Source organism: Pagrus major, chromosome 18 (genome assembly GCF_040436345.1).
Source record: "Pagrus major chromosome 18, Pma_NU_1.0".
Classification (NCBI taxonomy): domain Eukaryota; kingdom Metazoa; phylum Chordata; class Actinopteri; order Spariformes; family Sparidae; genus Pagrus; species Pagrus major.
Genome location: NC_133232.1, coordinates 9,351,861 through 9,423,949, shown reverse-complemented (window position 1 = coordinate 9,423,949; position 72,089 = coordinate 9,351,861). Strand labels below are relative to the sequence as shown.

Here is a 72,089-nt window from a genome sequence, read left to right as displayed (position 1 = left end):
ACCAGAATGAAATGTTCAGCATATGGAACAAAAATATCTAGTGGAAACATCATGTGTTCCCCTCCTGGACAGCTCATACAGAAAATTTAGAGGAACATTTAAACTGAACAATTGGATTGTAATTCTGCCAGAGAGAGGAGAGAATTTGACTGTCTGCTTCACCTCAGTGACAGAGGTATTATTATTCAGTACAGAGCATCTGAAAGGCTATATCATTATTTTAAAAAGAGGTAATATTCCCGAAACCAAATGTTTATTGTCTTATTTTTAAAAAGACATCTTTCAATAATAGCTAATTTGTCAACTTCGACAAGCCAACTAGCTCGACAGTGGTTTTCTTTATTTATTATCATCTCAGTAACAAACCATTAGACAGGACACATTTCACATGAGACCACATGGAACCACATTCTAGCAAACCACAAGATGAAATCTATAATTTTAGCTTTGTGTTGATGTGTTCAGATAATTGAATATGGAATATTGTGCTTTCCATCCAAATGGTAGCTGGAGTCGGGTTTCTGAAAACAAAGGCCCTCCCAGACCCGTCGCCAGATCTCAGTCTTAAGGGGGGCATATGAAATGCATGGGAGGGCACAATTATTATTAGCCTACAGTACGTATATTTTTAATAATCCTATACTCTATTCGCGCAGCACGTAATCATCACGTTAAACATAACCAACAGCAATATGACCAGGTATAGCCTACAACATCAGTCCTCATAATTTAAAGCAATACATTACATAGAAGCAATGTTATGAATATCCATAAAACACTTGACTATACAACATATTAGATGTAACACCAGAAGCATCTCTCAAACATTGCATTTTAAAGCAGTCAACAGAAGGATATGCATTGCCATTAGACACACACACACACGCACAGAGACTTTGAACCTACCGGTACTTTGAGTGGACGCTGTCCTCTCTCCAGTCCCTCCTGTCAGTACAGTGGGAGGCGGCGTTTCTCCGAGCTGAACCTCCTCATCAACATACCCTTCCACTCGGACTTAAACTTGTGAGTGAGGTCCTTTTCAAAAGCAAGTTGAATCAGCTGGGCCTTGCGTCTGTGCAGCATACTGTGCCAATGCTCTGAGAAGACGCTTTTGAGCGTGGAAAATGAGTTTTCACACATTGCTGTGGAAGCTCCTAAAGTTAGGGCAAGGGTGTAGGCTGTGACAACAGTCGGCATAGCCTGGAGTGCACAGTTGAATGTGCTGAGGATGTTGACTATTGTCCATTTTCCGTCTTCGGGGAACCGGGGTGTCAGTCATTTTCTTCACCAGGAACTAACAAGCCACAGTATATTCAGATTCAACCACATCAGTTCCAGGTAATACCAGGAGTCGTATCCGATTTGGCAGAGGAGACTGTTGGTGGCTTTTCAACCACTTACGAATATCCATGATGAACTAGAAATGAAATAGTAAGCCAGCGAAAACTCATCCAGCTTCACTTTCAAAAATGTGCGGTAACTGTTGAGCATCTACATTGACGTAGGCTAAATCACGTACGTAGCCTAACTTTCTTTTCAGTAAGGCCGGGATAGGCTGTTGCAGTGTAGATTCCCATCAATCAAACAAAATCACACCATTGTTTCTTTATATTTTTAATGTTTTAATGATAAAGAATGCAACATTAGTATTTCTCAAGACAAAATTAGCTACTATGATAACATAAAATAAAAATTAAAGTAATTTTTTTTAAGAGATCTGTGCCTCAAGTGGGGGGGCACAAGCATTTTTGGGGGCGGGCCAGACCCCCTATGGCCCGCCCATAGCGACGGGTGTGGGCCCTCCAATGGAGAGCTGGACTGCCATGTAACACCATAGGTGTGGGACCCTAATTGAATTTTCATTGCCCACTTGCCTTGTAATGGCAAAGTTTCCTTTTTGGAATCAAAACTTGCCAATGCTGCAAAACATGGAGCTCTGTAGCCATGAAGTTTGGTGCCGCTCCAGGCCTTATGTTTATGTTCTTGGAGGGCTTTGGCCCCCTGTGAGCTGAGCCCATTCTACCTGCAACTGCGAAGCCATATCAATGTGAATCTCCCAATTTGTTTTTCCACTTCTCCGAGCATATTAAGTTGCATTTTCATCCACTATGACTTGCTTCACACCTAAATCCAATACATGAATGTGAATATACAGTCGCAGTCCAAGAAAATCTGAATTTATTTCAGCTTTGTGGTCTAATCTGCTTCAATGCTGAGCCGACCCAAGAATGTTAGTATTTGTGTAATTTTCTTTTTCAGTTCGCTTGCAAACCCCAATTAAATAAGCTTTTCTTAGATTAACATCTTCTCTGGCACTGTCTGAATTGTGTTGATATAGTAACCTTCACACATCTGTTGTTTTAATAAGATTCAGAAAAAGGCTAAGATTATTTTGAAATGTATAATTTGCTCCAGATCTGATATGTGCTGAAAACTAGCAATTGGGGATTTGCAGCGTTTTTCCACTTTCAGCAAGACCAAATTCTTTTATTAGCGAGAGTATCAAATTAAAATGTTTAAATTGGTCATCTGGTGCAGCAAACAGCAAAATCCCCCAAGTGTCAGTAAAATTAGCGCCTGCATGTGACTTTTACAAGGCCATTTCACAGTGGCACTCCCAGCCAGTCCACACAATCACAAGATACTGAAGGTGGCTCGATTCACAGTGATCTCATGTTTTAGCTCCATCCCATGTAACAAGATAATTGGAGCAATGAATGTGGCAGTAGAGGTACTGCACTGGAGACCAGGCCATTTGAATTACTGAATCATCCATGATACGTCCTGGCTGTGGACTCAACTGTAAATAAATGCCAGAGCACACCCTACTGAATCTGGCTGCAAGTGTGATTAGCTCTGGCGGCTAAATAAAGGGCATGTTGGCTCGCAGAAGTGCCGGATAGCTGCTTTTTTCCAAGGACAGCATATCCCCACACCTCACATGTGGATTTGAGACGTCTAATACTCATGAGCTGATTTGTACTACTGTTTCTTTTGCACACAGCGTTTTGGATGAGTGATGATCCGTCTCCTGTCTCCGACTTCACACGTGAAAAGCAAGTGCTGTAGTGTTTGAGAAATGGGAAAATCCTCAGAGGGCTTCATGTGGTGAAAAGTGTACTGATGTGCAACATTATGAAAATGCATGTGGACGCTAACGATTTTGGCCAAAGCATTTATCTGTGTAGGTTTTTACATTGCAGCCAAAAATGGCTTGTTGATAAAAGTTCAGCACTCTTGATATTTAGAAAGCTTAAGTTAAGTATTTTTGCTGTTCAAACAGAAAAGAGATGTCATTTAGGTGGTCCTCTTTCATTTATCAGCCATATACTGTATACTCTGGCTAGATGGCAGTTGAGTCCTGTCCTAATGCTAACAGATAGTAAACAATAGTTTAAACCTCTTATTTATCATTTTAAGCACCTCACATCCACAGTTTAATCCCTTTAATTAGGCTCTCTGGAGGATTGATGACTAAGCAGCAGCTTATCATGGGAGTTTGTGAAACTATAACGTTAGCTAAGGTTAGCATACATATGCTGTAAAAATGCTATTTTAGCAGTAAAGTTATGCATCCTGATATTGTTGCTCCCTTCAAATGAGGTACTGCGTTCACAAGAAGAGTCCATATGAATGACCCCCTTTTGTGGTACTCGCAACCTCGTGAGTGGAACATTTCTGAAAGCTCCTAGTTTGTGAGTTGTGACATGTTCGTAACATTTTCAGAAAGGGCAGTGTAAATGTAAGTTAATTTTTCATGGATGGTAAGTGAGCAAGATATTGATATTCCCAACAGCCTCATCTTTTTTTATGCCTTTGTATTTTTTTGCATTATGTTACCCATTACCCATTATGTATGCACAGACTTCAAATGTCCCTACATAGAAAAGGAGTTTGTTGTTGGTTTGGACATAAGTAATTGGTGGTGCGCTTCGTATCCAGGGAGGATGTGTGTTGCTCTGATTCTGAAAATGTGTGTATCGTCTGATACTGACTACGGACTTTGAGTACATTTTTAGAGATGCCATTTTTTTCCTTCCCGGTTACGATGCCAACTTTGTGTATCGGGCGATACAGACCACGGATCCAAAACCTGTGCATTAAAAAATTTGTGTATGTCTCGTTTATTATTACCAGGTGTATACCACTAGCTCTGTCAGGATGTTATTTTCTACATGTGCTTGAAGTTACACGAGTCACTTGCTGTTTATGGATATTGGCTACTCTTGCTGTACGAGACGCTGCTGGATAAAGTAGCAGGGTCCCGTTTCTAACAAATAAATTATGTGGTATCAGATCGGTGCATAGTTGCGTGCACTCGCCAATACCAACTCCAACATGTTAGACATTATCAGAGGATTTTCAGATACTGGTGTTGGTATCAGAACAACCCAAATACAGTTTAACTCCCCTACTTTTTTACTTTTATCTGAATACATTCTAGCACAAGACAAGCACAGATTTTTCAAAATACAGATAAACTTCTTTGAAGATAATTTCATGTAAAATATTTCAGCTGAAAACTAAATAAGTTATGTCTAATGTAAAATGTAATAGAATTATGTTATTATTTGGAGGGGCTTTGCTGATACAGTTTTTAAAATACTGTTTATTGTCTCCGTGAATAGAAGCAGTGACCCCCCCTAGAAAAGGATCAATGGGTTCCTTTGACCCCCTTCAAGCCAGTCCTGGTTTGAACACCGTCCATCACCTCTGTATTTCAAACATTAATGGCAGGACTTTGCATGCAGCTTAAAGATCAAATAACAGTTACCCTACATTGACAACAACCAAAAGCCAATACTGTTAAATCTTTTCCTATGTAAGAACTCTGGCAGGTAAACTACAATCATTTGGAAACACTATTTTATCCTAAAAACTGATAAAATACTGAATGTGGCCTGTCAATTTTGAGATTTACTAGCGTCTCTGGGCTGTTGAAGAAAAAATCTGTTTCCATTCCTGATCTCAAGGATTCTGGAGTTTGTATTTGATGGCTCGAGTTGTTGCTTTGGGGCTCCTCGTGATTGCGGCCACAGAGGGCTTACAGCAATCTGTGTGCAAGATTCAGTCTGCCTTAGAGATATGCCTCTTCCCAGAAGTTTTTTTATTTATGTTAACGGAAGGTTTACTCTCAGTGTTGATACCATAAAACATATTTTTCTTTGTGTATGTGCGTGTTGGCTGCAAACTAAGGTTCACCTGTAGGCAAAACAAAGATGACTGAAACCAGACGGTGCTTCCTTGTATGTTTTAATTTGTGGCGGCAGCGATTTTTACTTTGCAGACAAATTTACATTCCATCCAAAATCAATATCTAACCATGATGGTTCAGATTGCGTATCACATCTTAACCACCATTAAATTTAAAAAAAAGTAAATCTAATAAGATTTGGTGAATTTTAACCATGAGTCCTTACGTGTTGCCTCCCCATTTTTATGGTGTTCCAAAACTATAGCCCGAAATCATAAAAATATCTTTCACTCCTTTCCTCCACTAACTTGGTGATTAAGCTCCTTCCAGCTCTATTTGTCAGATTTTAGCACTTAAACCCCACATGGTTTTATTGTTCCAGCTAGGACTGTGGCCGTGGATTGAAATATCAAAGGCACAGAGAGAGAACGAGAGCTGAACTAACATACAAAGAGGTAAAATGAGCAGACGGGACATAGTGAAAAACGAAACCTGGAGAGATGCTTAGAGCTGCTGTCCAAATCAAACAGACACTTTGCCAGTGCTCCAACCTCAGTGAGACATCCATCATTGGACGGGGACATTATTATGAACATGTTTTGTTCCATAGGTGCAAAGTAAAGGGGTTTTTTCAGGGTGTAATGACAGAATAATGCTCAGCCTGTGCTGGGGGTTGCATGTTAAAAGGGATTCAGTGAATGCACAAGTACAGGCAGAGTTGAACCATGTTTGTCTTTAGGAAATCGGGGGTTTCACCTTCATTCTTAAAGATTCCCCAGCTATTCCTGGGAAAGGGGATTTCTGCCTAAAGCTAGGTGTTAGCCCTTTCACTAGAAGTAAGACATCATTAAATTTATCTTGAATGGTCCTCTTAAATTGGACCTTTGAGGTTCTGAGGGAATAAGAAATATCACATTGAGTGTTACTCTTTGCTTTCTAGCTGATCCTTTAACAGAAAATATAGTTTTTCCAGTAAAAGCAAATGGACAGACGTAATCCTTGTTTTTCAAAAAAGTTATTCTGTCCATAGTTATTATCCACTAGAGTCCAATCACACCAATATCCATTACAATCAGAGGATTTGCTGAGAAGCTGAATTAAAGTTTAATTTAATTCATTAAATTAATCTGCATAATCAACCAGTACATGGTCTGGATGTTGACCTCTGACACAGAGGCCAAATAGACCATATTCACATGGCGGCATTTTCCTCTACGTTATGCTCAGGGTGGGAAGCTCAATTGTCCTGTTGATGTGTTCCAGGTTAGAAGTCATAAACATAGGGAATCTTAGAAATCGTTATTTCACGGATGTGTAATTGATCAGCAACTGAAAAGACAATGATTCGTGAAATTTCAGTGGGACCTGGGCCATATTTCAAGGCTGAACAACATATTTGCCACCATGCAGGAAAAGGGAGGGCTGCCCGCATTTCCTGGGTTATATGGGGTTGGTGATGTCATCAATGTTATTATTGCGTTCAACCAAGTGTAGAGGTTTCTGTTTGGTAGGAATTTCTAATTTGGTAGTTTATTATATGTCGACACAATGTGTGAAGATTATTATTCTTCTGTAAAGCTAATAAGTAATGTAATGAGCTGGAAAGTAGTTAAAAACATGATAGCTAATTTTCCTGAAATATAGGGTTTGATCATGTCCTCCCTCAGGAACCATGGTAGGTACTGAAGCAGTCTAGGTGTTAATTGAATACTCTATATGAGCAGACTGGTTTTGGGGTCAGGAGACCTAAAGGTGAGGCCATTAACATGTGCCCTTCTTGTTTGAGTTTCTGAAGAGTTATTTTTTGTTTTAGTTACATGTGTATTGGAGAACACTATAAATAAAATTTCACCATTGGGATGTCAAGATATCTGCTGAGCTGTCTGCCGAACACCTTCCTTGCCATTCGAATCACACTATCTTACAGTTTCACCTCTCATCCAAGAGGCTTCTTCAGTCATAACTAACTGGAGGGGAGTTGCAGGCTTTTAAACTCTGTGTGGGAGTGTCCTTACAGAGTCGTTAAGGACACGTGTGAGCTCTGAGTTTCAGAGTTGTTAGGGCCACTTGTGGGTCATTGATCCAACCGGCATGTGGGTTGCTAGGGCTAGGTGAGCCCAGGTGTGAATGATTGTTAAGCTGTCTGGGGAGGGAACTCAGTACTGCATTGTAGGTGGGTGATACGTAGTGTCATAGGCCACCTCCTCTGTTTAAAGATGGTCGTTCCAGTTTGACATAGATGGACTCTTTCACTCCTCTTTCAAACCATCTGTCTTCTCCGGCCAAGATGTTAACATTGTTGTCCTCAAAGGAATGATTTTTCTCCTTCAGATATAAGTGGACAGCAGTGCATTACTGAATAAAAGTCTATAACATTTATCACTGATTTCCTATAATTGGAATAACCACTAGCTAAGGCTAGCCTCTTATTTGTTAGTTTGTGCTAAACAGATACATTAGCATCAAAATAATGATGTCAGTACCCAAGTTGGAAAGTCGTTCTTCTGACTTTTATCACTGAGAGCGTTTGAACAACACGTTGATAAAAAGTTTCTTACCATCAACCCACTGTTTACTTTCATCATGTGAATTTTCCCAGTTGGAAAAATATTTTTCCAGTAATCCAACTGCACATGACCGCACAGTTTGGCAGAGCGGTGCATTGAGCTAAATGCTAACATCAGTATGCTCACATGATAAAATGAGGCATTTCAGTCTGGACCAAAATGGTGGACTGACCGAAGATTAACGTGGTCCAAGGGCTTCTCCTCTGTGGCCTTCACTTGACACGAGAGAGCCCTCATTATTTTACTGCACAACAACTGGAGTAGCAGCTTCCTGCTGGTCAGTGTCCATCCGCATTCACAACAACATCCAAATGTGTCTCCAAAGTGTCAGCAATCTGACAAACAGCATTCTTAGAGTCTGGAAAGTAAATGTTGACCCGGTGGATGATCATCTGCATAGATGAAGTCTCTCTCCTGGTCCCTTGGCATCATCTCAAACCAACTTCACTTGACGAAGTGCCAGATTTCTTTTTTAATATCTGGAGAGCTTGACACACAGCTGCAAACACAGATACAGACACACATGCAGCATGTATTCTGGAGTATTCATTAGTGAGTGTTTGGGTTCAAAGGCAGTGAGTCATATTTGCATTACACGCACACAACCACACACACTCACACACATCCACAGACAGTCACTGGCCTTTCTCAAAATGTTATGGTGACCATGTGTGAATGAGGTAATTACACAGTCATTCACGATGATAATGCTCTACGGCTCATTTGATTCTCATTACAAACCGTTTCCAGTCAACTCAGCTGTTGGAGCAAACCCTTCCTACACCTTTTTCAAACTCAAAGTCGAACATCATCCCACTAAACGAGCAGAAATAGATAGTGTGCAGTAATTGGTAAAATAAGAGAGGATCATCCCAGCTGCAACATATCAGCTCCTTATTTTTTTATTTCCCCTGAGGAGTTTGATGATGTGGATGTCTTTTAGCAGGGCCTCAATCATAGAGCAATACAGGCCGAATGACATCCTGTATTCTTCCTGTAACCTGAAAGGTCAGTATCTTTCCAGAAGTAAAACGTCATCCTCTAAAGTTTACTGTACACACATTTCTCAGCCTTCTTAGTTTACATTTTATAAACTCAAGTTTAGGCGTTTGGCTTGTGTTCCTGTGTCGACGTCAGCAGGGAGAGCTTCATTGTCTCACTAAAAGCCTTGCACTTCAACATGTCAGCTGATGTATTGACTGTTGTTGGGATTGAAACTATAGCTACTGCCTAAACCAGTAACACTACAGAGGCTATTTCCCAATTTCCCACAAAGATTAATAAAAGTACTTCTTCTATCTTAGCGCTCATACTTTTTGGATATTGTTTTTTTTTTTTTTTTTGCATCTTCATATTTTCTTTTTTTCCCTTCACTTTCTGATATTAGAAGCATATTTGGAGCTGCTCTTATTTACTGTTAACTGTGGTGAACATGGCTACAGCAACCACAATAGGATTTGTGTGATAAAATCTGGTGCAAATCTGTGGAAAGCTGTCGTTGACATGTGAAATCATAGCCTGGAACAACCAGACAGCTCATACTAAACAAAGGTCATCGCTGCTGTCAAAGAAAATATTAAACATATTGAGAAATATGCCTCAAATGATTCACTTTCTTTCCAATAGTTAATAGTCAAGCTTGCTATTTCCACGTGCTTCCAGTCTTAATGCTAAGCTAACAAACACTCCACATACACTAATGAAAATATTATTATGAATATCATTCTCCATTTCTACTAATAGATCCAGCTAAATCCTACACACTGGACCTTTTAGCCGTACTATCAATCATTTTGAGGGTGTTAATGTGAACATTTTAACACTGGATTGGTATTTGGTGGTGCTTCCTTATTGTGCTAGATACTTTATAGTGGAGAATAAGATGTGCTGAAGCTACAATGAAATTAACATTACCTCTGCCAAGGAGGTTGTTGTTTTCACCTGAATCTGTTTGTTGGTTTGTCAACAGGATTATGCAAAAAGTACTGCATGGATTTCCTCAAAACTTCGATGGAGGATGGGTCTACGTCGAGAATTAACTTTTGGTGTGGATCTGGATAAAGGGACGGATCCAGGAACTTTTTCTCACATTCTTTAACATTGCAAAACTGGGCGACATTTTTCTTAATTTCAGGAAATAATGCATGGATGTTGATGACAAAATTGAGGCATATTAAGGTGGCTGTTTTGTATGAGAATTATGGTTAAGCAGTTATGGGTGGTTTAAAATGTAGAGTATTATCTGGCTATCAAGTTTGATATTGGATTAGGCTTGACTGAATTAAAGGGGACTATGGCGGAGGTATACGCTCTACTTAGTGCCATTCTAGTTGTGTTATCATTTGCTAACCCAAATCTGTCAGGTAGACAGTGTTAGTGGTGACATGAGTTGTAAATGTGTGTTTAGCAAAGGTAGTCAATATATACACAACACAAAGAGCAGGTCTAAACCTTTCTTGATCAAGAGCTGAGGATCTACACAGACTGTCACTCATCAGGATTGTTGGATGATAAATTAAATGTTCATAAATACAAAACAAAACAATAAAAAATATGTTTAATCAAACCAGATAAACTCAGCTCCGTTCATTTTGTCTCGATCTATCACATTACTGTCCATTCAACTGTAGCATGACTGAGCTGCCACAGTGTCCCTGTCTGGTGAGACACACCCACAGAAACAGCTTCCCTCACTCCACTCATCCCCCAAGCTTCATATCTTCCCCATATGGGACAGATTGAGTTGTGACCACAGCTCCTCTCTCTCATCCTGAATCAAGGCTGCAGAAATCAGCCTCCCTTTCACGCTTTCCTGAGGCCACACAACAAGACGGGAAGGCACTGATTCAGCAGCAGATTCCCTCTCCGCACTACTGAGGTCGGATGTAAATCCCCCTGAGGTCAGAGGTCAAGTGTTTTCATCATCTTCGTGACTATTATTTTACGTGTCATTATCAGCTGCAAAATATCCTCGTTCAGACAGGAAACGGGTGTAGATGCAGGCGAGGAAGTGAAGAGATGTGGGTCTTGTATGGCTTGTTGCCCTGCAGCTGTGGTTTGGGTCTCTTTTCCCCCCTCAGGACCTCACACAAGCCAGTACATGTCCATCCAGTAAGTCTTCACCGTCTCGAACTGTAAAGGAAGCAGCTGCGTTTCATCCTCATAACCACCGTTGGCAAGATTGAGTGACCATCGGCGGGTCCAAAGCGTAACTTCCCTGTCCTCTAACCACAGCTGCTCCAATTTTTGATAAGCTTAAAGTTGAGGGCTATTTATTAAATCCCAGACTTTGCTTCCCACCAAAATCACTCCCATTTTTGTATCATATCCTAAGAGAAGAGCCAGAACACATTAGCCTCATTGTAATCCAATCCAAGTGTAGCACGTTAGTGCTGATAGAGAGCTGTAAAGCAGGGACTCCACCAATCTCGAACAGGGCCTGCTCGTTTATATTTATTATCTGACACTTAAGTATCACTGCGGTTTGGAAATGTTTATTATTACGAATTGAAGGCTCACACATTTCAATAAACTGGACTACTGCTCTCCCACACATATCAAGGATGTTCCTGTACAACACGGAGGAGATGAGCAGATAACAGATAATGACCTGATTAACTTGATAAAATGTGAATGTTATCTTCCTTCCTTGGATATTAAGATGCAAAAAATATTTTTTCTGTTGCATAGCACCTAATGACTTTAAGAAACCTGCCAGAGCTATTAGTACTGGTGACTTGGCGTGGTGCTCAGATTTCTGGACTTAAACTCCCTTTATGGCCTGCAAGCGAAAAATAAAATGATGAGTGGTTTTACGTATGTCTTCTTTCATATGATTATACGTTATCACATTTTAACAGCTGATTGTCTGTCAGCTTAACATGGTGTTTTGGATTGATTGCTTGCATTGTACATTTCCCAGTTTCAATCACTTTGGTGTAGATGCAGACGGACTTTGAAAACCAAGAAAGGTGAGATGATTCAGACATTAAACATTGAACTCAGATTTGTTGTGTCACACTAATCTGGAGTGAGCCGTAAAAATAACCTGCGGCGGAAAAACAAACGTTTGAAACCTCATTTTGGGCCAAGGTGAGTTTTTTTAATCATATTTGACTGGTGATTCTCTACATTTAATTAATGTCTTGTTGAGAATTGAAAGTTAAGTTATGGCTCTCTCCCCCATTCATTTAGATAGAGGCCTGGTCTTGATAACCTAAAATAATTGCCTTGTGACATTGCCAAGATGGATGCCAAGTGGCAAAACTTGCCTATAAAGGTCATATTTTTTTCGCCTGTGCTTTCTCCTGTCATTATTTTATGTTTTGTTAGTTTTATTGGTGTTTTAATATCTAATTTAACATCTGGCCAAGGGACAACAGTTAAAAATGACATAAGTGATCAAATAAAAGTTGAGGCCAGTGAGAGTCACAGAATGTTTTATGAGTATTTTTCCCCTTTATTTGATGGTGATGGATGAAGAGTCAGACAGATAACGGATACAGAACCAGAGGGAAATGGATTGCATCTTGCGCTAGCACTGTAACAACTCTGCTACAAAGACACTTAACAGAATACTTTAAACACCTTTAACTTATAGATTAAAAAGTAAAGTTTGTGATATGACTGTAACAGCCTGATAATCAGACAGCAGTTTTATTCTTTCAGCCTGACAGTGTGTTTGATGGTTGAGGATATTTTGTATTGTTTTCCTCAAACTAATCAAAAGTGACCATTCGCCAGTTTCACTTGATATGTAAACAGTTGAAGAAGGTGCTTAGAGTTGCATTTATCCAACAAATCTTTCAGTTTAAGAGTTCTTTCTGTCTCATCCACACTTGTCGCCATTTTTCTGCCCTATTTTCCCCTGAATATATCGGTAGATGCAAGAAGATGACATCCCCATTCAAACCTGCCAACAAAGCTTGGAAACTTTTTTTAAGGTAAGGGGACCTTCCTTGTCATGATTAACAAACATGTGGTTTACGTTACAGAACAACTGCGGTCATAGTTAAACAAAACCAGTAGTGATTGTCAGCAGGAAACGAACAAAGTCAAATTTTGTGTTTGTGGCTCTGTAATAATATTGTAGACTATAATAACATTAGAGAGCCACAAACTGTTTCTACAACCAGAGCAAAACAGCCGTCAGTGGGCATGACACCAGGCCTTTTTCAATTACCGAACAAATTTGAGACATGGGCAGTGATTCAGATGTCTGAAGCCAGGCTACAAAACTGCAAACGATGACAAAAAAAGGCCCATGGACTATCAGAACTGCTAGGTTAAAGGTATAATTGTGCTGACTGATCATTGGCTTGACATGCCAAAGACGAGTGATATTTTGTTTTAAAATAAATCATCCATTGTTTCAAATAACTGACACCCTTTTCCAATACAGTCATTGTTGGCGCAATTTTAAAACCAATTAGGAGGATTGTAGCCTGTCAAGAGACAGCCTGTAACTCAAGTTCTTGGTTCATAAATGCTATCTTTCCATTCGCAGGATATTTAATAACACACTTGCGGAAATATTTTCCAAAGTGGATGAACTGTATTTTGGAATGAAGCCCTTCATTTGTAAAGTGGAGTATTGAAGTAGCCAATAAAAATTATAAATGACCTTGGGAACGCGAGGCAACGGAGCAAACTGTGCAGGTACGCTGTCTTCACAAGTCATCTACACATTAATGGCTCTTGTGAGGATATTTCCTGCCAGAACTCAACGGAGTCCAAATTATATTTCAGCATATGCAACATACTGAGGCTCTTTAGATTGGCAATGCTGACACTACTTCAAAATCATCATCGTTTACCATAAAGCAAAGTCCTGCTGATTGATGTTGATTGACGGTGACGTTTCCAAGAGTTATGAAACGTATCACAGCTGCCCCTGCGACTCCCATTCATTCGACATTTGTGATGGCTAAATTTCTGCAGCTCAGTTTCAAGAAATCCAGACCATGACCTCTAGTTTGACTCGATTCTTACACCAGGTCTCCGGCCAAAGAGCTATTTGAGTATCCGTTTTATTAAGTGTGTGTAGCCAGGGAAATTACGCTGTTGTTACCACTGAAGGTTTCAAGTGGTGGACTGAAACGACCCTGTGTGACCGTGGGGGCAAAGGGCTCGATAAAAACGACAAAGCATGAAACTATAGATCACTCTCCAAAGCAGGAGTGGTGTTAACCTTGGAAACCTGGGGAGCTGCGAGGTTCAAAGAATACAGGCCTTGAGTTATTTGTTTAGGGCTGAACTGCACTGAAATGGACCTACTAAGTTACTAGAGCCATAGCTCAGCCGCGCTGCACTTCCTGGAGGGGTCAGAGGTCAATGTTGCTGTAGCGACCGCACAACAGTTGAGAGGAAAAGTGGAGGCTGGAAAGCTGCAGAAGCTGAGGAGTTTCTTTTTATGACCATGAAGAGAGCGAGAGAAAAAAATCAGATGAATAGTCTGCGGTACAAAACACCACAAATTTAATCGTATTATGACCTCATTTTTTGGCTGGTTTCTGATAAAATGTCATGGTAGCATTCGAAATAATGATCTACCGCTCCACTGCATGTCTTACAAAACCACAAAGCATGATTTCTTTACAATCCAGAGAAGCCCTTCCCTCGCTCATGTTTGCTGTCTTTTATATAGGTTATCCAAGGTGGCCTGCTGTACCGTAAAGATCCTGAAACCACAGACACTATAAACTATTTACAGAACTGGAAGGCACATCCGAAAAGGGTTTCCGAATCTAAATCCTCAGGCCATCTCTTTTTCTCTCTGAATGATATACCTTCAAAATTACACACTGGGGAAGGATACAGAACGAGTGTGCCTCTATTTTTACCACTGACTCACAAGTGCCATTTAAAGCAATATATTTAAAGGAGGCATTCTTCAGTACTGTTTCCGTTTAGAACAGGGTTTGTCAATCTGTGGGTCAGAACTCCCAAAGGGTCACAAGATAAATATGAGGGTTTGTGAAATGATTCAAAATGTAGGAGAGAAGAAGAAAGAAGAGTTTTGTGAGGCTGTATTTAGGTACAGAGGTGCTGTATGTTTACCATCTTAGATTAGTGTGCTAGCATGCTAATGTTAGCTAATTAGCACTGTACACAAACGACAACGGTGAGCATCTTTCCAACTGCAGATCCAACATCCCCTCACCTTCCCAAACACCCGCACACTGTCTTGGTCAAGTTGAGATACAACATAAATTAATTAATTGGAAAGTAAGCGAAAGTAATGTGAAAAAGAGCTGTAAAATGTATGACAATGGGCATTTGAAACTTTAAAAAAAAGGGGGAGGAAAAAAAACACTGGTGATATATGGCTGCCTGGCCCTAAAAACATATCAGTGGATCAACATGTAACTATGAATGAATATCTGTATCAGATTCTGTGCCAATACATGTAGAGATATTTCAATGGATAAATAAAAACCTTAAACTGCTGGTGGCACTAAATGAAAGGTTGGGGCTCACCAAAGGGACCATAAATATCTGTTTGAAAGTTTAAGGCCGTCCATTCAATAACTGTTGAGGTATTTCTGTCTGGACTCAAGTGGTGGACCAACAGAAAACATTGCCGTCCATAGAGTCAGGGTCAGAGACGTTGCATCAAAATCTGCATACAGTGTTGGAGTTGGAGCTTCATTAATTACTATGAAAGCTGCTCAGTGGCATTTAGAAGCCGAAATGGCTCAACTTCCTGCCTATAAATTAGCCTGATCTTGCGCATTGTGTGGTCCATAGAGCGTGCGCACTGGAGACTTCCACCTACAGAGCCGGCTTACTTCTGTTTTAGCATCAACTTGAATGGAAGTCAAGTCAATAGTCAAACTAGTCATTTTGTGGGGTTTGTGACACTCCACAGAAATTATCAATGGTTTTACAGCCGCTTCTTCCACAATGTAAGTGGAATAAAGTCTTTTTGGTCCACAGTGCATCACGTGACGTTGTAATTACACGGTTTGGCCACTACGAAAGTTGGCTTTAAAGCCAGGTGCTCTTCCTGGGGTCAGGGGCGGATTGGCCATTGGGAGTCCCGGGACTTTTCCCGGTGGGCCAATGGCTGCCCATTTTTTATTTTTTATTTGTTTATTTATTTTTTGCTGCGCCTTGCCATGGTAACTCTCCCGGCCCACAGAGCTCCGCTGCAGCCTACAGACAAAGCAGAGGCCCATTGGCTTGTCTGTCTAAAGAATACCTGGCCCGGTGGCCCTATGATGGCCAGGAGGCCAGGAGTCCCACCCACGCATGTTCTAGACCCCCCCCCCCCCCCCTCGTCCAATCACCTTTAATGACAAGCAGTCATGATGAGAGAGAGAGAGTGAGAGAAACAAAAAACACCAGCACATGAAAAAACGAGAATTACGAAATGGAGAATGTGGGTAAAAAATGGAAAGGCGGAGCTGAAAAACAAAGAGACAAGAAAAAAAAAGCTCTCACGACTGACGCAGCTAAGAGCAAAAAAATGTCCGAAATGTTTGCTGCGGGGGCCAGCGTGGCCGGAGCTAGCAGCAGTGATGCTGCTGCTTCAGCAGTGGGTCAGTTGGACAGTGAGGCAAGTGAGGCTCCCGCTGCCATGGTGGTGGTGCAGGAGGAGCAGGTGGAGGAAGACTTAAGCAGGTGTGTGCCTGCCACTACTCTTGGATATAGTTGCACTTTGTATTGCATTGTTATATAAGTGAGTGATAAATACACACTCTTGAATCTTAAATCCTTTCTCCAGTATCATTCTGAAGAGCACGTGAGCAACATACTGTGTAATCATCATTTATTTTATTCAAGGCTCCAGAATATAAGGGATATTGTTCAGTATACTGCTGTTATTAAGGGCTTGTGTGTTTATATGTACATCAATGGGGCGAGTTCAAGGTTCAAGGTTCATTTATTGTCATTCAAAAACATGCTTTCACATGAACTGAGTTGGCACAGTATCTGTGTGCGGATTGTCGTGGGCCAGTCTGGACCAAAGAGTCCAGGGCCAAATTTTTGTCCCAGTCCAGGCCTGCCTGGGGGCTTTGTCACGGTGCTAGCATTGCTAAAAGTATTTCTGCTGCTCAATAATTATCATTTTTCTGACACGTCTGAGGTCCATTGAACTGCTGCAGGACTAGTGGTGTCACAATTTTGATACTTAAATGAAAATCGATTGAAACAAGCTTTAAATTTTGATGAAAAGCAGGATTGATAATTCTCCCAGAAAATGAATACATCCAAAATCGAATCAAATCATGGATTTGGAGAATTGTGTCTCCCCCACTGAGATCTCTAAAAACCATCATCATTGTAGTGTGCAAGGGAAAACAGTCTTTTGACTGAAAAGGGAACCTGTGGGTTTTAAAAGATTGAGTCCTTTGCATGTCTCCTGTTTGAAAAAGACAAAGTCCTGGTGTTGCTGTCACTTGCCTGTGGGGCCTTCATATGAGGTGTCTTGTTTCATAGTAATAATCAAAAACATACTGATCTAATTATCACAATGTCGGCTTATAGCCACTTCTTAGATAAACTACCAACCAAATGCTTCACCCACTGTGGACCTGTTTTTCTTAGCCAATCAATTTCCGAGGCAGCAGCCCGGGATTACCTCCAAGGCTGATCCAACCTTCCTGCAACAGGCTGCGAATGCCGTCCGTGTCCTGCTTATTTTGCCTTCCTCCTGCATATTTAGGTCTGTTTGTTGATCTTGGTCATGCTTCTCCTTTGGAGGCTGAACCGGTTTTGTCTGCTTTGTCTGGCCAAGCCTTGACACCGGCTGGACTCGGGACTGCACTGCAGCCCAAAATACACAAACGTCACTGGTCAGAGGGCCAGCGAGAGGCGTGAGGAAACACTCCTAGACCACACAGCCGTCAAACCTGTCCCACGGTGTAGTTTCAGAGAATTCTGTGAATGCATTCGGGTCAACGCTGTGGTGACTCCAGCTTCTTTCTGTTTAACTTTTCCTCAGCAAAGTGAAGGGGAAATACAGGAAGACCCTCCGTGCTGTGTATTTTTGCAGGAAGTTCAGATAGAAATGGAGGGATCACAGAACCTTGATTCACAACCACAGGGTTCAGTTTAACTAAATAAATGCAAAAAAAGGCCAATTCTTAAGAGAGAGAAGAACGACTGCTGGTGAATAATTTCCTCAACAGAAAAAATTGCTCAATTACGTTGGTCTGGAGGTCTCCACTCCCAGAGAGGCAGAGTAAAAATAGTCCACTAGATCTTGACATTTTACGATAAATTGGTATATATTGGCAAGCACTACTAAAACCTCAGAACATAAGAATTGCATAGCATTTTTAAAATAATGGTCAGTATTACCAGTTTTATGAATGTTCTGCTTCATTTGAAGTGACTGTTTGGACACTGAAGTGGCTCAAATGCCTCTCTATGTAATGAGAGTAACAGCTCATATTTTCCTTCATTAAGACTTCATTCTCCTTCCGTGATGCATTTGCTGTCTCGTCACAAACTACTGACCATGTTTTTTATGATGAATAGACAAAGGGTATAGAAAGTGAAGTGTGAAAGTTGATGAAACTGTTACCAAATCTGCGAATTTCCTCTGTGGGATCTGCATCAAGAGGAGAACTGTCTGTACAAAGAATTCCCCCCAAAACTGTATCTAATCTGGTTTCTATCAAAAATTACTTTGCACTTATTTCTTAGAAAAACATGGCTCTGTAAAGCACATGACTATTTAAGTATCTGCGTGTCTGTTTTCTTCCACTGTCTCCATACTATTGGCTGCCCTGCCTCGTATTAACCTGCAGTTTATTACATGCCTTACAAGCAACAGAGAACAATATTTAATGTTATTTTACAGTGAGGGAAGAAGCAGCTATTGATCTACAGTTACAGTCTACATTTCTTTTTTCCTTCAGTGACATGCAGGTTGCAAGTCGCTCACTGTACAACATACACAATGGCTCCGTTAACCCTGGCCACATATGGCTGCTCAAACACAGCGGTGAAATTCCCCTTAAAATACATTATACTGTATCCTCCCTTAGTTTCGTAAAAAAAGATAAAGTCTCGTTTCCACGTACTTATGGATGCACGCCTAAGTGTTCAACACATTACTTTACATTTTGGATAGAAATGCCACTGCTGTCATGAAAAAATAAGTTAATTTTCTCTGTTTTTATAAGCATATGGAGGATTATCTTGACAGGAACCAGTTATGTAAAATATATTTTGTTAAACGACAAATGAACCAGTAACATTATGCAGCTAGTATACCAATGTTTGTTAAATATGACAAACTTTCACTTAGGAAAAAAGAACTAGGGCTGTCTTACAGTCGCAAATCAGTTGGCTAATTTATTTAATCTAACTTCCTGTGACACACAGTGAATACTGTCTGTAGTCTGTATTTTTCCAGCTGTTGTTTAACCCCACTAAATGACTAAAACCTAACAATAAATGTATCCTTCTAACAAGACTTACCTGTTTGGCCAAAGCCTTACATATCTTCCTCTATGCCATATACCTCCATCGCTATCCAAAACTATTAACAACCTGTCAATAAGCCACATAGTTGTACAGGTGAAGCGTTTATGAGGCAGTCCCATATACTCTGCCGTGTTGCTGAAAACACACAACAACATAACACACCAAATTTTCAGTAGTTCACAAAAAAGAAAACCCCTGGGGCTAAAATGAGTATCCAGTTCAGATGTTCTTCTTACGGGTACGAGTATCATCTGAGTACAATGTGTGAATATCCGAACACATTAGAATCTCAACGTTGAGTAGCTGACTGAAGTTTATTCGTTCAAGCTTATAACTTGTTTTGTAAATAGTACTTTTACTCTTGTGATCAAAAACATTGATCTGAAGCTCATTCCTGAGGCTGGTCTGTAAATGGTTTTCGAATAAATAAGGAACAGCAATTTCAGCCACACTGTTTATTAACAACTTCGGGCTGGTCACACTCACTTCTGCTCTTCCGTGTACAGATACGGATCATTTAGTTGGTTAAACAGACACAGATATTGTTGTACTGTAGTCCCTGTCTAAGTAACAATTGTGGAAAAACTACAGTGCCCAGCTGTTTTAAGAAATAAGAGAGATATCTAGATACCTTATATATCAATGTTAACCTGCTAATGTTTAGCAGGTTTAACTTTACCATGTTTAACAACTTTTTTTTCTAATCAGCACCAAGTCAAGCTGAGACTGGTTGGTATAATAGTTTGGTACAGTTTAATAATATTCAGTAAATGCATCCCCTTGAACTCATGTTGGTGAGGGTGGGACAGCTCAGGGTAGAACAACAAGCTGCATTATATCTACAATATTATTTACAAATGCCCTCCTCAGATTTATATCAACATTTTCAATTAAAGTTTAACTTAAGCCATGAAATGACCCTCTTTAGGGGTTTTGATATGGAAGTTTCTGACTTATTTGGAGGTAATGTCATTTTAGATTTCAAGATTTTGTAATTTTTTAATGTTTTTTTGTTTTGTCTTTAAACATCTATGTTGGAAATAACATACAGATGTAGATATTATACAATATCTACATCTGTACGTTAACCTCAGCCAAAGGTTTTTGTTCTCACTTCGAAGGGTCACCCCACGTTGCTCTTTATGGGTGTTGCAAAGACACCACATATGTTTCAGCGTGCCAGAAACCCCAAAAACCAAAAGTTGATTTGCAACATCCATCAAGTGTTGTAGTGAAGTACAGTTATTTGCATTCAAGGGGAAAAAGAGATGGGAAATCCATGAACTGTCATCTGGTCCAGCTTCAAAAGTTTCTGTTCCTATTTTTCACATCAAACCTGCTGAAAGATGAGGTATTGTTGGACTTTTTTTGTTACAGAGAGCACCACATGAGATCTTTACGTTTGGAACTTTCCAGACTGCAATTTATTCGATAATAATGGTGAAATTTGTCTGTTCTCCGGCTCAGTTCCAACAGTTATAAAAGATTTGGACAGTTCTCTACTGGTTTCACACATTGTCTCTGATGGAAAAAAGTTTAAGAGCGAAGGAAAAGGCCACCCTGGACGAATTCTCACTCTTGTTCCTTTTTTTTTTCTTCTCCTCTCTCTCTTTTTTCCTTAAATGCACACCTCGGCTCGCTCTATCCGGCACGCGAGTCTACACTCTCTGCCCAGTAATCAGAGAAGGCATGTTCACCATCACAGCAATTATACCCACCACCAGGTTTACAACACAGCTGAATTAGTCTTTGGATAAGATATAGCACTGTTTTTCTCATTAAGGCCTGTTGGCTCTGTTCATTTCATTGTTTCGACTCCTGCCTTTGTCTAGGGAGGCTTCTATATAACTGGTTTTGCAGTTACATCATCAAAGAAGGATTTTTTTGAATTACACACTTATTCAGAAATGTTTGACTTTGTGGAAGTCACCTCTTTTGGGGTGTAATACCATGAAAGAGGCATGGAGTAGAACGAGGAGCTTCGGGGGATTATAGCGATGTTTTAAAATGTATATTTGTCAGCCATTTTGCATCAGTTATGTTTTAAAATAATGTCCCTTCAAAATCTCTAAAATCATGCCCACATTTAAATTTAGTCAAGCCTGGTTATGCTCGAATAGATTTTTGAAAAAAACAACCAAATGTCTGAATGTTCAGCTGACATGAACACATCGTCACTTTTTATTCAACGTATGTGTACAGTGGCCAACAGCAGATTGACCCTGTCCTGTTGATCCCATGAATAGAGGGCCAAAGTTACACCCCTTCCAGTGGACCCCATGGGACCTTATTCCGGAAAAACTTTGTATTGCAGTGAATGGAGAGAGATAAATATTTTTTTATCCTGTTTGAATTGTGCCATGAATCATACATGTGATGTCTGTCAATTTAAAAGATAATTTTTCAAGTCAAGAAAGCCGCAATTTGTCGAAAACCAAGTAGAATATCTAGTTTTGTGTTCAGTGAACTACATCGTCTCGCTCAACACACGTCACCAATACCAAAATGGCCGCCAGCTCGGCACAGAAATAAAAATCACAATAAATCTGGTCGTACTTGAAAGGGTTGTTCGTCAGTCCTGTGAGCTGCTAATATACAGGAGCAGCTCTACAATGTTTAAGTCATGGGTTTTAGTAAGCGTTCCAGAAGATGAGCTCACTAACGCAACTGTTGGCTGTGTAGTTTTTAGAATTACGTATTTACGCAGTCTGATATTTCATTAGTTGTGATTGTGATTACCATTACCATTACCATTACAGTTCAAGCGGGATTAAAAGATATTTGTATCTCTCCATTCACTATCATACAAAGTTTTTCTGGAATAAGGTCCCATGAGGCAAACCGGAAAGGAAGTGGCTTCAGCTCTCTAATCCGGCAGTGCTCCAAATTAACGGACGGTCTAGTTTTTTTCAGACTGGCAACTAAAGTACCCCATATCAGGTACAACCACTTCAGATTTCGTATGACAATGCTAACTATGCTATAAATGCTACAATACAGTAATACAAAATACTGTGCACTTCTGTGGTAATAATACAGCAGCAAACTTGTGTTTATCTCAGGTTTGCTGTTTTTCACATCAACTGCTCTTTGAATTGGCATTCGAATTGGAAAAACCTTTGTCAGGGAGTCGGAACATGGTGTGAGTATTAAAATTCAATCTCAAGATTTATTCATCTTGTGAGCACACAACCTGCCTCAAATTATAGTCTGCAAGTTTCATTCTACTTCTTTTTTCTTTTTCCATCTTGCTCCGACACGTTCCTGCACTCTGCTTCCAAGAGATCACCTGTCAATCAAATGGTAGTGGTTGTTTGTTGATGAAGAGTTTCTGAAGGTGGTGCTGTTCTCTTTCTCTGCTCAGCCACAATGACCTTCACAGATCTGTTCAGTTCAAACAGACTGGATCAGTAAATCTAAGCTGTCTGTCAGCCAATATATTTGTCCTGAGAGAGACCAATCAAACATTGTGTGTTTGGAACAGCATCTGTAAAAGCCTCCATGAACTGGCTGTATTTGTAATCAACATTGTTTTGTAGCAATCAGTGACAGAGAGCAACAAAATGCAGATCTGTTGATTTCAAAATATCCTTTTAGATACGGTTCAGCCACAAATATTCACTTATTTATCCTCTAACATGACCCTCTTAAAGACATTTCCCACGATACAAAAATGTGGTGTGGCAAAACAGAAAATCCGCATGCGATTTTTACGCATGACAACTATATACACTGGGTTCAGTGCGAATTACCTGCAGTGCTGTGTTCCATTATCATTTTCCGTCCCCTCCGTTCGCAGGAATGTTAAGAAGTACACTTCACTTTCCTGAACGAGGCCCGATAAGTTCCCCCTGGACCCCAGGTTTCCGTGACCAACATATAACGTAATCAAGTGAATATCAGCCACATTACAAGCTTCATTGCATCCCGGCTGCAGGGTGATCTCAAGCCATAACTTGGTTGTTGAGGTAGTCGTTGCAGTGTTTGTCATAAAGTTTTGGATGTTATGAAACCAAATTGATGAGGTTTTCTCCCATTTTGACCTGGACACCAGCTGAAACAAAGGATTTCACTGGTCAAACGTATATTTCAGCAGTTGGAAGTCTGCTGACAAAAACCCATAAATTCAGTTTTAATAAATTACCTTTCAGATTTTTGGCCAAAAATCTGTGCTTGGTGGTAAAAAGCTTCAAGAATTTGTAGTTCTTCTCATTAAAAATCGCCTTCTTGTAAAAAAAAAAAAAAAAAAAAAATAGCACAGTTCTTTTCATATGTTCTGGTCCTGCTGTGCCACAATTTTGGAACAGCAAAAAATATCATTCGACCTTAAGTATATTCCATTATCTCAAACCAGACCTCTGAAATGAGCCCACATCTCAGATTTAATCAGTAATTCCAATTGGTCTGGTGTTGTGTCATGAATGGCTGTTTACGCCATTTTGAAGGCATGGGGATGTCTGCTACTGAGCTACACCCATAACATATAGTGACAGGAAATGGCAACAAGCAATGGTGAGATGAAGAAAACTGCTATTTAACAGTTCTTTTATTGGTGAAATTGCAGATGCTATTGAGGCTAAATCCCAAAAAGATACAACCGGGACAAAATTCATACAAAGTAAACTTGAAATTTGAGCTTTACCCACTTTGGATTGAAGCCTCAAGAGACTGTGTGATCATAGTTGAAAAATATAATTTCCCTAATTGATGAAATTATCTCTCAGAAATATACCAGGACAGTCCAACTTCATGCAAAGATGCCTTACACTGTCTTCAAGACTCTATTCTCCCACATTCTGGCTGTGTTGAGCTTTCCTGGATCTGCTTTCCTCCAACGATGTCGCCCGTTGATGGATGAGAGGATGATCTTCATTTCTGTGAAGTTGTCATGGAGGTGCAGCGAGTGCTGCTTCATTGTTGTGACGAGCTGCACACATCTGATGTTTGCAAAATCGTTGGCACCTCGGTGGATGAGCAGAACATCCGGGATTTGGAAAAAGAGAAGGAGGTTCCTCCATCTCAGACTAACCCAGTCAAGACCCGTCCATCCAGCCCGAGGTTGTTCCCAGTGGGTTGTCTAGCTCTTTGGATGAGCTGGATGTAGCTGTTTCCAATAATCCACACTTTTGGACCACGACAGAATTAAACTGAAATAGAAAAAATAAGGTTACCAACTAGTGCTCTTCTTTTAAGAGCAACCAAACACCAGATTTTAAGACACACTCAGTCATTCCTATTCTCAGGTCTTAGTTCCCCTGAGAACTTATAGACACCCGTATGTCTGTCAGTGACCATTGGCTTTAATCAGAACTCCTTTGCACTCCTGAGAGACTTCGATAAGGTCTCCATCTCCATCTGTAAGCTGTTTCCAAATTCATTGTGTCTTCAAGTTCAGCACGGGTCAGCTCAATCTGTCTTTCCACCCAAACCCCACAAAGAGTTTTCATAGTGGCCAAACCATGTAATTACAATGTCACGTGATGCATCAGGGCCCAAAAACACATTTTCTCGTAAGCTTAAATTGTGAAATAAACGTTTGCAAAACAGTGGATAAATATTTTTGAGCCCCTGTAAAATGACTCTTTCCACTATCATAATTTGATCCATTTGGTCCGATAAAATTGGCCGCAAGATTGAATCATTTTATCTCTATTCAAGCTAAACCAGAAGTGAGCCGGCTCGGTCCGCTGAAGTTTCTAGTGCGCATGCTCCATGGGCCACACAACACAGAAGATCCAGATATTTTCATACCCAGGAAGTCGAGCTTATGTGGCTTCAAGCATCACTGAGCAGCTTTCATAGGAATGAATGGGGCTCCACCTCCAACACTGTCCAGGTCTTATTATACGTCCATGTTTCCACCATCAACTGCAGTTTAACTAATTGACTGTTTGAAAGTGCTCATCAATAAACTTGAGTTAGGGCAAAGTAACTGGAGATAATCGAGTTTCCCAGCTGACCTGTACATTTGAACCTGTGACCTTCCAGCTACAAGGACACCTGACAAACCCTCTTGTTAACATCCACTTCATGCTTCAACTGAAGTTGTAGGAGAAAAATTGAAGAAAGACATTTTGATCCAAGATCATTTTTGGCCTTAGTAGCTACAATCATCAGGCTTGTGACCCACACTGATCCCAGAGCAGATTGAAGACAGGCTCTGACTAGACTCTTTATAGAGGTCACATCGTATGTTGGGAATGCAGCCACCCTTCAGTCCTCTCCAATCCATGTTACATCAAAGCGGCATGTCCTCTACCCCTCGCCAGTGTACAGCATGCTACAGTACACACTGGCCTTTATTCAAACCCCCACTAATTACCTCCAAAGGTTAGCGGGGATGGTCTGTTGTTTGAAAACAGTTGTTTCTTTGGTAACTGTGCAAACCATGTATGGTGTGCTAAACTAAACAACGCAGAACTCTCTGATAGATGTGCAACAGCAGATTACAGACTGGAGATCAGATTGTGGAAATTACCCTCCATGCTCAAGGATTCGTAATCAGATTTGATTTTTTTTTTCTCAGCAAAAGTGTTCCTTGGAGAGTTTTGGACAGAGTCCAAGTACAGTACAAGTGGAGTTCATTACTGAGAGGAGAATATTAACAGTATCAGTGAGTGCAGTTCTCACAGGAACTCAGGAAGAAATACAGCTCATAAATGTTGAATTTCCTCGTTGTGTACATTCAGAGAACAAGTGGAACCCGTCATTTTTAATTTGATGTTTTGCTCAGTGAAAAGAAAAGTCTACGTCAGGGCTTCTCAAAGGCTTATTTCCTCATTGATGACACTGTGGTGAGTTAACTGCATAACTGCAAGAGCACAGACAATGTTGTGTTGTGTGTTGTTGTTGCTGAGTTCATGAGTGATATACCAGAGAATTTGCTGCCAACTCCTAAATTGCAGATACATAATGTGCTTTGTTTTCTCTTGTACACAGTTTCTGCCATAATGTAGTTGTAAGAGCATGTCTGGGTCAGAAACAATGTCTGCCATCTCCAAATGTGGGCGCTATTTCCGTTTGGCGAGTAAATCTCATAAGGCTTTTTACTGAAAGTCATTTAATAAAAAACTATGAGTCTCACCACGTTTTGGTGCCGTTTATCTCCATGAATGTATCTATGAATGTAAACCTATTCTCAAATCGCTATGAAGGTTGTTTAAAATGAGAGTTTCTATTCTTTTTCTTATTTTATGTTAAATATTTAGGCCCATCTGTTATAACTGTCTTGTTCTTTCACTACTACTTTAAATAATTAAATGTAATATAATAAATAAAAAATAAAATAATATTACTTTCATTTCTACACAGACAGATTAAAAAAATATATAAAAAAATCTTTAAAAATCAAATTGTTTTTGACAAACTAAACCATGGTTCATTGAGTAATAACCTCTGGTCTACATGCTCATTTATTTTTTTAACCCCTCCAAAAAGTACATGAGAAAGCTTTTTATTTTTTGTTTCTACTCTTTGCAAAAGCTGTGAAAACCAGCATTGTGGATCGTACACGTTTACCCCCAGACTACAAAACCCACGACTCCCAGCTCCACACCCAGACGCCTCTTCCTCTCTTTTACAGCCAGACATTCTCCAACCTGTCTGGGGTTCCAGAGTCAACCAGCACCCCTTGACACCAATCCATATGGGTTAATTGACAATGAAAATACCTGGAGGGAAAACAGCCGTTTATGAACTCAAAATTTAAACCTGGCCATATAGGATTATTAAAAAAAAGTCACGGGCACGCCGCAAAGAAAATACCTACAGATGAATAGGTATTCTTTCTTCTTCTCGAGTGTGTTGTTTTTCTTTGTGGTCTTGAGGTGCTTTGGACCTCAGCTCTGAGGCAGTTTAATGGATGTACAGAAGCCGCACTGTGCAGAAAATAGTATAAAAATATGTTCCTTGTGTTTTGATACCAAATTGAGGCTTGAGGCAAGCGCACAGTGTGCATCAGTGGCGTAAAACCTGCCTTCTACAGTGACACACGAAGCAGATTTTTTTGGCCACGGTATCCGAGCACTTGCCTCTTTCAATCACTGAAAAACATTTTGTAGCCAGGAAACAGCGGAGCTGATTTATGGTCCTGTGGCTCAGTTTTCTTGCCTGATGCTGAAAATGTTGTTCTTTTGCAGCGACCAGGATTTGCATTACCACCCCAAAGATTCAGCTCATGGATCGAATTAACAAACCAAGCAGAAAATTGAAACACACACAGACGTGATATATGTGGATCCTCATCCAAACCACTTATTTTTGGATGGTGGGTAAACAAAATCTAAACATGTACTTTAGATTTCTTTGTGCCTGACATGATATAATGCAGCACTTTGCCTTTTTGTAACCAAAGGGTTAAACGCGGTCTTTGTTTCCATGACAATACTGCAGATACACATCTCCCTCTCTGTAATCAAGGGTTTACTCACAGCTGATTGTTTTGACAGCATCGCGTCAACTGTTTTGACAGAGGCTCAGCTGAACTAAACTTTTCAACCATCCAGCTCTTTTTCCATTTTCTGTCTGCGGGAGGATCAACTGCTTATCAAACTGCACTGGCGCCAATAGCTTTATTGTTTTTTTATTCTACATTGATCAACTTTGCACATGTTGGGCGGCTCCTCTTAATAAAAGTACAAAAAGCATGTTCATACTGAACTCAAGGAAGAGATGAGAGTGAAGGGCTGTCCACACCAAGAACTATAATGATAACAATGTGAGAATCTACACTGAAAAATGATAATGCTCTGTAAACAGTGGCGCCAAGCACTTGCTGCATGCTCCAGATGTGCTGGCAGCTTAGAAAAATGGATTTTAATGACGTGTTACTTCTGTATGTTGCGCAGAGAACAGATTACAAAAGCAGAAGGAAATGTGGTTCTTGAAGTTCTTCAAAGATGAGAGGAGTTAGGAGAACCCAGCACTCGGTTAAGAGGGTTGTCTTTCAACAATGAAGACAAACTTTATTCATTCTTTCATGAGAGTCATCATCAGTTCTCCTGGTGATTGTCAGATATATAATAAACGATATATAAGCGTTTTAAAAAGTTGTGTCCTGTGACGTCCTGTAAATCTTGATGGATTTTGACTTGCTGTCAGTGTTTCTATTGTTCTAATCACTCTGAAAGTGACCCCAATGATATTTTTCCTCACTGTCATTGTCGATATAGTTGTGGTGTGGAGGATGATTTTTAAAATAATATTCTTGGTGTTGACAGCCAGTGAAGATCAGGAATTCAGTCTCTGGACAGAGCGGTTCATCACTTTGAGTTACAAAAAGCAATTCTGTAGAAAGATGGTTGATTGTCGAGTCTAATTCCCAGGTCTTCAAATACCAATGCTTTGGGTTGGTGAGCGGGTCTGGCTCTGTCCCGAACACCAACTCAAAGCTTCTCTTAACCTGTAAAAGTGCCCTGTCAAGTTTTCTTGTTATGTTTACATATAGTGTTTGGCATTGTGGGTATGTTTGAGGTCTTAGAATTTGTGATGAATGCATTTATTTCCTTGACTTCAGAGCCGCTTTTTAAACATATTTTAAATCTTACAAATCTTGTTCATGTTTACATCCATATTTGCCAGAGCAGCGCAAAAACCAGCTGTAGGATTTATGTCACATTTTATAATCAATTAATGCATTATTTTCATTACGTTATTTCAAAACATTGCTCCATTGTGCTACTAATGGTCAAATGTTGTAGATCAACAGTCTGCTAGTTGATTATTAATCTGTGCTGAATGAATGGGAATAAATAGCAGCCAGGAAATGTGAAAAAATGCATTTAAAATTCATGATGACATTGACTGCAAATTTGTTACTTAACCGCAAGTTATAAGTTAGTTATAATGGGGTGAGAACAACCAAAATCAACAGTCTGCTCCTTTAAGTTGCCAAATTTTCACTCCTTGTAGACTGAAAAGTGCCCATACTGTGTGCCAAATATAAAAGCGATGGGATGCTTTTTTCCATCACAGTAAATCAGGGTCATAAAATTTATTATATTTTTGCTGTTATGATATTGAAAGTCACTTGTATTTAATAGCAGGGGAAAAGAATGTTTTTAATCCAGGTCATTACTATCCAGTGAAGCATTACAGTGATATAAAACACATCTGCAGTGACACGGACATGTGTATCTTCAATATTATGGCCTTGAACTCGTCAAACTCATCATGTTTCCCAGCGATTGTGAGCCTGCTGTGTTTCTGACAGTCCTGACATGGAGGCATCATACGAACGCAGGTTAAACCTGCCACCCTGTCTGGTCTGTGTTTTGAGGAGGCCAGTACAGCTGAGTCAGTCAGCGAGAAGGACTTAAGATGAGTAGCCTCTGAAGAAAGTACCATCTTACATCTGCCTCGTCTCACATCGCTCTCATTTTTTCTCCATCCTTCATCCTTTTGTATCACGGTTGCCGTTCGTTTGGAACGCCTCGGGATCGTCTTTTCCATTCCCAGACAGCTGGAGCGAGTTACTGGCTGTTTGGCCATCGGGCCAGCGGGGGGAGGCGCAGATGGTTCAATTCTCATGTCACCCCGTCTGCTTGGCAGAGACGTCGGGGAGCAAGTGGAGGAGGATTTACTCACACACACTGAACATATATATACATACACATACAGATGCACACACAAATAGGATCCAGTGCATACACAGTCACGCATGTATGTGTGGGGAGCTTTCACACACATTTTTTCCATTTACATTGGAGGCTTTTACTCGACACTCTCGTCCACAGACACTTATACAGAGTGAGGCAGTAGAATAAGCTTCAGTTCAACACACTCACATAAGGAATACAAATACATGCACAAAAATAGAAAGGTATGAATGTGAACAGAGTGTACACAAACCCACAAATGTATTCTTTTCAGCAGTGTTGTAAAAAGTACCCAAAAGTCATACTTGAGTAAAAGATATTACTTTAGTAAAGGTGAGAGTCAACCACACAAATGGTACTTGTGTAAAAGTCTTTTTCAAGTATCCCATGTTTAGTATTCAAAGTAATTTTCTGGTAATAAATATACTGAAGTATCAAAAGTAAAAGTAAATTATACATATATTTACATGTATGACTGATTATCAGATCCTATATTCAGTATTTTTTTTATTATTGGAATCAGTGTTATTTTCATCAGATTACCGACAAAATGAATAAATAAATTCAAAAATGTGCTGACTGGTAATTAGTAAATAAAGTTATCAAATAAATGTAGTGGATCTGTCAAAGTACAATGACTTCAAAATTGTACTTTAGTACAATACTTAAGTGTATGTACTTAGTTACATTACATCACTGCTTTTCAGAGTGAAAACGTTACAGAAACACAAGGGACATACACAAATATTGTGTTGGTGATTTAAATTGTGCTGGTGGTCTAAAAAGGTATTTAACAATATAAACACAATATACAGCTTCCTGTGGAGTAACAAAGGCTTCATACTATCTTTTCACTTATGCAGAAGTAATCCGCAAGAAGAGTTACGCTTTAAAGATGTTTTTGTTGATTTATTTATTTTGGCTTTTAGGACAGCTTGGAGTTAATTCGGGTCGGGTCGCCCCCAACTTGAAAAGGGCTGGTAAATTTGCTGGTAGTTGTCATTAAATTTGTGGCTCGTGTGATTTAAGGCAGCTACAAGGAACTTTAATTTTTTGGTGATTCTGACACCCCCTGTGAACAAAAACAGTACGAGTGCCACAGCCTCCTGTGGTATAAAGATCGTTATCTGAACGACAGAAGAAACATTTCATTATACTACTTTTGTTTTTAAAATCATAGCTGTTTGCGTTGTGCCTAGTGTTGAGGTAATGCATCTATTTGTGGTTATGTACAGTTATACATCCTACCTGGATAAGTTATAATCAGACCAGGTGACAGGCATTAAGAATCACTATAATAACCTCACAGAAATAGCCAATGTTCTCGCTGATGGTCTCATTTGCTTATGTAGGTCATAAAGAGGCATCAGTATTAAATTGAGACTGTTTCATAACTAGTTAAAAGCTCCTTGTAGTACATTTAGACTGCTCTTAATCAAATTGCAATTATAATATAAAAATGATTGATTAATTTCTCAACGTTAATTGAAAGGCAGCAGCAAAAAAAAATACTTGAATATGGGTTCACGCTAGGGCTTGATTAATCGATGGACTTGAATCATAACACAAATAAATATATAGAAATAAAAAATATCTATTACATTTTCCCAGACGCTGGAGCAGGCAGTTTGGCATTTTTTGCATGATAAATGATTTAAATGGTTCTGAAAGTAGTTGCCAATTAATGTTCTCTCAATAAACTATTTGCCTTATCACTCTCTCAGTGCCCCTAAAAGCAATAACCTCCTGCTTCCAACACAACTCAGCAGTGAGTCATGCACACATCCCTGAAACCTATTAATATTTACCTAATTAGAAGCATATTTTTCACATTAAATCAACGGTGACCGTGCCTCGCACCACATTTGCACTTTATTCAAAACATACTTCTGGAAGAGATGTGACTGCTTGGGAGGATGCTTTTGGAAAAACACCAAAGTTACTTTGGAGAGAAAAAGAGTTTTAGTTGAACTGATGTTCTTTTGATTTTTTATTTTAGTTTGTTTTCATTAAATGGGCCGTGTTACAGTTGGAGGACAGTTCGGTTCAATAATTGTTTGCTGAATGTTTTAAGGTTTGTTGTCATACCTAATTTTGGTAGAAGGGCCGGCTGCATTCCTGCGGTGGACGACTCGGTCATCGCGCTCATCAAGGCCCCTCGCCTGTTGGGGAGGAGACTACTGTGTGTGTCAGTGTGTGTGTGTGTGTGTTAGCATTGCAGACACAGTAGGTGGGAGGTATCTGTGGCAAGAAGACCCCGCTGACAGCTGCAGACAGGTGGGAACCCTTACAATAATAATACATGGGAGTTAAGGGAAGGGTGTGAGACAGAGAGGGCATATATGTACATGCTCTATATGCATGTGTATTCATCAGACATGTGAGTCAAGTCATTTGGTCCAAATCTCAAGTAAGTCCCAAGTTATTTTTTCTTAGGGATGCCAAGTCCCTTTACCGCCAAAGATTCTGTAGTCCCACCTGCAGTTTTCAACCTTAATCAAGTGAAAAGACAAGGTATCAGTAGTAATAAATAAAGTATGGCAATGAATTGTATTTGTATTATAACTGATAATCAGTGAAATAAATGTAATCAAACAAAGAACAAATCATTTTATTAAAGCTTATTTATTTCTTAATGTCTTCGATAAAATATTATTCCCTCCCCATCACTTTTAAACAGTCAAATACTGAGAGCCATACTTTTTCTTTTTTTTAACATCAAATAAACACAGACAAGTCATTAGAGTATTTGAGTCTCAAGACAAGTCCAGAGACTTTAACATCCAAGTCAAGCCTCAAGTCATTTATTTTCTGTCAAGTCAAGTTACGAGTCATCAAAACAGTGACTTGAGTCAACTCAAGACAAGACTGGCTACTCATTGCGAGACGTAAGTCAAATATGATGTGTTAATATATATGTATATGTATAATATATGTAGAGTCCTTGGCTGTGTTTGGTGAACAGAGCTAACAGCTAACGGCGTTAAACACACATCAGGACTGAGAGTTTCAGATCAGAGGAGCATAAAACATTACATTACAAAGGGAACTGCATGGATTTAACAATTAAAACATGCAAACAGCCTCATTCGTTCTCATACAGGCTGCTCGGTGGCGCATGAAGCCAAAAAAAGCTTGACTTCCCAGGTATAAAATGAACTGGATACCCAGTAGGGATGCAACAATATTCAATATTTTATCAAACCGTTCAATACGCCCTGTTAGGTTCAATACACAAAGGCAAACAATACAATACAATACAGTACAATACAATACTACAATAATGTTTGCTGTTTAACTTGATTGGATACTGCATATGTTTTTTATGGAAGGCAATTAAGATAAGTGTTAAATTTTTATAATAAGGTTTGTGGTTTGACTATATCTGCTTTAATTATTTTTACATGCAATATTGCTAGTGTGAGTAGTTTTATATTAAGATATCGAAACCGTACCGTTACCCAAAAACCGTGATGCATACCGAACTGTGGGAAAACTCTACCGTTGCATCCCTAATACCCAGAGATTTCCACCAACCAAGGCAGCTAACTTCTGGTTTAGTGCCCAGCTAACTTGAAAAGAGATTAAATGATTTATTCTTGTGACTCTTCGAGACTTGGACCGAATGGCCACAATGTTGCTCAAAAAAAATGCAGCCACCTTTTTACAGACGCTTCTTTCACAATGTAAGCTTAAAGGGGAATTGCCGTTTTTTACAACCTGGACCTTATTTATTAAGTCTTTTTGGGCCCCAGTGCTTCATGTGACGTTGTATTTACACAGTTTGGCCACTACAAAAGTTGGATTCAAAGACTGGCACTCTTCCTGGGCCTTTGAGGATTACAGTTAAATGTGACCACACAAGGTTTTTCTTCTTTGAGTTTGAATGGCGGTTGCCAAACCAGCTTGTAGATGCATTACTGCCACCTATTGGAATGGAGTGTAGCAGTAGGTTGGCAAAAAAAAAAAAATACAAAAATACAAAATTCAAATTAATTTGTTTGAGCATGGTTTCTTTCGTGGCAGATTTCCCAATGTATTATTGTGTTTTCCATCAATCAATACTAATATTAATTACTTGTTGCAATCTATCAGTACATGTTTGACAGTTGTTTACAGTAAACAAACGTACTGTTTCTGTTACATTATTGTATACTGTCTGACATACACTTAAGGATAATTTCAGTTCAACTTTTAATTATCTAACAGTTTCTTTAATTTATGAATCTCAGTTCCCAGTCTTAAGGCGTGGTGGGTTTTCCTGCTCTAAAAAAAGTCCTGAAACCTAAAATAACTTTATTAGTCTGGTGTTTTTTTGTGTCCTGTAAGGGTCTTAAAGTTTCCCACGGCGATGTGAATAAAATTCCAGGGGACACACTGAATTCCTGTAATTGTTTTGTGCATTCAATTTGCCTCATGTATGGATATTGAATATCAGGACATTAGAGCCGTAACAACTTTCAAAGCCGCTGCTGGTCAAAGCGTAACACGTGCATGTGTTTCATCCATACACCCTGCTGCTGAAGAATCTTCACCTGTGCACCGACACAGTTCATCTTCTCATCTTACCCTTTCATTACAGGGCTGCCAGCCGGGTACTGCAGCATTAACCGGCCTGCTGCTGCACACTGAAAACACCACATGCAGAAACAGTAACTCAATCATACCAACATGAGTCACATTGAAAGTGAAGTGTAAAGTGAGAGGTATTCCTCAGAAGTGGCTTTTTTGTTATCTGGAACCCTGAATCTGCTTCACAAATGTGTGTGCAGGACATCCATAACAGAGCTGTCCCTCGCTGGGGTTTTTATGGTGAGATAAAAGAAAACCAGGAAGGTTATCTCCAGCTCAGCTGACATTCCAAGTCAGAGGATGGTGTTGACTGCAGCCCGCTAATTGAAGACACATTTGAGAGATGTCTCGCTGTGTGCCAAATGGGCTTTCACTGAACTGGGAATCCTGGTGCAAGAGGGACCTCCAGTGGCCGGATGAGTCATGAAGAAATGCACTGCTGACTGTGTGAAATACAGCAAACACTTAAAACTGAGTGGAGTTCAAACACAGACATATACCTACCTCCTCAGCTGCTCTGACTTTAATTATAGAAGTGTAAATACATTTCAGGATGGTTAAAGTTCATTGACAGTTTATGAGACTTTGACATGTGGATTATAAAGTGAAGCATATGTGAATTCTTGCATTTCAATTAATGGATTAATGGCTACAGCACTGCACAAATACTGGTGAAAAGGTGATCCGTCTTATGTTGCACAAACTCAATTTTAGAGAGGAACTTGAAAATAAAAGCATTCAATTATACGGGATTCAACTTTTCTGTATTGTCAGCAACACATCCTTATACCTGAGCGACTAATTCAGTTGATTCTCCACTCGCACGCCAGCAAAAATACTTGACTTTTCACAGTTCGCTTTGTATATGGTGTTTATAGTTTACAGCTCATTTTTGCATATCGTGTTTTATCATTTAGATAATCACATAGGTGTTTCTCACTAGCGAGGTTAGCCTGTCAGCTAGCCTAACACCCTTCTCTCTAATTTCTGATTTAAATCCCTTTTACAGCTTTGAGGGTGGAGCTTCACTGCTCGCTTCCACAAGATGGTGTACGTCATTCACTTTCATTTTTGAATGCAGAAAAAGAGCCATACTGTAGCGACCTAACGTTAGTGTGTGGCTAGCTAATGTTTCAGTAAACTATTGACAATATATACAAAACTACATTGTGCAAATGGAGAACTGACATTGACTCCCAAAACAACATGACTGTTGTGGTATACCATCAACAGGTGTACCACATCATGCACATCCATCGTGCACTCGCAATTTTGTTAGATTTAGGAAAACTTACTAAATTTAGTTTTATATGTCCCTTTATAACATATGTAACTTAAGTTACATTACGTTCATGATGTTACTTAAATACATCACAAAGTAAAAGTAACTAAGTAACTAAGTGATGGTTGAGTTTTGGTTTCACACCGACACAAACAGCAGTCTCCTGAATGAATATCTTTTGCTTGTTTAACCCAACCATCCACCCCAACCTCCTCTGTGTATGGACTTTCTCATTATTTATATTTCATTTCCTAAAGTCCTCCTTTGCAGCTATAATATTTATAATAGTCTCTAGAGGTCACCGTCTAACAAGAAGTGGGTCATAATAAGCTGCATTTACAGTCAACATATGGTCGGTTTTGCTATGAGGACGGGCTAATTTGCACAGATAGATACTGTACACAACAGCATAACAGAAGAGAAGAGATAACGGAAATAAAAAATGTGACGGGAGAGGTCAAGAAGCTACACGTTCGTACAATAGACTCAAGATGCTGATTCTCACAGCTCAAGTAGCCACGTGATATACTTTCAGGTCAAGTGATCACATCATCTTTTTTGTTTCAGTCATCAGGAATTTATTTCCTCTGTGGCAACAAAAAAATGCTTCACGATCCGTCAGAAACCCCCGCAGGTTAAACTCCCCTAATGAAACACTTTCAGGGATTGCTAACTTCTAACAGACACACTGTAAACATGGATACATGAAATCTACAAACAACCTGTAACGCAATACTCTGTGGGAGCCGGTGTGAGGCTACACCAGTACTCTCTCCGTTCAGAAAAAACATCTGATCTTGTTAACATGTCAAATATAATCGATAACTCATACTCATCCCTACAGTTGATCTTCTTTCAACTTAAGAAAACAGGTTAAAAAAAAACTACACTAGTACAGAAGATATGATTTGACAAAATACAGCAGACATTTATTTATATTTTAGAAAAAAAGATCATCCTAAATGTGAAATAAGATAATGAATTAGACATCATGAAATAAAAGTGATTGTTTCTTTTTAAGATAATTTACTGATAGCATCTGTTTCTGAACAAATGCTTTCCTCTGATTCATGACACGTTTAGAAATGTGAGGCTGTGAGCGATCTGACTGAGCTTTTAAATGCCTGGCTTTTCCCGAGCTTTCATCGTGGCTTCACATGCTGAGGGAGAGCGTCCTGATTTAAAGAGTATTGACAAGGCTTTCTTCCACACACAACATGATATACGCCCACCAGGAGCCAGGCAGCAGCAGCTCGACGGATGTTTTTTACGGCCAAACGGAGAAAAGGCAAAGAAAGACATCCCTCCTTCAGTACAGATATCTGACAAAACAAAACCCTCTGACATTCCTCTAAGGATCATTCACAGCGCTCTCTCTTCTTGTTTGCTGAGGTGCCAAAAGACAAGCTGAATGTCTGAGGTGAAGAGAAGATTAAAAAAAAAGAAAAGAAAAGAAAAGAAACAGAGGAACAATCCTGCCCTGGCACACAAAAAGCACTTCAGGTCTGAGAGAAAATGGACTGCAGATGTTGCTGCCAAAACCTGAAGAGGAAATGTTTACAATCTGGTGCACCTTGTACACCAAATTGGTGCCAGCAGCTCGGCCTCGTATCTTGGTGAAACATCGAGGGAGAAAATCAACAGTTAAAAAAACCTCCAAACACAGACATTAAGCAATAATGCTGTCAAAGTCTGAAGGCAAAGTCTAACATCAAGATTCAGGTTTTTTAACCTCTTAAAAGAAAATATGTTTGTTGACTTGTCTGCCTCTTGTGTCCGTACATAGTAATTATAAAGCTGAGGCCAGCAGCTGGTTAGCTTAGCTTAGTTTAGCTCAAACTGTAAACAGCAAGCCTGACTCTGTCCAAAGTAAGTGTTGAGCGAGTACACCATTATCTGTATTTGTTCAGTCAGCAAAATCATCGGTGTCGATACCCCGAATAGGCAGGGCTTAAAACTATATTCACATGGCAGCCATTTTCCTCCGTCACGCTCCGGGGTGGGCTGGGATAATGTCATACTGCTTTGTTCCAGGTTGCAAGTCGTATAAACATAGATAATCGAGATAAGATCATAGATAATGATGGATGATAAAAAATCCGGAGGCACATCCGGCGATATTTCAAGGTTAAACAACATATTCAATAACTTGTTAGCTGATGGTAGCATTCAACAACTTCCTAGCTAACATTACCATTTGATTACATCCTGTTTGTTTGACTCCCAGGTTTAGACAAATGTCTCTGACATGTGTGTTGATATTTCTGAATTAATTTACATCTTTCCTAATCTTATAGCATCAAAATAGTATCATATCAAACAGCAACGGCTAAAATGTTGTTGAATGCTTAAGTTAGCTGTTGTCTAATGGAAGCTAATCGGTTATCAAACCTGTGGTTTCACCTTGAAATATAGTCCGATGTCCCTCCTGAATAAACTGTCTGTTGTCTGTACAGTTGCTGATCAATCAGTAACATGGAAATGGTGTCAGTTTGTCAGATTCCCTACATTTATACGATGTGCACCCCAGAACCCACCAGTACGACATTTGATTTTGTACTGCTGCTTTTCGATTGGTTTGATTTTCTCATTTCTTGGCAAAAACATTCTATTAGCCAATGTGTAAAAAATGTCTATGCATACGTAAGAATCATCCAATCCATGATGTGAACTGAAAAGTTTAACTTTCACCCTCTTTTGCACAATTTATGCGTCTCTGGGTTTTTAGAAAACCTTTCTGTCACTTCATGAGTGAGATCATGCAAAGTGGTTTTGATAGCTGAAAATCAAGTTAAGGTTACAGCTTTCACCTCCATCAATCGGGTCATCCTGGAAATCTCCTTTAGAGCAATTTATCAAACTTTAGTAGAGAACACTGGCAATATTGACAATCTAATAACAATGAGAAACAGCCATCATAATATCGTTCACGCAGCTCTGCCAGTGTAAACACTCCACAGAGTGGAAAGTATATTTCTCGACATAAAGCACATCTGTCTTCCAGACCATTGATATTAGGCTTCATACGACAGTAAAGGGAGGCTTTACCTCCCAGCCGGCTGACGCTGGAACGACCTTGTCGCTGTGCTTCACCTGTGCACTCGATGGTGCGGACGGCTGAGGCTGCCGCCACACACACACACTCACCTTTCAGTCACCCCATGGACTATAAAATAAGCTGCCGCCACATGCCAACCAGGGGTCAATGGTGTGTCAACATCTTACCACTGTCAGGCAAGAAAACACACATGCACACAGGTTTGTGTTACTACAGCTTGGAGGGCCTTTATTGTCATTCCCCTAAACCCCAAACCGTTTTCCTCCAGCTCCACATGCTAAACCACAACTTTCACCTTAAACTAAACCCAAGTCTGAACCCATAAACGCTCCTTAAAGAAGCGAAGAGCGGCCAAATCGACCTCACTGGAGAATGAAAACTCACACTCAGATGGTGCTTACATCAATCACTGTGTGAAGAGAGCCTATTTAATCTATACAATAGAGGAGGCTACATGCCAGGAAGCAGCAGATTGGTTAGCATACACACAGTGACACAGTGACTGCTTTTTAGTGGAAGACATACTTAAAGAAGCTCAGCATTGTCAAATCTTTTTAAAGTCTTAAAAGAGACAGACTTTGGTGTTTGGATGGGTCTTCTGTTCTCCTGATAGTATCTAATATCTACCTAATTTTATGAAAACACAGTAACAGTCAGATCAGAAGAGGAAGCAGGAAGCCAGGACCATAGATGAAAACAACGTGCATGCTGTACAGCTCATCCTCATCAAAATCCCCAAAAAACCCATATAGGTTGAGGTGCAAGCAGCATATTAAGACCCATAACTGCCTTTCTTGTTTGGCAGTGACCTCTAGTGGCTGTAGCAATTATTACATCAGCAAAGGAGGAAGTCAGGTGAAGTAGTATAAGGAGTGAGGAGTTCATATAGGGGAAAAACAACCACTGGACTTTCATCCAGGAGACCGCTGTTTGTGTCCAGTGTAAAACCAAAAGTCAGCGGTGAGTTTCTTAAACTTAAAGGTCGTTAAAGGTTCAGTCCAGTCCGCCATGTGGCACCACCATGTCTCTACAGGAGCCTACAACGGACAAACCAAACAACATCTTTAGTGGCCAACAGAGGTCGAGGCAATGGGTATTCAATTGGTTGCAATCTGCAACCTCATTGCTGGATGCCACTCATTTCTGCACAATGGACCCTTAACTTAATTAATGGACTTGTTTTAACCCAAACCACAATGTTTCCCTAAACCTAACCAAGTAGTTTTCTTGCCATAACCTAATCAAACTGCGACCATATGACAAAGGTCTGATGCGCTCGTTGTAGACTGCAATGGTCATGATGTTTTGTGAGTTACTGACAGTCAACCTAGTCGGTTGTTTAGGTATGAGGATGTGCTATAAACAAGACACAACGCGCTCGACTCACATATATAACTTAAATCCCTCTTGTAGTGAATGAGTAAAAATAAAAATAAAGGACAGCACTCCCATGAAACTTTATTCTTGCCACATGGAAGTTTGGGGCAAGATGTCCTTCTTCAGCGTGTTCTGGTAAATTCACATGTCGTGTATGTACACATGTATGTTGTACTATACAATGGTAACATGCAAAAGAGAAAATGATTTCTGGTCACATTACCTCAAGTAAAGTCGGTTTTGTTTTATAGCCCAGTGTTACAAAATCACATTTTGCCTCAGGGTCTTACAATCTGTACGATAGAGGAAAGGAAAAACTCCTCATTAAAACCCCTTTAACAGGGAAAAGTGGAAAAGCCAACCACAGATTCACATTAGCTTTTAAAAGGTGCACGCTTTAAAAGTGACTACCATTATGCACTTGCAAGAAAGAAAATATCTAGTCGATAGATAGGACAAAGAAAACAAGTTCCTCTATTACTGCCACAAAATGTGCAGCAAACATGTTTGACATTTCATTGGAACATGAATTAAGGCTTCAATATATAGCTTTTTGCATTCATGAAGCTTTGAGATATATTTTTAATAATACTGAACGTGTGGAACTTTAAAAAATACACTTTAAAAGCTCTAACTCTGATGTCTGCTCTGAAACAAAGCGCACACATCACAAACTCCAAATATCTGCTGTGTTTGCTTTATTGCTGCCGGAGTACAAAGTAAAGAAACTGCAGTTCTTTAGCAAACTGCCAGGTTTGCATTTTCACTCAGCAATTCATTTTGTTTACGGTGAGGATTCTTTTAAATGTGATCTCAATGTTTCTCTATGGTAAGAATAGCTTCGTGTTTACATACAGCGCCATGCCGACGCATCACGGGCGTTAGCAGCTCAGATTGTCTGCCGCCAAACAAGGTCCTCTCAAAATCCTGACACCTAACCCTTGTGTGTGTTTACTCACGCCACTGTTAAACATTTACATACCCATCCAAACAGTGTCAGAGGGAAAACCGCATCATGCCGCTCTGTTTTACATTAGCATGCGGCCGAGCAGTTCGCCTCTTCCTTCGAGAGGGAGGAAGAGTCCCAAAACATCCATAGTAATCAATCTGATGAAACCAAACAGCAGTATACACCGAGGACACGGGCGTAAACAACTTTTAACTCAGCTGGATTGAAGTCTCACGTCCACAAGGAGTGAATAAGACGTGACTCCATGTTTCACTAACATTTTGTCTTTTGGTTTAAACCCCGAACCACAAACAACATCTCGGGGTTTGTTTTGTGAACAGAGACAGAGGGATTTTTCTCGAAATGGGCTCCAGCTCTCATAAATGTTTAATGAACGCGTTCTATTCACAATAATTGAACCTTTTCCAAACCCATGTGGTGCTATTTATAATCCATTTAAGCTGCGTACTGTACATACTTGCACCACATAATCTGTGTTTGTACAAGCAAGTGCACAGACAAAAGTCACACGTGGAAACACAAGCCTCCTGGTCTCCATTTTAACAAGTCTCACTTTTTTAATGGGTATATCCTGGTGTTAAATATCTGTAATGTGTTTTCCCTGGCTGTGACGACCACTGGACATAAAAATGCTATTCTTGCTCTGCCTATAATTGTTCTATTAATAACACCTATAATGTCTGAGTCTCGTTCTGCATGGTCGGGTGCAACAGTATTTATTGTGTGCAAACGCGACCTGTTTCCAGCTGCCACACGTTGTTAATCTCTGGCTACACCTCTGCCATTCACAGCCCATTTAGGTCAGACTCCTTTAGCGCTTGGCAGTCAGAGGGCAAGCTGCTGCTGCCACTGGTGTCCCTCGTGATCGGGGGCGCCGCCGCAAATCTGGGGCCAAACCTTTCTGACAAGATGTGGCGGCTAGTCCTACAGCATCACCTCGCCTCCGTTACCTCTGAACCCTCAACCTCGATCGCTTGAAAGTATTACACAACCCTGAAATACATGCACACATTCCTTTCTTGTGTTGTTCGTGCTCTTTCAGGGGCAAAGGTGCTTGGACCACCTGGAGTGGCTCTTGATAGGTCAAGAACTCAGACCTGGACCCGGCCTGTGATCCCAACTAGGAAATACCAAATTTCTAAACCTCCACCCAATATCAGAAGCTATATTTTTGCTTCATTTCATCCATTTCTTCTCAATTTTCTTGAGGTAGTAAATTCAGGTGCAGTTACTCTTTTTTACAATATCAGGTGATCTGATTGTCCATTACAAGTGTCCAACTCAAGAGAGACTTCTTCCACTTTCTCACCTAAGTGCCAACATTAGGCTGTACAAAAGGAGGAGATCTGACGTTTAATTAATCTTAAATTTATAGGTCACAGTAAAATACATAACAAAAAGTAGTCAATTCGCAGCATCTCAAATTTACATTACAAAAGGGAAAGGGCTTATGTGAAGTGGGGTGAAATGTGGAAGCATAGTCTTCTTGTTAGGACCTTTTTTATCCATTTTAAGTTACGAGTGATGCATGTCAGGCCAGTTTGTTCGCACATGCTCACCTCCGCCTCTGGGTTAGGTTGATGGGTACCGCAACACACATCCCACAAAAAACACCCACTTAATTGGTATCACTTAGAAATCGAGATTAGATTAGACCACCACCACAATTTTCATGTCTAGAGGTGCCCTGGCTTGTAGTACAATTATGTCAGTACAGTTTAGGGATGCAACGGTACAGTTTTCCCACGGTTCGGTATGCATCACAGTTTTTGGGCCACGGTAACGGTACCGTTTCGATATCTTAATATAAAACTACTCACACTAGCAAAGGCAATATTGCATGTAAAAGTAATTAAAAGCAGATATAGTCAAACCACAAACCTTATTATAAAAATTTAACACTTATCTTAATTGCCTTCCATAAAAAACATATGCAGTATCCAATCAAGTTAAACAGCAAACATTATTGTAGTATTGTATTGTACTGTATTGTATTGTATTGTTTGCCTTTGTGTATTGAACCTAACAGGGCGTATTGAACGGTTCGATAAAATATTGAATATTGTTGCATCCCTAGTACAGTTCCAAAAGAACAAAACTTTTGTGGATTTTAAATTTCTGATTGAGTTCTCAACTCGTCAAATGCTGACACTTTTTTAGATGGCAGTCGACCCAGTTTACGAGCCCGAAGCGGCAGTATTAGACGTGTTGGGAATGAGACTCAAAAATCACCTATTTTACAAAAAGGAGGTTTCAAAGGGGCTCTAGTTTCATGGAAAATAAACTGATGTTAAAGGAAAAAAGTGTAATTGTGACCTTGAATCTGACCAGAGACCTGACCCTCAAGGGCAAACCTTACTCACCTTGACAATCTTCATATAAATACTGGATTTTAAAAAATGGTTTGGTCTGACACAGCACTTCAATCTGTGTACAGATAACATGGATTTCAACTTTTGAATTGCAGGCAGTACATTGGCTAATCCTTACTATTAAGTTCTGTCCAAATACCACACGTATAAAATGTCAAAACACATAAACCGTAGTCAAGCTCAGGGTGGGAAGCTGAAATGTTGTACTCCTGTGTCCCATTTTTTAAATCTTATAAACGGAAGAAATCTGAAAAACTGTGAATAGTGAAAAATCTTGAGGGAAATGGGATCATATTTCAAGGTAAAACAACAAATTTGATAACCCATCAGCTAAAGTCAGCATTCAACCACTTCCTAGCTAACATTACCGTATATGAGCGTCGATGGACTTTCCAGAATAGTGTTTGTGTCACATTTAAAAACCAGAACGTTAAAATAACCTACGCTGTAACATGTCCGTAAGTTAACAGAAGGAATGTGTTTCATTTGCATCACATACGTAACGTTCCTCTTTTCCTAAAACCTAATCTGCGGTCCACAAAAGTTAATGGAAGCATCTTCATTTCCTTTCCTCACTCATTGTGTTCATGTCTTTCAAATGAGCAGGTATTGTTGTTAGACGATATTTGCACCTTCATGACCCATCGAACCATTTCTAAATCCTCAAATTACCCCACAGGTTTATGTTTAATAGGTGTGTGACCCAAGGTGTAAATGAACAAAACATGGAGTGTGATTTCATGCAAAGTCAGCTTCATTGTGAGTACACTCCCACCTTAATATCTGGGATTAACTTAGTTGTTCGCCCTCATTATCGCACAGGGAGAGTTAATGGAATTCATTGTTTTGGTAGACAACATGTCTGAACCAACCCTCCGGCAGAAAACTTTACAAGAGCGAGTGGAAAGTATCTGAAAAACTTTTTAAAGGCTCTGCTGAACCAGAAAACAAATTAATTTATTTCATGTGTCTCACTGTATTGATTGTCACTTTAAAGTTGTGTATAATGCAATTTAACATGACTTATTATAAAAAGGTAGAGACACTGGATTATAAATGCAACATACAGAACACCTGAGACCAGAATTTGCATCCTGAATCCCCTCTGGTTCGAACTTTTAAAACTTTTGATTGAGGGTAGGAAAAAGGTTGTGGTTTTCTTAAATATTTATTAAGTCAGTGCATCCTGTTTTTCATGCTTTAAGTCCATGTTGAATATCTCAGTATTTTATAAAAACCACAATCTTTTCCTGACCTTGAAGCGCCTAAAAAAGACCATAAAACATTAATCATACTTTAGTTGCCAGGAGTTGATACCAGAGCTCTTTTAGATCCAGAAGTATCGAGTTTTGGTTAATACTGAAGGAAAACAAATTAAATGTGTTGACAGTGAATGTTCTGCCTCTACTTTCACTTTGGACATGGTTTGTTTCGTTCATGTGAAAAAGCAGTCACTAGTACTTTTTCAACCATGTGGCGCGAAAGTGTGCAGGATTTTGTTTTGATTCAATGCACCAGTGAATAAGTCCTGTGTGCAAGAACTTTATTGTAATTGTTACGAGTAATGTTAAAGCAGATCTGTTGTGCTTTTTCCTTTTTTGTCCTCTCCTTCAGTGTTGTTTTATGTTCTTGAGGATCTCGTAAGTTCAAAAGGTCAAAGTCTGCACCAATAGAAGCTCCTCTCTCCCACAGAAAGCACTGCCCCTGAAACGCCTCGTCAGTAGTCCCGCCTTTAATTCTGTGACATTCCAGTCCTGCAATGTTTTATATCACCATAACTTAAATATATATATCTTAAAAAAAATAAACGTTGCTTTGTTACTGGACACTAACGTTGGCGGTGCTTTATAGGCTCACATTAGCAACCTGTGCTTTTTAGGCGTCATATACTATCAAAGGGGGGTAATGCTACTTGGAAATAAGTTAAAATGCGAGACTTTCATGCACATGTAGCCCAGTAAAGCCCTAATTTATACAGGGAAGGACCCTGAGTTCTTTAAATCACTTAACTTTCCTACTAATAATGAATAATAAGATAACGTATGTATATTTCTCTTGTGCTAATACACTCTTTAAATTGTCTTGGGTCTCCGTTAACAAAATAATAATAAATCACCAGACTGAAATGCGTTTTGAAAAATAATGAACTTCTTATTTACTTTTCAAAGTTTCAAATAACACAATGAAATAATATTTAACACATCTCAACAACTTCAGATGTCATGGCAATATTTCCTTTCAATTGCAACACACAATGTAACCGAATTCAAGCCACTTAATCCACATGCACATTGAGCTCAGTGGGCCCACACTCATTCACTACACACCTAAGCCGGCATATAATAACATAAAATATAGAAACCCCCATTGCAGGCCTGATGCGAAGCTTGGGAGCAGTGCGACCCAAAACTTATGGCCGGTTCACTCAAATGAGCAAAATAAAAGTGTGGTACCTTATTCCAGTATTACCAGTCCAGTCTGCAGTTTAACCAGTCTCTCAGTCTCTGGTGAACAAAAGGGCAGGTGGGTGTCCTCAGCGGCCGTGGGGTCTGCAGCTTTAACCAGTCTCTCAGTCTCTGGTGAACAAAAGGGCAGGTGGGTGTCCTCAGCGGCAGTGGGGTCTGCAGTTTAACCAGTCTCTTGGTCTTGGTGAAGAACAAGATGGCACCCAGGTGTCCAGCGACAGCGTAGTCTTCTCCAGCGAAGTGCAATGACCACTGAGCATTAAGTTGATACTGTAATGTCAGCTCAAAGCAGTCTCTGATAAATCTTCAGGGTTTCCACGCCAGAAACGATAAACTAAGGCCTTTAGTTAGTTGTTAGCTGGGTTAGCTAAACAGTGGCTAGGAGTCCATTCACTTTGCTAATGAATGCTAACAACATACACTCAGTATGCTAATGAGCTAACAAACACCTGAAGCTAATGCACACAGGTGAACAACTGTACGACACACTTCGAGTATAAATATCTTAAGCTGCCCACAGAATCATGTAGCACGAGTATCTTGACACAGACTCACTAGTAGAAAGTCTGAGACATCAACTACACACTTGTTGCATAAACTCTTCAAGGTCTTCTTCTCTGTCATGATGTGTTATCCGACAAGCCACAAAAACTTAGCTCAGACTTTTACTTCCTGTTACTGCCCACCTGTCCATCAACCACCTCAACCAATGAATGATCAGAATTACTCTTGTTCACAAATACCACTTCCTTTTACAACCGTGAACTCTTCAAAATAAAACTCAATATTTATAACAATGCCTCTGCATCTTTTTAAATGTAGTTATTACATCGTACCCTTTTAATCATCGATGAAATAGCTGTTTAACCATTTTTATAATGTACCGTTAAACCATTTTAACATTTTTATCCTGATGTAACATTTAACCTTTCCTGTACGTTTTTTAACAAAGTTACCTACCTTTATCTCAACATCATTTTTATTACAATGTAGGGTAATATTGACCTCGTTACACACAAAAAGTAATAACAATGTAATGTTAGCTCGCTAGTTTGTTAGCTACTGAGATGTCTGCAACTGGTAGAGATTGTTTTCTGCTCATTGTCCAGAAAAGGACCATAATACATTGACAACAGAGGGTTTTCATACCTTAATACTTCAGGGAGGGGGCCTGCAAAGTGATAGGGGCAAGCGGTGAATTGGGATTTGACGAAAGACTAAAGTCTAAATAAAAAAACAACATTTGACAAATTTTACACTACCTAAAACTATAACATGACCAAACATTTGCTTTGTCCGTAAACTGTTGTTGCCTTTACACCACGAGTGCATCATATGGTTCACATACTGAGTCCTCTGAGTTGTCATCATCAATCTGAGCCAGCTCACATCCCTTTTAAATTTTTGCTGACAAGTGAAAGCCAAGTGATAAGTGAGGAAATCTGAGATGTACCAGACTGTCAACAAGCACGGCTTCATTTTGGTCTAAACAACACGTTTGTTGTTTCCTCTGTGTACCAGCTGCTGCCGTGAGGACTCATTGGCACAACAACAAGAGAGAACATTCTCAGGTGCTTCAGCTTTAGTTAGTGGTGTTGATTAACAAGTCTGAATAATGGACAATTACAGGAAGACGTGACTTGAGGAACATGTGATGTGCATGTGTCACAGCAGAAAGGAGAACAGAAGCAAACTGTACAGAGTTTAATTCAGTCGTATATCATGAAAGCAGATTCTTTTCAAGACAAGTTAACAATAGTGGAAGAAAAACATTGAATGCATGGCTTCACAGGTATGTTTTTCCAAGTTTTTGTGGGTTTTTTTAGACAAAGATTGGAAGCTAACCACACACACAAACATCTAGTTATCTTCTGGTTTGCAGAAGGTGGGAAGAGAAAAAGAAGACGAGTCCTGGCTCCAGGCTTCTGTCCTCAAGGAGGTTTTTGGTATCTGTTGATAGGGCTCCCTGCCTGAGGACAGAAAAATAAACGGTAAGTGAAGATGAACAAAGACAATAAACATTCAGTATCTGCAGGAAAGGAAACAGAGAAGAAATACAGTAATGGCAGGTCAAAAGATTTCTAGATATCAAGGTAAAACTTGGTGGGTGATGAAAAGCAAACACATTTAATTCCAATATTTTCCTAAAAACTGCTGATCCACTTATCTTCTTGTCGCAAGCTTTGTTGGTCTCACTCTGGGCAAATGTTTTATTTTTTCAAGCAAACAGCATAAATCTGTGAGATCATGAAAATAACTTGGAAGATGGATCACACTGCTAGATGTAGTAGGTATTAAAATGGTGTTTCAACTTTTTGGATAAGTTCTGGCGACATTATATGACAAAGTAACATACAGAATGCCGAGATCACAAATGGAGCAAACTCTTGACAAAAAAGCCCACAAACACATCTGGCTTTTGTCTTCAGTGGGAACAGGTACAATCGAGATTCATTCCCAGGTCAAATGATACAACAGTAATCATGGATGTTTATTGGCTCCAAATAGCAGTGATGGAGACGTGACACCCGGAAGAACACTATGACGCACGTTGAAGCTCTGGACGTTAGTGCGTGAATATTTTTCCATTCGTCTGCGTTCGAGCAGCATTCAATCAGCATTGACTTTGGAAGAGAGACTGAAGTAAAAGACATGAAAAAGTAACCCATGTGTTTAATGTGACACAAAAAAGCTCAACTTCCCAGATATAAAGTTACCCAGATTTTCCATGTTGTGGGGCCCATGGAGCGTGCGCACTAGAGACTTCCACCGACCAAGCCAGCTAACTTGAACAGAGACAAAATGATTTAGCGATGCAGCTCTTCTAGACTTTCCAAATGGCCAAATTAGGATAGTGTAACAAGTCCTTTTTCACAGGGGTTGTGGCGCACACATAAATGTATCCACTTTTTTCCAGCCACTTGTTTCACAATGTAAGCTTACGGGAAGAAGTATTTTTGGGCCCCCGTGCATCACATGGGGCTGTTTGACCGATACAAAAATGAGCTTCGAAGCCCGGTGCTCTTCCTGGAGACTTTGAAATCCCAGCACTCAAATGTTTGTGGACAGGCCAGAGTAAAGTGAAATCTATTTTGAAGGCAGTTGAACTGGAATCCCAGCAAACTCATGCCATTTATTGGAGGTGTACAACAGGGTTACATAGAGTTTTACAGAATTTTAGTAACGCAAACAAATGTTAAACACATGTTACACATTTTTAGGCCAGATGCATGGATGTCTTGCAGATAACCAAAACCTTACCACTTACTCACTCCCACATTTCCGTTATTGTCTATTTGGACGTCAGTATCTATTTCATCTCTTTAGCAACTCAGACCGACACCCATGTCTGCAGTTTATCTAAATCATGACAAAGTTGGTAATGCGTTTTATCACGGTTATTTCCTCTCTGTCTCCGGCGATCCCCGCTCCTCCAGCTAAGTTTCCTCCCTGTCTCAGCTCTGCAGGGGCTGAAAAAAAAACATCACCCTGCATCATCTGCACTCAATCAGAATAATTATCTTGAGAAATGCACTGCAGAGCCTGTGAGAGGTGAGGGGAATGAAGCACAGAGGCAATCACCTCCCTCCAGTCATTATTAGTCATCTCTCTGCTGTTTTGGAAGAGGACCCGGGCGGCTTGGGAGGAAGCCATGTGCAGCCGACAGACAGACAGAGAAAAGGCCTGTCGTGACTCTGGTGCCCAGAAAGTATCAGCGGTCTCTCAAGGCTTTGGCAGCACTGCGGCTCCTCTGGGGACTGGCAGCACACGAGTATCAGCCTTATGTTCTGTCTGTCAGACTTCCTCTTATCCACACTGAACTTGTCACTCCGAAGACGGGGGAGCTTTTAAAAATCCCAAAGCGAGCACCTTTTGGGTTTCTAAAAAATCCTCCAGGAGGATGAAGCGTTGTTGAGAGCCTGTCAGGATTTGCGAACACTTCCTGGAGGAGCCCTTTGTGGGACATTGTGGGGTTCCTGTTTGATTGTAAAATGGCTTTGCAATCAATAGTTCCCCAAAGGCGTCCAACTTTTTAAAGCCGACAAACAGAAAAACTAAAACACTGATCAGACTCCTGTGCCCAAGAAGTAGTTTTATGAATGTCCTGGCAGCCCTACAAGTCCATGGGGGACTGGCAGTCCTCTTCAGATGAATATCTGTGTTTTGAATTTCTATTTCTCCCCTGAGATTTGCACTTGTCTCCAATCCAAAGATTTTTTTAAAACTAACTGGTCTAAAAGGTAGATGTTTTCTAAAAATCCAAAGACTTTATGCACTTTAGCCCTTAAAGATTCATGAATAAACCTTCATATCAGAGGTACAGTGTGATTTCTCTGTGATGAGGTCCTCCTGTTATTAAATAAAGACATCAAATAACCCCCTCAAAGCTTCTTTTCAGATTACAAGCATCTCCATAAATTCAAATAATCATTCTCTGGTGTCTTAATCTTGTCATTTTGGCCATAATTTAAGTTATGATAACATTTTACTACCTCAAGTAATTGCTGAAATCTGTGAACATGGTGACATCACTACAATAAAATCCCAAAATGAGAACATCAAAGTGTTGATAACTGCTGCATTTCTGATCCCCACAATGAAGTTTGTGTGTACGGTATTATTTTTGATGGACAGAATTGCCAAAAAATACAAAAATAAGACCCAAGTTGTAATATACTGGAACTCCTTTCAGAGGTAATCATTTTTATTGAAAAACTGTAGATTTCTGAAAAGGGGCTGATCAGATTAAGCTGTTTTTGTACCTAAAAATGTGTGTTTCCAGTTTATAAAAGACACTGATCCTCCCAGTTTACTGCAAGGTTAATAAAGTAAAGACCTAATTCAACAAGGAAAGGTCATAAGATATTTCAGTGATTCAAACTTTAGAGAAAAATGGAATCAAATGAAAACAAGCAGCTGATTGTGCCCTCTCCCTCCAACTCATCCGCATACCTCGTCCCAAAACAACTTGACTTTTGTAGCGACAGTTGCAGTGTACCAGACCGTTGTCATACAGTCACAGTTTGGTTGATTTTAGGCAACAAAACTTGGTTAGGAATAACGTTATGTACATTACATAAGTTAACTTTGTTACTAATTTTAATTAACTCAGTCTCCTGGGTGAAAATCCTGTGTTTGTCCGCCCCACCCTCCTCACTGTGAAGACTTTGTCGCTCTTTATACTCAGTCTCCTGCCTTCCTCTTTTGCTGCCATGATAATTAAAATGGCCACTGTAGGTCGCCGCCCAACAATGAATGTAAAATAAAAAAATAAATAAATGCACAGTCAACCTAAATGGTTGTTTTCTGAGGAAGACAGATTGCCAAGTAACTTACCCAGATTTTGTAGCATTTCTTAAATTGTGTTTTCATTCATAAAAAAAATAAAATATTTTGAACAGTAAAATAAGTTTCCATGCTTGAGAATATTCAATTTCAATAATGGTTGACTAATGTGCCCCCTTGTGGCTGTAAAGTGATATGGCAGTGTCATCTGCGCAGTGCTGTTGAACGCTGTATGAAGCTCTCCTTAAAATTCACTGCACAGACAAAATAAAAACACTGATGAGACTTTAATGCCCTTGAAAGATTTTTTGGGAAAATCCTGGCACTACAACAAGCCCACTGCAGACTGGCAGCTGTGCCTGGATGAATATTGGCTCTGTGCTTTGGATTTCTCATATTTCACCCCAGAGATCTGAACTCGTCTCTTTAAATCCAGAGATTTCAAAACACTGAACTGATCACTCTAAAGATATTGGTCCTTTCTGAAATCTTAATGAACCGTAGTCAATAGGTGAAACAAAATACGCCTGAAGGAGGCGGCTGTCCTCTCCAGGAAAAGGGCAGCATTGGTTTATTATTTCAACAGTTGAAAACAGCTCTTTTTAAACCTGCAGTAACTATTTATTTGGCCACATGGGGGCCGTGGAAACAAGTTGTGAACACAATACTGGCATATCCTCATGTTTTAAGTTGTGGAGATAATGGCACTGGTGTAACAGCTGGGCGAGTAGTATGAAGCTAATAGATATTTTTTAACACGATGTCGAGACATTTGGTGGCATGTTTTTGGCAACAGGATCAGATGTTTTTTGCGGGACATTGGAACGTTTTTTAGTTGTGTTTGTGGCGACAAAATCAGGTATTTTAGGCCAAGACGTGATCTTTTCCTGACCCTAACTAAGTGGTTTCTGTGCCTAAACCTAACCAGATCATAAGCACAACATTGTCACAACATAAAGGAATGTAAAGTGGCAACATATCTGTGGTTTGCAGAAACGTACATTGCCAACATTTATTCTGGCGATTTGGATGTTCATTTAGCTCCACAAACTCTTACGAAGGAGATGTTCTTTCACTTGGGTCTTTTTTAAGGAACGTTCTGCGGTTATCCAATGATTCGATTAAAAACTTTCAAGAAACTTTTTAAAGACAAAAACAAAGACAAGACTTTCAGTACCCATGAAGTTTCACAGTTCTGGCTGTATGACAACCCCTGTAGCGACTGGCAGTCGCACCCAGATGAGTATTACCCCTGTGTTTTTGGACTTCTTCTATTACAGCCTTCAGATCTGTCCTTGTCTTTCATCCAGAAATGTTTTTATATAGACGTGGTCGCTCTTAAAACCAAGAGTCACCGAGATTTTCTCACATAAGAGCAGCATGATTTTTGAATGAGTTGATGGAAAGAAAATGATTTTGAAACCTTTTTTCTGTTATTTTTCCAGCAAACGTCAAACATTTTCTGGTTCCGACTTCTGAAATGTGAGGATTTGATGCTCGTCTTTGTCATGAATGATAAGAAAATTGAATATCTACTGTATTTGTCTTATTTGACTTTTCAAAATAAAAAAATAATAGGTAGATTATTTGTTAATAAAAATAATCATTAGTTGTAGTCCTTCACATATGAGAGGTTTGTGGAAGTCAGAAGAACTGTTTTGGCTTCGTGTTTGGTTGCCAAAGAGCTCTCGGTGACCCCTGCAGTTACCTCAAAGCCTCTTTACTTTAAACAATCTACAGAAGACAGAAAAACACACTCAGCCGCCCAGGTTCAAGAGGCACCTCTAATTTCTGGAACAACTGACAGCGCAGTAACTCCTCTGAGACTTGGCAGCGATTCTCAGATGAATATTAGCCCTCCCTTATAAATCTCTAATACTTCACCCCTGAGGTTTGTGCGTCTCCCACCCACAGATTCCAAAACACTGAACATTTAGGCTACAACAAGACTTTGTGAAACATTTTGGAGAAAAATTAAAGTGGTACCTCGTTAAAGAGCTCCTCATACAGTGTGTTCGACTTCTCCACCTGAGACTTGAAGTCAATCTCTGCATCTGCATCCCATGTTATACTGCTTGAAAAGAAAGGCGGGTTGTAAATTCATGTTGACCTGAAAGCATGTAGGGGTGGGCCAAAGTGGGATATATATAAAAATGATGTGAGATGAAGAGGAATTTTGTTTTCTTTATTTAACGCCCAGTGGGAGGTTTTTAAAACACTCCAGAACTGATGTCTGGCACAAGACGTGAAGCTTTATCACAGTGATACGTTGTTTTTTCTACCTTACCTATCACAGCATTTAGTGTCCTGCAGAGGACAGAGGACGCTCTGTGAGGGACTGTCATCGTTTAACCTCTTCTTCAGTTTCTCAGCCTTCTTTTCCAACATGCTGACCTGTCGCAGCAGAGCTTCTCTCTCCTCCACCAGGCAGTTTTTGAATCTGTAGAAATAGAAGTATTTACGCACAGTGACCAGTGACAGCAGCAGCTGTTTTCTACTTAGCTCAGTTAGCTGTGCAGTTAGCGGTCCTATTAACTGATCTCCCTGCCCCAGCCCTAAAAACAACACAGTGTTAACACTCACACTCCCCCCAGTGCTCCAAGCTCTGAGTCCGAGCATTGGCACTCCATAAGACCACTAGCTGCACGGCTAACTGAGCTAACTAGCTAACGCCAACTACTTTAAAAACAAGTAAAGCTGCCCATCCATCATCCAACTGTTAATCACGGTTGTTTTCTCCATCATGAGGTTGAGGTTGCAGGAGTTAGTGAATAAATACAAATGTTGATTTTTTCCTTTACGCTGAAAATACGTAAGATTACCACATTTTTTCAGCCTAGGCCTGTCCAACTGACGCAAGTGAGAAGAGACAAAACACAAATACAGAAATTGCTCATGTGGAATAACCAGTCATTTTTATTTTTCTAATTCCAAAAGTTGGTTTTCTGGCACTTCAGTGTCCTTGAATGTCAATGAAGACACATATGAAAGCTCATCATCATCAGAATCATCATCATGTGTGATTGTAAAACTCAGTTCGATCAGGTCAAAAGTTCAGGGAGGAAGTACCGACCTCTTGACACAACACATCCAGTAGCGTTGCTGTTGACACAGCCACTCAAACTGCTCTGCCGTCTCCTGAAGTTTCCCCAGACTCCCCTCGTTCTCCTGCTGCAGCTCCCTCACCTCAAACACAAGACAACATCACAGGAAATAATGAGGACACGTGTGACTGATTGCACTGACTTGAATTTTCAAGTCCTTCATCTGGAAAGACGAGTGAATCCAAAAGGGTCTGATTTAATCTCCGACCCCCCAGACTTTCATGATAATTCACCGACTTGATTCACCACAAATAAATGTTCTCATGAAGTTCCTCACTGACACAGCGGCCTCTTGTTTTCTTCTCTTGGAGAGATAATTGTAGACCAGGATTTTTAGTCTGTTGTTTGATGGACTGGTTGAAACAGAGGCCAGGGAGGGAGTGAGTCTTTGAGGCCAAGTGTAAATTAAAAAAAAAAAAATCCTGACAGTGTGTAGGAATGTCTCACTAATGCCCAGAATCAACACACATTAATACAAAATGGGTGCCAGTAAACTCTGAGTTACTGTGTTCTCTGGGGTGGTTGTAGTTTGTCAAATTTGGCCTCTGCACATAAATTTGAACCTTGAGGTTTAATGTTTCATGAAATTAATCGTTTGAAATCGAACATCAGACTTGTTATTCGCTGTTTTTAACTGGCTCGCTGACACAGTGACCTAAACTAGCCTGAGAAAAGCATGAACGGTGTTAATCCATTACTTCTGATTGGAGGAGCTGGCAGCAGGAGGATGTTGTGCTGCTCCGTTTCTTGGCCGCACGTTTGACAAAGAGAAACGCTTCACATTCATTATAAAAAACATTAAAAGACCATTATTTATCGATTTATCCTCATCCAGAGAGACCAAAGCAGAACTAGTCCAATCCTGACATCTGCTGGACAGAAGTGGAACTACAACCACTGAGCAGCAGATTTCACTATAACTGTTTCTTTGATTTTGTTTTTCCTCCCATTTTCTGGTAGTCAGCATCAAGTGTCATACATCATTTGTATCAGGAGAACCTGATGTTTCAGTCTGGCTCAGTAAAATTCTTAATTTTAGATGAATTTACCAGATTTTTTTAAAAAAAACAGTCAAATTCGGTGTTTTTACTGCAAACCCAGACAGAAAAAATACATTTTTGTCAACATCCAACATTTTCTAACCAAGTTACAGCCATTTGGTATAATATTATATCATTATATATAATACATGATAATATTATTATGATATTATCCTCGAGCTGCATTTTTTTCTGTCCTCAGCTTTGTTCTCTCACCTCCTTCTGATGAGCGCTGCGTTTCTCCTTCAGCTCCTTCGTCAACGTTTTGTTTTTGTCTCGTAGCCTCTGCAGCTCCACCGTCTTACTGTTGGTGACAAATACAAAAAGATTTGACCTATTTTATCACTTTGCTTGTAGTCAGTTTAATTTGACTTCAATATTATTAACACTTATATAAAACCTATAAGGGCTTTCTAATCTTTTAAGTAACACTAATTACAAGGACCTTAATATAAAGTATTCTTTGAGTCGAAGTGCAACTCTTTGTTGTTTTGATTTCTCTTTACTCCAATAATGTTCCATTTTTATGTATTTTTACAGGTGTTTCTTCCACAGATCTACTGTATGTATTTATCAGTCACAGACAAGCACATGAGAATCATTTTCATGACTGTATCGATACATTCAATATTTGAGTCAATAAGAATTTTTATATGAACTTCTCTGTTGACGTTAAGATTTGTTTCATCTCCTGATTTGTGGGTCTGGAATCATGATGTGAAAACATATTCTGAGACTAAGCCAACTCTCCACAGAGATGTAAAGTCAGCAGATTGAGGCACGCCGCTGCTCACAGGGAGGACATTTCTGCTGATTCCAAATCACAGCTCTGAACTCAATGTATTTATTCAGTCTTGAGACTGAAACAAAACATTTTGAGATGAAGTTCTTCTCTGTGGGCTCGCAGCAGCTGGTGGCGGCTTCACTTGGCTTCAGTTTGCCGGAGATGGTAATCAAACTTTAGGTTTACAGTTGTTTTTTTGTTTTTTTTATCAATTCGAATGTTTCTTTTCTTCGTCTGCGGCCTTATCTGCGTTAATGTTCGTTTTTACTTTTTGCTCAGTTTTAACAGCTGGGTGGAACATGGAGGAATGTGCTTAAATCAAACCATCAACATTTCAACATGGTTAAGAAAAACAAGAGTGTGACACATTAACACATGTATTCATGTATTTCTTCCAAAAGTCAGAGCTGGAACAGGTCCTTGTCTGAAGCACAGTTGAGGTTTGTGCAACACTTTTAAATTAAAAGTTGTGAATAATTTGTCTAATTTGTTTTTATAATAATGTATCTATACAATAAATTAAATTTATAGATTTAGTTTGACTGCAACTAACAAATATAACCTCCTTTGCGACTATGGTGGCCTGGTGGTAAGGATGCATAACACATACTGAGATTACAACCCTTCTGTTGTCTGTCATTCTCTCTCCTACCTGCGGAGCTCTGCATGAAGGCTCTCCGACAGCTCCGCTCTGTGCTGGGCCTCCACGTGCAGCTCTGCCCGGAGCCTCTCTGCCACAACAGCTCTGTGATGGGCCTCGGCATGCAGCTCCTCCACTAGGCCCTCCAGCTTCACCTCAGAGCTCTGCAGACACAGCAGCTCTGAGCCGACCTGCTGCAGCAGCTCCCCGTCCCGGGCGCTCTCCTCCACCAGGAGGCCCACACGCTGCTGCAGCAGCTCCACCAGGTCCTGCAGGGGAGAAGCATGGAGATACTGAGAGTCTTTTTAGAAGAATGCTTTTACACACAAAATTCTACTTCATGGCTTTTATTGTTCTTTATTTTTTTACTACTATTTCATGCTTGTGAATGCATTCAAGAGCTTCATTTCTTTCTTATACAGATGCTTCCATAAAGGCACATATTTACTGTTTAATCTTCCATTACTCCATAGTTCCTGACCCTTTAAGATCTCCCTGCAGCTGTCCTGATCCTAGCATTATTATCTTGTACAGAGTGCACACTTGACATTAAAACACACCTATACAGAAGGTCAAAGAGTCTGTGACAAGCCCCAACCTGACGCTACATCAAGTCTTTGTGGTTAAATTGAGTGAGTCACACTCCAAATCTCTAACAAAATACCATCCAGAAGAGCTGCTCATTTGTTTCTCTGTATTCAAAATAAACAAACAGTATGTCAATTCTGCCACTAGGGGTCTCTCAATCAAAACAAAACAAATGACGTAAGTAGCGTGAGATCATTGAAGATGTTAGACAAGCGCCAGTGTTGATTAACAGCATATCCTCATCGGGAAAATGACTATGATCACATAGGTCACACAACTTAATTAGACCTATATTTACATTTCTTGTTAAGCAGCGACCTCTAGTGGCCGTAGTAATTATGACAGCAGAGAGCAGCAGGAGACCGTCGTTGTGTCCAGGGTGTAACCAAAAGTCTGCCTCTTGCCTAAAGCGAACCAAACTTCGATGGTGTGACGAATGTCCAGTTTGCCTGCTGCTGGTACGCTGCGACAGTCATGTTGTTTTGGGAACCGTGTTATATGTCGTTTGAGATCTCACTGGCATTCGACCTGTTCAGTCGTTTATGTATTAGATGTGTTGGCTGAAAATCCATGTGACTCATGCAGAAATGTTCACGGAGGAGGTCAAGTTATGTTTTGCCGTGTTCACTGACTTATCATGTGATGTTAACCAGGAAGTCATGGTGACAGGCGACCAAATGAAACGCACCGTTACCTTGAGTTAACGCACCGTTACCTTGAGTTAACGCACCGTTACCTTGAGTTAACGCACCGTTACCTTGAGTTAACGCACCGTTACCTTGAGTTAACGCACCGTTACCTTGAGTTAACGCACCGTTACCTTGAGTTAACGCACCGTTACCTTGAGTTACCTTGAGTTAACGTTCTCTGGTTTGAAAGCTTGGACATTGTTGGAAACATTCAGGATTAGGTAAGTGTACAACTCAACATTTCAACTCATTTTAATGTAGAAATGTTACACATTATATCCTATGAATGACTGGATCTTTCCTCTAATTGTATTCAAATCGTGCAGCGTGAGAAAAGAATAAAATCTCTCTTCAATCAAACTCGAGGAGCCAAAAACCCTTAAAGTTGGTAACCACTGCCAAAACCTCCCTATTTACAGTATGTTAACACTGGCACTTACTGGTAGCCTAATTCCAGTGTAATTTCAGTAATTGCAGCATAGGTGGCCCTCTGGTATCGTCATGGCTACATGGATTTAAATTATGGGATTGTAATGAGGTTAAACACTACAAGATGAAATGACACAAATTTAAAAAATCACTCCTTCAGGTAAGTGTTTCCAAACAAGCCTGTAATTGCCACACGAACACTGGAGGTTAAAATAGAGCTGAGTGTTGTTTTGGTGAAAGCTATCAGCTAAATCTGCAGCTCTATGGAGCTTTTTAAGTCTTTTTTAACTAATAGTTTTGGGTTTTATGGCACATTTACTGTCTGGTTCAATCTCAGCAATCTCATTTTCAGCAGAAGCATGCAGCTTTTTCAGAAAAGAAGGCTCTACTCTACATTTCTAGCACCAAATGGCAGACAGAGTTAGATACTAGCTGTTTAAAAAAAAAAAAAGGTTATGAATAGCTGCTTAAGAGAAAGTTGTAACATAACTAGATAAACGACCTCGACTTGCTTTGGTAAAAAAAACAAATAATGATATTATTTCTTTCTTCCTGCCTACAGATCAGCTTAAACCTCTGACAGACATCTTATAACCCAGTTCACCTGTTGCTGGTGGATCCTGCTGATGAGCTCATCCTGCTTCATCCTGAGCTCCATGTTCAGCTGCTCCTGGTGACGGAGTCGAGCGGTCGCAGCCTCCAGATCATGCTGCAGCTTCCTCTCCCGGTCTCTGGACACCAGGAACTCCCCGTCGAGCACTGCTGCAGCCACAGAGAACAGAACCAGAGTCAGGGTTGGACTGATTTTCATTAAAAACAGAAGATCTGCTGACTGTGTGCCACTTGGACATGAAAAAGTGTGTTTTTACTACCCACAGTTTAAAATAATGTTTGAAACCATAACACTTTAAATGTGGGGTTGTATGTCAGCCGCTGACACTTCTGGCAAAAAACTTTCCTCTCATTCCCACCACGTCACCTCAACACTGCTGTCACGACGGAGTTTAGTGTCTCTAATATAGTTTTTACACACATTTCTCTTAGATCTCTTTCGAATCATCAGCAGAGGTTGATAAAGGTCAGATTTCTTTATGTTTTTATAGTCTCTCTTCCCATGTCCTCGTCTCTTCCCGCTTGGTTTCTTATCTTAACTACAGTTTGCTCCTTAACAAAGAAACCCTTGACAAACAGAACTGACAGTTTGAATTACAAATATGTACATTGTCAGTGTAGTCCATAATTATAGTGTGGTTATTTAAAGGGACAGTAACATATTTTTCCTTTACCAGTGGTGCTATTTATCCATCTAGATTTATTGTTTTGGAGATATTGGCCAGAGAGATGTCACCAGAATCCAGCAGCTCACAGCACATTAACCTAGATTGAGAAATAGCACTATGTATTTTTTGATTTTAGGGTGAGTACAATTTTGAGGTAATTTACTTGAGTATTGAGATAATTGAAAAAATGCTGAATATCGGCCAGGGCTGATAATCGGTCTACCCCTAACACTCACAATATTAAAGAAATTTAAAATCAGTCAGTAAAAAAAACCAGAAAAGAAAACTGGAAAGTTTACGTGAATACAACCTGAAAAATCACTCTCAAAAACACACAACAAAGAAAGTAAAAGTGTTTTATTTCCCTTGTTGTTCTCCATAATAATTTCCTTATCATACATCTCTCTCTACGTTGAAGCTACGATATAGTCGATGATGTCACTGTGGTGTATTCTAACAGTTTTCATCAGATAACTCTATTAAATGTTGTTTCTTCCCTATTAACCCCGACACCATTAAGGCAATACAACCAGACGCACATGTCTACAGTCTATGAGGCACATTTTCACTTTCAACTCATGTTTGAACCAAGTTAATTTATATTATCCACTCAAACAACAAAATGCTAAAGTTTCACAGATACTAAAGACATGCTTATCCTACTACTGACAGCCAACATGAAGCATAAACACATACAAAAAGCAAGAGGTGTGAAGTTACTACAGTACTGTATGTCCTAGATTATACATTACATTAGATCACATTTCTCTCGTACAGTTTATTATATAATCTGAGACTTTGTAACTTTCTTTTTAAGGCAACATTAATAAAAAAGATGTGAATTAGAGACAGAAACAACATGACAGGAATAATGGCAGTTCACACCAGTCTGAACCAGTAACCTCCAGTAACATGTGAATGTGTAACTCTCCCCTCAGAGGTCAGAGTCCCGACCTCCTCGTCTTACCTTTATCATGAGCCAGCCGGGTGCACTTGGCCGTCAGATACTGGATCTGACTGTAGTCCTCGTCCCGGTGAGCTCTGAAAAACCTCTTCATGCTCGTCTGAGTCTGAATTTCTCTCTTCGATCTAAAGCTTCTTCCACCTTCCCATGATCCTCAGGGCACAGCAGGTGTGTCCCATAAGGTCAGACGGGACAGTGTTTTACTCTCCTGCACATGAAGTGTGTGTGTCCTAAAGAAGCATGCCGTCAGAGGGCAAGTTTAAGCATTAATCTGAGCGTCTGTTGTCATAACATGGAGGTGTGCTGCTGCTCTATGTGTGTGTGTGTTAAGGCCTGATGTGTTTTGTTTGGCTCGCTGCTTGAACAAATAGGAACCCCGTCACTTGTTTTTATGCACAAATTGAAGGTTTGATCTTATGTTATATGCAAATATAGTTTTTATGCCCGGAGGCTGTGAATCCTGCAGAAGAGAGCTGCAGAGAGTCGGGCATGTTGTGTCAGGCAGGCGAAGCATCTCAAAAGCAGCAGCCTCAGGTTAGTTCTTTTATAATATAGATCAGCACGAAAGGTTTTACAGAGGAAAACACCACTGACATTTAATAACAGCTTGTATTGTTTGTATCGGATGTGTCAGTATTGTGTAGCAGTAGTTTGCATGTACAGAATATTTTCATGTAAAAACAGTTCATGCTTCTCAAATGCCAGGATTTGCTGTTTTTTATTTCAATTATTTTACTATTTTGAGTTTTGAACCATTGGTTGGACAAAAAAAACAGAAAATGAAATGAAATGAAAAAAAAAAAAGATCGGTCGCAGTCCCTTTCAAAATGAGCTCCATCTCAACCAGCTACAATGGTAAAATCCTGTATGAGTCATAATAATCTACTGATGTAATACATAATAGATAAACAGTCACAGGAAATATTTTTCTGCTTTGAGTACTTTTACTTTTAATCCATGTACTTTTTACTTTTAAGTAGATTCTTGTGATTATCTTTAATTATACACACTTTTACTAAAGAAACATTTATAATGCAGGACTTCTAATTGTAAGAGTATTATTATATATTATTATTATATTACTTTACAGTGTGGTACTTATCTAAAGGAGCTGAATATTTCCTCCACCGCTGTCTGTGTGTGTGTTGTAATGCAGATCCAGATCTGGATGCAGATTTTGCAGTGAATTGTGCTGCCTTAGTGGAGATACATGCTCTCTGTGTTTTGTAAATTTAATTATAAATTTTTGAATTATTCCTTTAAAGATCGTAATGTATCCCAGAGATTTCTTTGTTACTATTTGAGTTTAACTATTTATTCAGTATCAGGATGGTGCACAGCAGCATCCCAGGGACTTTTTGTTTTCTTGCTTGATAGTAGAAACACATTACAAATTTAAAAAAGTACACTATGCTGTGTACTTGTATTATTACACCTATGAAGCACAACAAAAAATGTAAAGTGATAATAAAAAACAGTAAAAAGTTTTGGTGATAAAAGAAGAGACGGTTTTAACTTTTTAAATGTTCTCATTAGTGTGAAGTTGGGGCTCGTTGGTGCCAAACATGTCTATAAATGAGACATTTTCTCACTTGGATCTTTTTCTTCTCTCTTCTCATAGAGGTGTTGACAGTGTGTTTAACTTTGCATGCTGCTGTTCCAGTTACTATTATATTTATACCAGCAGAGGGAGACAAAACACAGCTGCTCCTCCCAGTCTCCTGTCAGGAAAACCTTGTTTTCTTACTTTGTATACTGTACATATAAATATGTTATAATGAATTTCTTTGTGAAATACATTTAGTTGTTGTTTACATAAAGGTAGTTATCCACCCAAATTAAACCTAATAATAAAGAGATGTTCAAACTTCCTGCTAGAGCCACAACCATGTAGCAATTTCTGAAATAGGGTTCGTACACCTTTATCCATAGTCAAATTTAAGCACTTTTCAAGGGAAATTTAAGCTTTTCAGGCACCTTACAGATGTAATAACTTACATATTTATATACATATACTGTACTCAAAATGAGTGTTTGACTTCGTCACATTATATCAGATGTTATTGTGCTATATCGACAGAGGGGTACCAGATTAAAGGAAAGCACAAAACAAGTTTCACATTTAAAAATGTGTCACCTGTCTGTAAGTAGACTTGGTCGTACCAAAATTAAAGTGTTGTTATTATTAAAGTAATGCAGTTACAATTCCAAGCACTTCTGAATACACCAAGGATTTCCAGCACCCTTTCAAACAACGAGTAAATTGGTGAAAATCAAGTTGACTTCCCTTCAGAATCAAAAATCCTCACCTCCATTCCGCCTGACATGTTGAGATGTTTTGACTCTATTCTTTCTGTCTAGAAACGTGCTGATTCTCCTGAGTGCCGCTCACCAGCAGGACAAACTAAATAGGCCATGCCGATGATATCAGTTAAGTTTATTTCCCGTCAGGTGTCGAAGTCTCACAGTGAGCATGTGTGTCTGATCTGATCCAGTCTCAGCAGCAGAGCAAATGCATTTGTAGTCATTCAAAGGAGAGAATGTTCAAAAATGGCATTTATTAAAAAAAAGAAAACCACCATGCTGACTTCTACCTCTTGAACACAAAAGTTGTAGATAGAAAATGGCGTTGTACATGAAATAAATAAATACAATATCCCCCCAAACGTGTGAGAAACACAGCGTAACATCTCTCTTAAAACAGAAACAGAGAAAAAAACCTGTCTACAGACCAGATTCTTCACATCAGGGAGAAAACGGAAAACATAGCGTCATACGGGAACACAATATGGAGTTACCCTGCTTGTCCAAACACAGACTGGTTTACAGACCACCACCAGTGGGTAAATCTACTGCTGGGAGCATGTTCACGTTCGTTTAGATTCAGAGTAGTGTCACATTATAATATGCACAAATCATGTCAGTAGTTTTCAATATTCAGTAACTTAGTTAAATACATTTTAATACAATCGCTGCCTTCACTGAGTTTGTGATCTCTGGAAGAGTCATGTGACAGATGAGGAAGTACAAAAATATTATAGCTGAGTGTGAAGTGTTAATGCAGATGTCGGTTAGTGCTTTTAGAGACCGGCTCCTGAGGCAGATTTCCAATGTTTTGTTTTTTTCTGCTTCCCACAGTTTTTAATTAATGTGGGAACTTTTTGTTCTTCTTTAGAAAGTGTAGCTGTTAGTGTGATTCAGGCAGAAGGAACCAATTGTTAGATGAGAGTTATATGAGAAGACAGTGTCGGTGGGGGCACATGCACATGTTTTGCATGTAGGTTGTTACCTCAGAGATGGTTGTTGTTGTCTCCTGTAGCGGCGGGGTTTTGAAACAGTAACACGCAGATAGCAGAAGGAAGAAGGGAATGTCACGTGAAATAGGCGCCCAATATCAGGCTTATACCAAGAGTCAGAGACCCACCATAAAAACAGACAGGGTAAATGACTGTTGTTATTCCATTGTTTAGAAAGTGCTGCCTGAAGCGTACGTAAAATGTTACATTTATCGTGTTACACATTACGCCTCTTGTGGAACAGCGGTATGCTATCCAAAAACCACACAATGGGGCATCATTATGCCGCCATGGTTTGATTCAGTGTAAACAAAACAAAAATAAATCCAGCGTAGTAAAGCGTCTTCGTTACAGGGTACTGCACAATGTCAAATATGCTACAGATCAGCAATTTTCTCATCTAACTCTTGAAAGAAAATGTACTCAAATGTTGTACTACTCCTTTAAAAGTTTTATTTACTGTATTTGTGATTTTAAGTCAGAAAATGTTGTTCTGAAAGTAGAAATTACGCTGTGGGACAAAACATGTGGATATTATGAGTGTTATAATCTATCATTGGAAATCTGCTCTGCATGGAAATCCATCCTACCCTCAGTAGATGATTCCTTAACATTAAAGGGTCAGTTCAACCAAATAACATAACAATTTACGTCTCACCACTGTCATCTAATTGAGTCCTTATTTCATCATTCAATATTAATTTGTGCTTCAGATCAACTGTTAGTGTTGCACTGTACTGTATTTGTTTAATTCAGCTACATGGACTGTATTTAATTGCTTTTTCTGTCTTTCTAGTTTGAAAACCTTTTGTTAGCTATATTCACTCAAAGGTACGTTACTTTATGAGCTTTGTCGAAAGGCCATAAAGCTACCTACGGAACTACTAACAACTGGAAAGAATCACCTGGGCTGTCTTGAAATTATTAGTCACATTTTAAACAAATTATAGAACTTCAGTACCATTTAAATCATCTTCCAGAGAGCACATATTCAAACTGAGCCATCAAACAAAAAACAGGAAATAGTAGACACTCAACACACCAGTGCTTCAACGAGGCAGCAGACGCTAAGTTCCTTTAGTTTAGCCTCCACTAATGCAGTTAAACAGCCGACAGGAGGGCAGCACCTGACTGACTGCAGGCTGTGCTGATCCCAAAGCTGCCAACAGATTAAGCAAACCAGTGTACAAACTTTCCTTCCCACAGGCCAGAGATCATAGAAACTCTCCAAAACAAATCATAAAACATAACAGTGTTTGTATCATGAAAATGCTGGTGTGAGGAAATGCGACGGTGTGTGCTTCTAGAGAGAAATACGACATTAACACTGAGCATAGACGCTGGATTCTTTTATTTTGAAGGAGTCACATTGAAAAGCTTAAGAGCTGTTAGTGACCAACCAGGCCTTTATATTCTTAGCTTGGCTTGGCTTGAGCGTCCAACAAGGCTGCTGTCCTCGAGCTAATCCTACGCTAGCTGGCGGCTACTGTACGGCTTTCCATGCTGTCTTGACCTGACGAGGCGAGGCTTACCCATACTGAGAGTGAGGTACGAGCTATCATGTGCAAAAAAAAACAGGGTGAATAAGCAGCCTGCATCCAGTTGGCACCTGGGAAATCACCAAGTCAGTTTAATTTGATCTCTGCGGTGGTGGTGAGGACGTTTGAATGAATCCTCTCCTCTCACTGCTCCTGAACCTTGTCTCCTTATTAAGTGTGATGACAAATGATTTTTATGGAGTGCAGACATTAAAAAAAAAACAACCTTCAAACAGAAAGAAAGAACATACGGCTGGATTTAAATCACATTTACACATGTAACAGGGTTTGAAGGATGACAGTGATCTTTTAGACTTGTTTGCTTTCACATCTTAGCAACATTAGCAGAAAACTAATTAAAAATCTGCATTCTTTCAGCTGAATTTTCACCTTTCATTGTGACAAAAATAAAAAATAGACACAGTTTCAATCAATAACACCCGTGCCCACTGGAAATGGACCTCTTTGTCATCAGGATTGGTGAAATCTGAGCTTGTGCTGTACAGATTTTCCATCAGTTTTCTGCTGATTTACACTCAACTGAGTGAAGTAAAAGCTTCTTCCAGTGTGTCTACTAAATAGAGAACGGAGCCCAGACAAAGTATGACCCTGCCTGTTTGGTCAGATTAAGTCTTATTCGACATCAATCAGAATCTTTTTCACGTATTTGTTCACCAGCGCTCGACAGCTTACAATGCTCGACACGCAAATGGAGAAAACTGACAAACACAGTCAGAGAGCCAAAGTCAGAGAGCGAAACTAAAATGAGAAAACAATCCAACTCAAAGTCAGCATTTTCCATCCCACACGTGTCAGTTCAATATGATGCAGGCGGTAAAAAAAAAGAAAGTATTGCACTGGTTTGGTGTGAGTCTATGGATGGGCGGTCATCATATAAATAACAACAACAAGAACCAAACAGTAATACCATAATAATAATAATAAGTTGTAACGCTAATAAAAACAGTTCAGACTAAGGTCCCCCTCTCTGCTGTTTTACCACTGCTGCCAACTGAAGTCGTCGTTGGATCCAAAGACCAGGAAGAAGCCCAGGATGGTCCCGAAGATGACTACGTTACCCGTTAGCACGAGCGCACACGCCCCCCAGGCGATCTGTAAACCAACACATCAATAATTCAGGTTAACAAATGCTGCCTGCGTGCTGCCAGACTGCACAGCATATTTAGGCCAAAATCAAGTGGGTGTCAACAGCAACAGTTTACAGAATCATTTCCACACGCTGCTCCTCAGTTGTGTATTCAGGACACACAGCAAGAAGGGATGTTTACAGCAGCCAGGAGCTAAATGCTAATCATGTCCTCGCTGCAGCTGGAGCATCTGTCAGCGAGGGAGACAAACATGATTTTTTAAAGTAATTTTTACTAATTGTCTCGCTGGTTTGCTTTCACTTTTTATTTTAATATTCTTCCTTGTCAAATTAGTATGCCTGCTTCTACATCGGCTGCCAAAACCAAACCTGGTGGGGAGGCAGAGATAACCCTTAAAAACAGAAATACTGTAAATCTTTTGGTTACAGACATCTCTTCCCTGTCTACGGCTTTAAGGCTGACACCCATCGGTTCCTAATGAAGACATTTATACTAAAAAATGGTTAGAAATATATAGTTTTATTATATAGTTTGTTTTTTAAAAAGGCCAAATAACATCTGGTTTAACATCTAATTTTTGGCAAATGCTGGAGTAAATGGAGTAAATAGTGGATTTGTCGGGGGCCAATATTGTTTCTGTAATTAAATTAAGCTCTTGTAAACATGAGGAGAGAGAGTAAAAAAGTGGGTGTGTTTCACCAGAATAAACAGAGAGAGCCTGTTCAGACCTGGTATTAACATCCGTCCTGAGTGATTTGATCCCTTCCCTGCTCTATATGCAAATAAACATCTACATCACTAGGACAAACAGACACAAGGTTTTTTACACAGAGAAAGAAATTTCTTAATGTATAACCGTTGCTGAATTTATACGAAAGCTAAAATAGTTCAGAATTTGTCAGACGTATTTAGAAAGGTTTATAAAGTTTATCGTACCTCAAAAACTCACAAACTTTAGCATTTTTTAAGGGAGTCTGGGGTCTTTCTCTATGGGGAACAAAGAACTCAACTATATAGGTTACTTCTTACTGTATTTGTAAAATCTGACATGTTTACCATCCATATAATCTTGTCTTCTTTCATAAATGTAGTGTAAATGGTGAAATCAGTTGAAACAGCTGCTAAATGTTGGCAGGTAAAATGCAATAAAAGTAGACAGGATGGTCCAGTGATGACAAACCAACACTTTTTTCAAGAAAAGAAAAAACTTAATGTCATGCATTTAATGCCAAATTTACAAGAGGGCACAATGAATTCATAATTTGCCATAGCCATTTCATAAAAAAGTTTCTTCCCAGTCAATAATTTTTTAAATTGTGCAATTTTTCAAGGGAATCTGGAGATATTGCAGTTTCTAGTTAAATATGCGGTCTGACTGATCAGATCTCAAATGCATCCTCAATGTTTCTTGTGGTCAATCACACCTATACTTAGAGCTGTCTACTTGTGATCAGATCACTTAGGACAGATAATAATAGGTCTGAACAGGGTCACAGTGTCTTACAAAAACTGACAGATTAAGAGGTAATGTTTGAGGTTAAAGATGGGAGATGTGGACTATTTCAAAATCTGTTGTGGTTCACTCTATAGATGCTTTCTATTACCAGTTTTCCAGGAAGTGATGAAAGTAATATGAAGCACTAAGAAGCTGCTGTAACTCACCACTTCTGCTCTTGCAAAGACGATGGGCAGGCCGAAGGCTGAAATGACAATGCCCGTCGTGAGGAAGATGGCCAGCTCTTTGCAGGCGTTACTGGCCGAGTCTGTGTCGTCGACCACCCTCCGCGAGATGCAGTAAGGGATGGGAGAGAGGATGTAGAAGAAGAGGAGGAACAAAGGCCAGTATTTGCTGCAGAGAGTGAAAAGAGAGAAAAATGTAGTTAAGTGAACTGAAGAAAAAAGGGTCCAAGACTGTTCAGCACTCAGCACTTTATCGAACTTCACAGATGTGCTATAAGAGGAAGGAGCCATATTTCTACAACCTATTAACTATATATTGATGCAGCCTTACCAATACTTGACATAACCAATAAAAACCTGATCATATATCCAGCAATATTTTTTTACATAAATACATCACTTATCATGGTGTTGTGGCCAAGATACAAGACATTTTACAGCTAACAGTAACAGAATATAGAACAGCAAATTTTTAACATTAAACCTATAATTAAATTAGCTTCAGTCTTCATTTCTTTTTGTTCACTGGCTGGCTACAGATCATGATTTATCTGTGATAAGATAAAATTAGCTGATAATATCAGTCAGGCTCTGCTAATAATCATCACTAATTGATTTTCTAACCACCATCTTCCAGTACATTCTGGAGAGCTGAGGCTGTCATTTCGTATGATGACAATGGCTGAAATGCAAATGAGATTGGATTACAACAGCCTGCTCTGAGGCAGCAGCTCCATGTGTCTCATGCAGTGACTGTAAAAACCTAGTCAGACTTGATTTGAATAGGCAAATCAACTGTATGCAACTACACTGGAGAGGTGTGGTGTGTTTCAAATAAACCAGGCTCTCATTTGACACGATCTCAGAAATATACTTATATTCCACCCTGAATTGATCTTTGATGTTTTTGTACATTCATGCACATACAAAGCAGGCAACCGTCCAGTGAGCTAAAAGCCCAAGTTTTTCTGTTTGACTATGGGTTAGTGGTAATTTCATACACTGCAAGAGTCTCTCAGTCAAAACAATAACATAAGGAGACACAAACAATAGTAAGCAACAGAGTAACTTGCTAGCTTGTTCGACGTATCATCTGTTGTATCGCCATCTGTTCTTTAGAAGTTATAGAAACCAGAGAGGGTAAAAGGGATATGACGCAATTGAGGGGCGACAAAACTAAACGCAGGTGGGCGTCCTGCTTTATCATCAAAAATTGTGCTCCTGTAGAGTGTCAAGATCAAGAGCCGCCCCTCTTTCTCTCTCTTGGATCCAGTGAGGGGCGTCTCACCAAACTCCAATCAAACTGTCAAAACTAGGCAATGCTGATAAACTGTAAACCAAGATTCTGTTACTAAACTGCCCATTTATTGCCTAAAATGTTTTCAGAAACATATTTTAGCAAAAGATCATGAACTGGAAATGGCCCCCATATTGTTTCTGTACTGTGAAAATGGAAGCTGAAAGAACTCTGATGACTCTGGTGACCAAAAATGAGCCACGGTCTTTTTCATTGTCTATATCTCACCTTTAAAAACATATTTGAGTCCAGTGTTTAGATACAATACAATATTGTTTGTTACTGCCTTACTCTTTCCTGGTTTAGAGCAAACTCCCAGCGAAAACCAAATAGTACGTCACCCAACAGCGGGAGTGTTCATCGGTCCAGTGCATTCTGGTTGTTGTACACTTTCTTCCTTTTGAGCCAAAGGGAATACCACCACCCGTATTCTCTGTTTCATCTGGTGATGTAGCACCTATTTCAAAAATAGTTGTGTCTTTCTACTGCATAGAAGAACCAGTGTTATGATCTTTCCAGCAGTTCCACATTAGTATTTCTTCAACAACCACCTCTGCAGCCTCTGACACTGAAAATCCATCACAAACCACAACACAATCAAGCTGGGGGCCACGTCATATTCCACAATATAAGTACTAAACAACAGAAACAGGGAGGAACTGGGCTTATTGTTCACAAAGATGGAAATACTGTCTTTGTCTCATGTGGCAGTTTGTATTCAGGACCCAGCAGTTCATTTATGACCTGGAGCCCCCATGCAGGATAATCCAGCCATGCATTTAAAGCTGTTAACCTGATCTGGGATCACCCAAGGTGTGTTTGAGTGCCAAGTATGAACAGTGTCCTTCAGACACACACATTAGCAGGCTCACAGGGTGTGTGCTGGTGGTACTTACTCGTACACAGGGAGGGCACATCCTAGCATGAGGAACATGAGGCCAATGGCCCCTCCAAAGGACAGGCTGATGAGAGCTACAACACAGACAGAAGGGAGGATATCAGCATGGATAAAGTCACATAGCTTCTTTCTCAATGTGTGCGTGTTGATCCAGAGACCCTCAATCACATCTTAGCAGCAGCAGGGCCCCTGGCTACTGAAGCTATCATGTGATGAATCAGCTGATTTCACGTGTAACAGCTACATTAGCCAGCTAAGCCATGCCATCAGGAGCTCATGTTTAATTCTGAATGTAATACAGTCAATGTGAGTGCTTGTTAACAGCAATTAATCCCGGCAGCTCACTGGAACAAGCACAGCATCTCAGTCAGCGGCTGAGTAATTACTGAAGTCAGGTGCGGCTAGCATTAGCATTATAACGGTAACTACTACGTTGTTATACAACTCAAAGGGAATTGCATTAAATACTGTATTATAATAGTAATAGCAATATAACAGGGCTGTAGTCTCAACTAGCTGAAGCAAATGTGCGCTTAATTGTGTTGACTAAGTAGCGCCTCCTTCTAGCCCAGTGAATGCAGGCTATTCAGCTACATGCTACCGAGTGTACTGGCCCTGCGGCTAACTACTCTCACGTTACCGTTAGCTAGCTGGACATCACCAACGCATCCATCTCTCTTCAGGATATTCATACACAGTTATATTAACTGAGCCGGATTTCAGAGGCGTTATAAACGAAATAAAAAGTGTAAATGTCTTACCTTTAATCCCAGCCATTTCTCCTGGACAAAAGCTCGACACACAGCCCTGACGAATGACAACAGTGCCCCCCTCCTCGGCCGTCGAGTCCGACCGAACCTCCAACCCTGCCTGTACTGCTGCCTTCATGGACTATCGGAAATATTACAAATACACTCTGATCACACAGATAAAAACTCTATACTGTTTGGTAGTTTAATTTATTTATTTTTTTAAAAAAAAAAAACATTTTAAACCTATGTCTATAATTTGTATGTAAAATCGTGATTAACAAAATGTAGTTGAGGAAAAAGTATAAGTATATGTGATATCACTAACATTTGTCAAATACAGGCAAAAATGCATAAAACATTGTCAAAACTTTTAAAATAGCAATGCAAATACAAACAAGCATTACACATCTTCATATCATACCGATAAAAATCTTCTTTCTTAATGTCTAACTAGTATGAATTAGAAAGAGGCCAAGCTCATACTGGATATGTTTGTGTAAATATCCCAGGAAGTGTCACAAGGCCAATTGCCATGCTTTTGTTTTATGTGTCTTAAGATGTTGTATTGTATTTTCGTTTGCAGGAAGATCTTGGTCTTCCCAAGTCCACGTATGAGCTTGATTAACAAAATGTAGTGGAGGAAACAGTACAAGTATGTGTGATATCACTTGTCAAATACAGGCAAAAATGCATAAAACATTGTCAAAACTTTTTAAATAGTAAAGTAAATACAAACATGCATTACACATCTTCATATCATACCGATAAAAATCTTCTTCCTTAATGTCGAGCAAGAACAGAACAATTTACAGGAATAACAG

The 72,089-nt window shown here is 39.7% G+C and overlaps 2 protein-coding genes and 1 long non-coding RNA gene across 4 annotated transcripts; all 3 read right to left on the bottom strand.

Annotated features, from left to right (window-relative positions):
- Window positions 1-23,716: 23,716 nt before the first annotated feature.
- On the bottom strand, window positions 23,717-46,477 carry LOC141013690 (uncharacterized). The gene is made up of 2 exons (XR_012180442.1): window positions 45,883-46,477; window positions 23,717-24,350 (listed from the first exon to the last, which is right to left on the bottom strand). It is a non-coding gene; the product is annotated as an uncharacterized lncRNA (long non-coding RNA).
- Window positions 46,478-47,638: 1,161 nt separating this feature from the next.
- LOC141013738 (uncharacterized) lies at window positions 47,639-60,025 on the bottom strand. Of its 2 annotated transcripts, none has more exons than XM_073487578.1 (7): window positions 59,059-60,025; window positions 56,761-57,017; window positions 55,541-55,628; window positions 54,254-54,366; window positions 53,468-53,620; window positions 53,167-53,254; window positions 47,639-47,864 (listed from the first exon to the last, which is right to left on the bottom strand). In XM_073487578.1, the coding sequence occupies exons 1-7, from the start codon at window positions 59,263-59,265 to the stop codon at window positions 47,826-47,828; spliced, it is 945 nt and encodes a 314-aa protein (XP_073343679.1). In that variant the 5' UTR covers window positions 59,266-60,025; the 3' UTR covers window positions 47,639-47,825. The 2 variants fall into 2 exon arrangements, with proteins under 2 accessions (XP_073343679.1, XP_073343680.1); XM_073487579.1 differs by having other exon boundaries at window positions 53,167-53,251.
- A 3,211-nt stretch (window positions 60,026-63,236) lies between these two features.
- Window positions 63,237-71,369, bottom strand: LOC141013786 (leptin receptor overlapping transcript-like 1). The gene is made up of 4 exons (XM_073487648.1): window positions 71,278-71,369; window positions 70,515-70,590; window positions 68,304-68,490; window positions 63,237-66,645 (listed from the first exon to the last, which is right to left on the bottom strand). The coding sequence occupies exons 1-4, from the start codon at window positions 71,291-71,293 to the stop codon at window positions 66,529-66,531; spliced, it is 396 nt and encodes a 131-aa protein (XP_073343749.1). The 5' UTR covers window positions 71,294-71,369; the 3' UTR covers window positions 63,237-66,528.
- Between the last annotated feature and the right edge of the window lie 720 nt (window positions 71,370-72,089).

Coding starts and splice junctions, on each gene's coding strand:
- LOC141013738 (XM_073487578.1), bottom strand. CDS start 59,265: ATGAAAATCAGTCCAACCCTGACTCTGGTTCTGTTCTCTGTGGCTGCA. Junction 55,629..56,760: donor CTTCATGCAGAGCTCCGCAG/GTAGGAGAGAGA, acceptor TGTCACCAACAG/TAAGACGGTGGAGCTGCAGA. Junction 53,621..54,253: donor TGGATGTGTTGTGTCAAGAG/GTCGGTACTTCC, acceptor CTATTTCTACAG/ATTCAAAAACTGCCTGGTGG.
- LOC141013786 (XM_073487648.1), bottom strand. Junction 68,491..70,514: donor TGTGCCCTCCCTGTGTACGA/GTAAGTACCACC, acceptor CACTCTCTGCAG/CAAATACTGGCCTTTGTTCC. Junction 66,646..68,303: donor TCTTTGCAAGAGCAGAAGTG/GTGAGTTACAGC, acceptor GTTGGTTTACAG/ATCGCCTGGGGGGCGTGTGC.